Source organism: Halichoeres trimaculatus, unplaced genomic scaffold (assembly GCF_033239565.1).
Source record: "Halichoeres trimaculatus isolate MK-OKI-2021-1 unplaced genomic scaffold, fHalTri1.1 fHalTri1_scaffold_13, whole genome shotgun sequence".
NCBI lineage: Eukaryota > Metazoa > Chordata > Actinopteri > Labriformes > Labridae > Halichoeres > Halichoeres trimaculatus.
Window position 1 is genome coordinate 6,265,103 of NW_027437191.1, and position 72,089 is coordinate 6,337,191.

The window sequence follows — 72,089 nt, forward strand, 5'->3', positions numbered from 1 at the left end:
TCTGAGGTGGCTTCAGTCAGAAGCTAACTGTGAGTGATATCGTTGATGTTGCTGATTACTAGTATTATTTTTGCTTCATTAGAGCATATTAATTTATAAGTGTAATACAAGCTTGTTGTCTGCTGTAAGATGGTCAGAATTGTAAAGCTGAGATGCCGAAACATTTTTATAAAAAGCATCAATTTTTTTGCACATGTTAAAAAATTCCATCACTTCTTTGAGCTTAGCCCCAAATCTTCATCAATCCTAAATCTGCCTCCATCTAGATCACAGTTAAAAAAAACAAGAAACATGTGAGGATTCTAAGGAATGTTTAATAGAGATTGAAATGTTTGCATTTGCTGTTTTAGAAGGAATACTTTTCATAAATTTATAAATAAAAACAGCATCTACTCTAGTTTACAGCTGTGTACTGTCAAACACACAAACAGAATTCAAACCCACACACACACACACACACACACACACACACACACACACACACACACACACACACACACACACATATTCATATAGTGCCAACAGAGGACCTTCATAGTACATCAACAAAGCAGGACTGGTCCATATCTATCTGGTTTAAATACAAGAATAAAGCAGATTTAATAAAAGCACGTCACATAGAGGACGTCCCCTGTTGGTGCCGCAACAACAGGTCCACTAGCGCGAAATTAGAAAAGCACACACACACACACACACACACACACACACACACACACACACACACACTGACAAAACCCTGTCTCTTCAAGCAGCAAAATGCTCTAACATCTTCACAAAGTACATGTAGGCCACTCCAGGAGAAACAAAGCTTCAAAACACCAACACAAAGAGAAATTGAGATATTTGTACATCATGTCTGCACAGAGGATCTATCTCCTTTGAGAAAGATGCAGTCTAAAGTTTTTCCACTCCCCACTCTTCTCCGGCAGAGGTTCATTATCACTCAAGTGCTCTGATGACTGCGGGGTAATTTCACTGATGTGAGGAAACTCCATTTGATGAGTCATCTCCCGGCAGAGACTGTACTCCAACAGCCCATTGCTGTTCACAAATTACATCCCACGCTCCTCCCAACACTCAGCCCAGTGCCGCTACATTCAGAAAGTGAAGGCGTACACGACGCCCACAACCACAATGTTCCCGATGGTGGCGGTGATGGCGATCCAGAGCCAGATGGCGTCCCTGGACAGGGGCTGGGGTTCTTCGGGCTGGCTGTGAGCAGCGATGGAGGCGGCGTGGACGCTGGCAGAGGAGTTGAACAAAGAGTGGTCGGTGCTGTAGTCATCGTGGTGAGACGAGTCCATGAAGGCGCCGGTCATCATTGGAATCTGTGAGCACAAAAAGCAGACAACAAGGCTGATGACATCACCGACAGCCACAGGTGTTCATTTGAGTTTTAACTTATAAACACACAAAAAAAATCTACGCTCAGCTGGTGTGGTAGAACTCAAGTCCAGGACTTAAGCCCTGTTTCCACCTAGTGGTCCGGTACAGATCAGTACAGCTTGGTACGGGTTAGATCATTACTGCCTGATCCTGTTTGTGTTTCCAAAGCCAACCGTGCCCCCTCTTGATAGGTGCCGTGTAAGCCAGATGCTGATGGCCACTAGGGTTGCCAACCGTCCCGTATTAGCCGGGACGTCCCGTATTAGCCGGGACGTCCCGTATTAGCCGGGACGTCCCGTATTAGCCGGGACGTCCCGTATTAGCCGGGACGTCCCGTATTTGAGCCAAAAGAGGCGCGTCCCATACGGGACGTTGTTTGTCCCGGCCTCAGAGGTAAAGGCAAGATGCATATATTTTTTCTCTCTGTGCGCCATGCATTGTGTGTCTGGCTGCCTGCCATGGCCGTGCTAACGGTTGTGTGACCCAGTCCCAGTGCATGCGCACTGTACTGTGTAGCGAGCATAGACTGTACGGAGACTCAGACTACCCCCCCCCCCCCCCCCCCCCCCCCCACTGCCGCTGTGCTGTGTAGCGAGAAACACCCCCCCCCGTCCTGTATCTGCACAGTGTACCCCACTAAAAAACTCAATGAAGAAGAAAAACACAACACAGTAAACAAAGAGCAACAATGGAAGACATTTAGCAATTTGTCGTCTTTGTGAATGTAATGTGGCTCTTAGTTACAAAGAACAATCAAGCTTTGTTTCAGAAAAGGTGTGTGCCAGGGGGAGAAATCATAGACTGTATGAAACATAGATGTAATCTCCACGACATCACCCGTCTGTTTCTGAAACGGAATATGAAGTACTGTACATCCGCTATCGCAGCCATATTGGTAGTAGCAAGGGCTTTGAGTACAACTATACGGCACCTGTTGGTCATGTGACGCTGAGCTCTGCCTCTGATTGGGTGAGCTCGTGATCTTTATAACCTTAATAACGGCAGAGTTAGGAAAAAATTCACCCCACATACAGTGTGTACCAATAGTAAAATTAGCAACTCAGACAGGAGACGTTTTTTGAACCAGGCTGTAAATTAGAGGTAGACCGATATATCGGCTGGCCGATGTATCGGGCCGATATTTGGACATTTGTCTCTATCAGCCATCGGCCGTATTTTCTTTTAAAAAGACGATTTTTGATCCGTTGTATAAAATGACGCAATTTTTGATCAGTCACAAAAAAGATGAGCACCTCAAACTTGTGGAACCACTTGGATACATTACATACTTTTGTTCAAATTACATTAATAAGTTTAAATTTCTTTTTTTGACATTTTAAGAAGAGTGTGAATGTTTACTACTGCTTGTTACATTGTGTGTTTACTCAGGCAAAATATTTCATTGTTTTGAAAGCTGAATAAATGTTCAGAGGACTGGACACGACTTGTTGTAATAGATTTCTTTTAGTTGCTCAGAAATTGCTGCGTTTCACAAAAATGTGATAAATATATATTTATTTAACAATCGGCCTGAATATCAAATTGGAAAAATCGGCTATGTATATCGGCATCGGCTGCCCAAATTTGGAAAGCTTCGGCATCCGCATCCCCATATCGGTCGACCTCTACTGTAAATAGGTGAATTTCTGCTTTGAAAACAGCTTTTTGTGGCTTGGTGTGTTCCAGTACTTCCAGAGCCAGCCTCAAGCGGACACTGGAGAAACAGCAGATTTTAGCACTCCAGCATTGTCTCATATTCTTAGACCGGAGGTTGCCGCTTGGGAGACACACAGACACTGCTGAAGCACGGTAGGTGAAAATTCTTTTGACCAATAAATGGTCTACAGTGTTTCTAGCTCCACCTTTTGGGGTGAGATCAGTATGTCTGGCACCTCAACAGAAGGGTCCCAAAAATTTGTCCTGATAATTTAGCCAGTGGAAACTCCACAAAATGTGTGTTGGGAAGAACCGAACTGAACTGCTTGGTGGAAACGGGGCTTAAGAAGCTTTGTGAATACAGGCCCTGATTGATAGAGGTTGGGCTGGGGCTGTTTTTTCGAGTTTATTGGACACCTGAAGTTTTCCTGCAGCAGCAGAACTGATTAATGTGTCCCCTCATCAACAGATGCGCAGTGCCCATTTAAATCTCCAGACACACCAACAGGATATAGTTAAAATCTATTTATAGCGGTGATTAAACCCTGTCAATGTGCTAAAACAAACCTCAAAAGCAAACTGGCCGCAGGTAGAGTAGATTATAACGTCCGCCTTTAACATCTCCTGGTAAAAAGCCGCTCACCTTACCCTGAGTGAAGTCCTCCTACCTGACCTGCTACTTTATACACGTCTCCTTGTGAAACTATCAAACTGTATCAAAATATGTCAATAATAGCTGCTCCTCTACTGGACTTGAATTGAAGGTTTGGTGACTCAACTAAAACCCCACTGACAACCTCTCAGCTTGTTATATTGTCTGTTGCCAAATAAAATTGAATTTGATGAACCATCTGCTTTTTATTGTGTTGAAAAGGTTAAAGAGGACGGGAGGAGGAGATAGCTGCTGCTGCTGTGACGGTGATTTCATCGGGTCGATTCTGAGGATGTTTTTCTGACAGAATATTTCAGCTGCAGGTTTTGGGTTAGAGGAGTATTTATAAAAGCCCCACAGACTCTGTCACTTCCTTTTCTGGCCTGAACATGTGTATGACAAACTGAGAGCTGTATTTATCATCCTGTTGCCAAGACTCAGCCTGTAATTTGTGGGCTTCAGCAGCCCAGAGAGACTCCACACAGACCTGGAAACACCACCTGAATTTATAACCTACTTTCAGTTGCTGAGTCCTCCATCCATCACTGCCACAGCCGCGACATGCTCACACTGCTGCAAACATCCATAAGTATTTTCTTTAAACAGAATGTAGGATCTATTTAAAGATCTCAGACTTTAGTGGTTAAAGTAAAGAGGATCAGTCTGGGCAGAACGTGTCGGTTCAGCTGTGAGGGTAAAAGTCATGAATTTTGCAGGTGATGTGATTTTGTTTGCTGTCTCGAGCCTGGTAACCCAGCATGCATCGGGGCTGTTTTAACCCATCTGATCAGACTGTGAGGTGCCTCCTTTTGGTGCTTTTCTGGCCACATGTCAAAGTGGAAGCAGACCCCTGTTGAACTCAGAGTGGGGTGGTGGATTTGTATCCCATATGGCCTCGAGAAAACTTTGAACCCCACAGAAGGATCTGGAAAAACACTGCTGGGGATGTCTGGATCAAGCTGCCCAGCTTTCTCATATGTTGTTAACTTCCTCAAAAAAAGGCCTCAAACATTTTTCATGACAATTTTATACTGGATTAAAATCTACAATTTTATCACACAGGTTAAGATGACTGTTTACAAAAGAGGCGGCGATCCGTCTGACTCGATGCATCAGTCAGGCTACAGTGGGCAGCTTCGGCGCTCGTTGGCAGGCAACGTTAAGGGTGTGAGCGTAACACCGGACATGTAGAAAGTTGCAAAGCTCTGCAGCCAGGTTCATATTTGAAGCCTTGTCAGTGACAAGAACCAGGTCGTGTGTCTCTATCCCCCACTCATTCACCACAGATTTGAGAAACTTGTGTGGCTATCATCCATAGCTCTTGTCTGAAGCACACGTTAGCTTTCTCTCACTGTTGACATACTAAGCTGTCAGAGTCACATATTGCTGCCCTTGGAGAAGACTTGAGAGACTCTAGCACTAAAAACTTTGTTTCCTCATAAATACTTGGGACTGGCTTGTGTGTGAAAAAGCTCTGGGATGGTATCACACACTTTGGCTCCATACTGAAAACCATGTAACCAATCATCTACAAAAGCCATGGTTTTCTACCATACGGTATGGCCTCATATCTTTGGCAATGAAACAAGATACTGAAGAAGATGCGATTTACTTGGTTCCTCTGAGCCTGATGGAAGTTTTGCCATTTTGTGAGAAGCAGTGGTGTGCGGTCAGGGGAGGCAGGGGAGGCAGTGCCTCCCCTAGGCTAACAAGAAAAAAAAAATATATATATATATTTTTTTATAAAAATATTTCTTTTTTCAGTTGTTCGTATACAATTTGTCATAATCAAAAAAATAAAAAAAGGAAATTGCTGATTTGTCAATATGAGGGAGGCTAACAGAGGGGACGGACAGCGTTTCGCGTTGGCTTCATGCTTGTACTAGAGAGATTGTAAATTGAAATCACAACGTTTTGCAGCTTCAGGCATGCGTACTAAGGTCTCACACTGATTAACGTGGGCATCGATGAGGCACAGCGCTTCTCTGCCTCCGCAGGTTGTAATACCGCACCCTCTTTGCGGTCTCGCGATAGTTTGTTAGTGAAGACGTTTCATAGAGTATACCGGAGGTGTCTGGCCTGTGTTCTTGTGTTGTTGAGATACAGGTTATTTTTGTTCGTATTTTGCTCTTTCTCCTGTGATGTAAATCCTGTAGAAATGCAGGTGAACGTATGTTTCGGGTTTTAATTGGCATTTCGTCTTGTAAACTCCGGGACTTCAGTCTTTCGTCTTTCTCCGAACCGTAGTTGGGAAAGCTGATTAACGTTTATTTACTTGGCTCGTTGCTGGTAACCGGTGTCTAGGAGTCCCGGCCAATGTGAAAGAAAAGACTAAAGAGGAGGAAAAAAGGTGCACCTTGTGCACAACTGCACATGTATTGAGGAAACAAAGACCAAAATAATGTACTCCCGCCCCACACACACCATGCTTGCACTCAGATCGTCTCTCCTTCTGCTGTCACACACGCGCACACACACACACACACACAGCACAAACTGTCACCACGTTAAAGGAGCAGGGCTGGCCAATAACAGTTTGTGTTAGCAAATATGAGCAGTGCACCGTATATATAACACACACATATAGAAATTTCAACGTTAGCGGGCTGCCTGCCTCCCTTGTCATGGACCTCACCGCACGATACTGGTGAGAAGTATGTTAATTCTGTGGAATGACAGGCCTCAGGTGGTCATTTTTAATTCACACTGCCTCCTCCGGGAGGAAGCAGGAAATGTGAGCCCTCAAGTCACTAGTATTGTCGTAGTATTTCAGTTTTGAGTGGCAAAGTTGACAGACGGCGTGCGTTCTGTCTACATGTTTAAAGCTCCTGCCATGAAAAACAAAATGAATCACAAACTCACTTTTAGCCCAGATGAAACTGGGTAAGTTGGTTGTTGACTAGTTACTGCCATTTTTTTTTACACGCCACGCTACATGACCACTGACGAATTGGGAATGCACCCTTGATATTAAACTTCCATTGACCGCAGGACAACATTTTTACAAAATAGAATATTGCAAACAAAAGTTGATTTTTGAAAATTTAATAATTGATTAATACTCAATCATAACAAAATCGCAATTAATTAATAATCAATTTTTCCCCACCCCTAATGTTGACGTCATTTCTCTTCCTTTAAATTCAAATAATTAAAAAGATGACTTGGCAAATGACATAGAGATTGTCTAACACTTACATCTGTTGAATGTGCTTTTCAAGTTTTCAGTATGTTAACACTGAGCTAGGTTCTCGCCTCTGATTGGCCAGCCCTGTACCATGTGAGCAGGTAACAAGCAAGTGCAGTTGTTACGCTGGTGCATTGTGAGCTCCATCGGATGAATGTCCTCATTTTTAAAAAGTCATTTATGATTTATGTATTATTGCTCTCAATCAAATCATCAGGCACTAAAACCCAGGAGCTGTCAGGCTGTCTAAACTGGAGATGCAGAGACGTGAAGGTATTTTTCCGATCTTTTTTCCAATAACACAACACCTAATGCAGTGAACTGAAGGTACCGATCAGCATTTCCTGTCCGGCATGTTTATTTCACGATATGACAACAACAATAAAAATGATAACACAACATGTGGATCTTAAAATGCTAAATCAATGAATGTATAGCTGTTGTAATTTACTATGCAGACTAATTGTTGCAGCTGTAAAGATAAAGTCCCAACATCTCTCCCCAAAACACCTGCCTCCAACTACTGTGCTTCTTGAGGTCTGTTGTAGTTTCATATGATGAAATCAACCAGCTGTGAAAACGTGAACAGCTAACAGACACCACAGCTGGGGCTGGTTGATCAAAATCACAATTAGTTGAACCTTCTACCTTGATTTCTGTAAATTCACGATTATCTCGCTCTAATTGTCAGTTTGGATTATTTTCCAATTAATCTCCCAGCCCTAACCACAGCTCAAAATAAAAAGTTTTTCTGAGTAAGAGGGTCTGAGATTTATGAACACAGCCTCTCTTCTCTCTTTAGGTTAAACACTTCAGTGAAAGATGATTTCTCCACCATTTAAACGTCTCCACTGAGAAGATAAACGAGCAGATTACTTCACCACGCTGCCACTGAAGGAGCATCCATCCCACAGTGTTTGCATATCACAGTCTGTCTGCTGGTGGTCTGATACGGACTCTGAGAGCTCTTCACTGAGCATATGTGGCTCAGGCTGAACATCTTGATGTTGCTATGGGCAACAAATAAGCTCTGTGTTGGATAACAGTCATGAGGGGTTTTAGTGCTCTGTGTGGTTTATTTGTTCCTGTGTGTATCGCCTGCAGCCAACACGAGGAGCGATGCTCTGTGTTCTGTTGCAGAGTCAGTGTACAGCTGCTGTTTGTTCCCTGAGATCAGAGATTTCACCTGATGAGCTCCTCTGTTCTGACAGACTGGAGCTACAGAGCTGGATTTAAATATTTCAACAGGTACGTGTTGTTGTCCTGACTCTGTTCCCACAAAAGCAGCTTCATCCAAAACTGAGACTTTCCATCCATCCATCCATCCATCCATCCATCCATCCATCCATCCATCCATCCATCCATCCATCCATCCATCCATCCATCCTTTTTCTGTGGCTTATCTGGGCCAGCTTGTGGAAGGCAGAAGGCAGAGAAAGTAAACAGACATTTCTCCCGCAGCAACATTTCCAGGAGGAGTCAGTGCTGTTACTAGGCCCATCCTGGAAGCTCTTGGTCTAACCTGAGTCTCTTCCAAGTTGGACATGCCCAGAAAACCTCCTAAAAGAGAAGCCAAGGAGGATCCTGATCAGATGCACGAACCATCTCAACTGACTTTTTTTGACAGCAGCAGTTCTCCTCTCAGCTCCCTCTGGATGTGTCTAAGATGTCCATGTTGAGACATGAGCCCAGTTTCCACCAAGCAGTCCGGTTTGGATCAGTATCAGGTTTGGTATGGGTTGGATTGGTGAAGCATGGTCCTGTTTGCGTTTCCACAGCCAACAGTGCCCCCTTGTGGTAGGCAGCGTGTAAGCTGTAAGCCAGTAGCTGCATCACTTGTGGTAGCGTGATGCTATAGTAGCATGACATCAGAACACAGAGGAAAAATGCGACACAGTAAACAAAGAGCAGCGTTGGAGGACATCCAGCAATTCCTCTTCTTTGTGATTGGCATGTGGCTCTTTGTTAAAGGCACAATCATGTTTGTTTTAGAAAAGACTGTGTGCTGCCAGGAGAAATACAGCGGCCGCTTCAACCAATGAATAGACTGCAGTAGCTCCACCTTCTGGGGTTGGATCGGTTTTGGGGTTGGGTCTCAAAAAAAGTGGGACGGCTTGACTTGGTTATGTGGGAACCTGTCTGGGGTAAGTCAGCGGAAATGCCAAAACATGTGAACCATACACGGATGAACTGAACTGCTTGGAGGAAACGGGGCTACGCATAGCTCAGACACATCTAGAGGGAATACAGAAGTTATCCATAACATCTCCACTGTTGCCCAGCAACCACATGTAGTATTGGATTTCTATGTGGGAGTGACTTGAGAGTCGTGCACTTGACTTGACGTGACAGCGCAAGGTATTCACAGGTATTTGACACATACCTGGCTAGTAGAAAACCAACTCACGCCGCTCTTCGCCCCATGCTGCTCTATAAGTTCTCCAAAGTGAGTAAAGTTGAGCCAAGCTTCACCCTCGTTTAGGAAAAAGCTTTATCTGTTTGACATTTCAGTTCAATTCGGTCCTGTTTTTCTTCCTCTGTGCTACGTCCACCATCATAGCTGCCATGAATAGCTTCTTCCACTTGCTTTTATGAACATGTAAAGTCACATAGTCATTGAGTGCCCTGTGATTGGCTGATGTAACCATGCTTACTCTCTGCCCAGAAATGCCCCAATACAACCAAAACATCAACATTCAGGCAGAGGAGGGGGTTGAGGCAGTCACACATGTACAGAGGCCTGTAGGTAGGGATGGGTACCTTTCACATTTGAAACGATATGGTACCGATGCCTGGTACCTGGCAATCAGTACCAGTACTCAACAGTACCAATTTTCAGCACTTTTGTGTGTTTATGTGGTAAAAAATATCAATTTGTTTAATAATAAAATATTTATATTTTTCAATTTAATATATTTATTCTTCAGTATATAACCTCGCAATGCTGTGTTCATGTCCAGCATTAAAAATCTCCTACTCTTCCACTCCCTCACAGTCACAAGGATGCATTTAGGTACCTAAACATGGTACCTTTTGATTTTACATGAATCAGTACCCAGACAAAATTTGGTTGGTACCTACAAAAGTACCTGAATCAGTACCCATCCCTACCTGTAGGAGACAATCTAGCAGGATTATTCCTGTAAAAGTTGACATTCTATTTTTTTTTTTTTTTAGGAAAATCCTGCAGACTCCACCTTTAATCACCCAGCCTCTCACGATACCTTGTATGGGAGTTGCATGTATCCCATGACTTAAATGAACACTGACTTACTGCAATTCAATTGGAGTCAGGGCAGAGAATATCCAGATGTATGGGACTGGCTATACCCACTGTGATTGGCTCATTGTGTTTGAGGGCGGGACTTAGCCAAAGGTCAATTATATCCACTGCTTGAACAAAAGCTCACAAAAGTATAACCAATTCTTGATCCAGCTGGTGGATAGACTGTTTCAGAGGTGGCAGGAGAGAAAGTCTTCCCAAACAAAGCTAAGGTGGTGATATCAGGATTATAATAACTAAACACATTAATTTAAATTTTCTGAGTCTACAACAGCAGTTTACAAAATGTTGGCTGAAAGACGCGAGAACTGTGATCGTAACCGTTTTAGTCCTTCACCAGGGACAGTTGAGGGTCAAACAGCAGTGCTCTACAGTGCGATGACAAACTCATTGGATCACAATCATGACAGATTCTCCTTGGCATTCTTGAGCAAATTTGATTTGAGTTTTCAGAGGCAGGTATTAGTTCAACATGCAAATGCTAATACCCTCATCATGGGTAACCACCAGCTCAGAGGGATGAGGAAAGTAGAAAACAATCTCTCTGTGAGTGTTATTTTGTAAACATATAACTTTAAAGCTCTATTTGTGTTGTTAGCGAGTCTGCTCACAACAACACGTTAATGGTGGGATCATAAAGCTGACACACTGATCTGCAAAAATGCAAAGAGCAGCTGTACGGTGTTTCCTGAGATGGACTTCAAACCTTCATCTAAACGACAGAAAAGCTTCAGTGTCTGCCTTATCTCAAGCTCGTCCTCCAGTTTCCATATGCAAATTTTAAAACACACCATGATAAGCGCTGAATCATCTGCAGCCTCTTGAAGCTCATTTTAAAACACACCACGCAGTAATTGGATTTCTATCTTTTCACCGACTGTAATATCACCAGCTGTCACTTCCCCAGCAGGAGTCACCCATCACAGGTATTCAGAGAGTCAAAGAAGACATTCAGCTCCACTGATTCTCCGATGAGGTTTAAAATGTGAGGTTTTAAATGCTGCCGGATATTCAGCGCCTGTCGCACGTTGTGGTAAGCTGCCTGACTCATCAGTATTTCTTTCCTAAAGCTGAGGAGAAGCTGAATTCTTTTTCTTTGGAGCTGAAGCAGTGAGCAGATGGTTTCCTTTCCCAGTCAGGGTGCCTCCTCTAGCTTTCTGTTTGATACAGCAAGCTCTGATGGTACTACTTCTCCTGTGGCAGCCAATTTTAGATCCTTTATCCTCATTTAGAGCTGACCCACTGATAGATGGCTGAGGATCAGCGCTGGGTGATACTCAGCTGGTGACAGATGCCAGCCTTAAGTCACTTCTTGGCAGAGCATGAAAAATGGGATGAGGACACACAAAAGGATGGTTACTTCACTGATCATCTATCTTCTGTTAAAGGATGAGTATCCTGTGTTTTTAAATCAAGCTGGTGTCTGTGCACTGTATGAAAACCACATGACTCTGAAGAGGAAGAACGAGTCAAACATGGTCTCAGATCCATTTAAGTATCTACCAGTTTATACCAGAACTATTTCCTTTGTTATCGTTAACTTGTTTCTGGAAAGCAAAGCCCAGATGTCTTTAAAGGTAGAGTCTGCAGGAATTTACTAAAAAAATAAAATATTAATTTTTACAGGAAAAATTCCTGCTCAGTCGTCTGGGTCTCGAAACGTATGTGTGTCTGTGTCTGCCTCAACTCCCTCCTCTGCCTGTATGTTGATGTTTTGGTTGTACCGGGACGTTTCTGGGCAAAGGTAAGCGTGGTTACATCAGCCAATCACAAAGTGCTCAGTGCGCAAGCAACTACATGTAGATGATCATAAGTGACAGCTAAACAAAGCAGCTACGACAGTAGAGGTAGCACAAAGGAAGTAAAACACAATCAAAGTGAAACGAAACACCAAACAGATGAAGCTTTTTTTTTTATGAGAGTGAAGCTTGGCTTGACTTTCACTCGCTTTCAGGTGCTTAAAGAGCAGCACGAGAGGAAGAGTGTTTAATCTTAGACCTTAAGTAATATCATTTACTAAATATAAATCTTGAAGGGAGTTTTACTTTTAACAGCTGATGGAGAAACCACTTCTATAAAATCCATGTATTGTTTAAAAAAGTGAATAAGTGGTTTATATGGGCTAATGAATTTGTAGAAGTAAACACCTCCACCTCACTCACTTTAGAGTTGTTGTGTTGTAGTTATAATGCTGACTCATTCCAGTAGATGGTGATAATTCACCTAAGCCTACCACTTGCATAGACACACAGTGTTAGCACCGTGCATTGTGTGAAACATTATACCAGACAGTAGGGATGCAAATTATTGAGTAATTCATTAATTGATAATTGTTTCATCTTATTGATCAATGATCAATTAATTAATTAATAAGAGGAAAATTTTCTGAGAAGCTGAATTTTCCTCTGATCAACAGGTTCCTTTCTACCAAAATGCTATCTTTCTTATGAGAGAAAATGTAAATCATATTCCCTAATAAAATGTTATTCTTAAGAGCAGGGAACAACAAATTCACAGATGGAACAATGCAATGACAAGGCTTCTTTATGGCTACTTGAAACATGAAAAAAAATAAGTGCACTGTCTGTTAGAAGCAAAACAAACTTTCAAACTAAGGAGAGCGAGTGTTGCATCTTTACTGGTCTGTGTGTAAATGTGCGCATGTGTTTGTGTGTCTGTGAACACAGTGGGGGTGGAACGTGATAATGTACAAATGGCATCACTTCATTTGAATTAGATGGATATGGTTATTAAGCCTGTCACATAAAAAAATATCGAGGCATAGACCTGATTTACGGATAAAAAACGTGATTAATTGCAACTAATTTATTTAATCGAGTTATTTCTTATCGACAATTAATCAATAATCAATTATTTGTTTGCATTCCTGCCAGATTAACTGGTCTGTTGCGTACTGAGACATTTTCCTGGATCACACTCAAAAAAGGAACATTGGTGTTTGTTCAATCAGCATAAATAAAACATGTAGCTTCTACTAGATTATTTCATGTTCAGTGGTTAAACATGATTAAATCATGTTGTTTCAGCATGATGTCAAAATTGTTAAAACAACTAGATCACTTTATGTTAACTCAACCTAACTGGTTTAGGTAGGAATCCCATCTGCAACACCTCTCCAGAGCAGGAGGTGGCAGTAATGTGCAATAGGCCCTATTCATCAGAGAGCAGAGCCAGAGGATAACCTGCACTGTAAAAAGGGATCAGTTGAAGTGATGTAATTTTTTTAATCAATCCAACTCAATATTTAAGTTAAGGTTTCCAATGTATTTTTGTGGATCATATCAACATGAAATTCTGTGTTGCTACAACTAATAAAAGAAGTAGTTGGACGAAGTTAAATTATTTAACATGGGTTTAGTTATGATCTCTTAAGAAATTTGAGTAAAATCTACTATGTGTATTTGAGTCACAACAACGAATATTATTAATTTGAAATAACTTAAAGATAACATGTACGTTAAAATTAAATAATATTGAGTGCAACTGCTAAAATTAATAGAATTGGGTAAATTCAACAAAACATTTTTTTCTGTGAAGTAATAAAAAGAAGTAGTTGGACCAACTTAAATGAATTGCTTCAATCGGTAACACCTAAATTAAGTTCTTTGAAATGAAATTAACAAGTTCAATTAACACAACTTAATTAGTCAAATAAATTAAACATTTTAATTTTTCTCAAATCAATATTTTGCATTAATCCAACATAAAATTTAAAGTTGTTTCAACTTAATAATCTGCAAAACCCAAAAGGAAAACCATGGGTGAGGAGGGAACACTGTGGATATGAGACCCTGATGCACATTAAGCTACCACACGGGGACAGTGTGTCTGTGCTCCATGGCATGGACCAGCTGCCTGTCTGTGCTCCACTGCGCTGGCTAGCTGTCTGGCTGTCTGTGCTCTACAGCATTGGCTACCTGGCTGTGCTCCACGGCATAGGCTGCTTGTCCTGGCTGCACGGCTGTCTGTGCCCCACTACAGTGAGGGCTCCAATTAAAATACTCTCTCAGTAAAGGTAATTTGAATATAACTGAAAACAAATCCAGTTTGTCATTTCTGATCATAATTTTAGCCCATCAACACATCTCATTTATTAACATATAAAATATTAAACATGCTTTAAGGTACACGGTCCATGCCATGTGGAGCACAGAAAACCAGTGCCCTTGGCCGGTTAACATCTTAATGTACAGCTGAGTCTAATATCCACTGCACTCCCTCCTCACTCACAGTTTGAAATGAGTCAATTCAATAACTCAATACAATTTAGTTTGATGAACATGGGTTTAGTTGTGATCTCTTAAGAAATTTGAGTAAAATCTACTATGTGTATTTGAGTTACAACAATGAATGTTATTAATTTGAAATAACTTAAAGATAACATGTACATTAAGATTAAATAAATGATCTAGATCTAGATAAAGATATTGCGTGCAACTGCTAAAATTAATAAAATTGAGTTAATTCAACAAAACATTTTTTTCAGTGTAGGACATCCGGGGGTTTTGGCAAACTGCAGATTTTACAAGTTTTCGTGTAGGCCTACTGACTACTACATTCTGAAATTCGCCACAATCAGTTGGCACTGCTAGTGTAGTGGGCGATTTGGAAAACAGCCTCAGACAACACACCTCAAACGCAGCGATTACTGCTCATTTTCTTTTTACAATTCTGAAACCTATTCCTGTATGCTTTTCAAGTTTTTTAAATAAATGAATTTTGATTTGCTGATTAATAACACATTTTTCTGCTGTGGGGCAATCTCAGAGCAAACATTTCCCTCCACTTGCAACAGAATCAAATTCTCTTTTTCTTGTGTTACTTTGAAAAAATATGCAAAAGTTATCTGAGGAATAAGTTAGTTTCCATTTCAAGTTTATTCTTCACCTGATTTAATCTTTTGAACAAGTGAGCACTTAAGTCCTTGAACCATTTCAAGAATAACTTAATGATTGAAAAAGAATGACAAGCAATTACCAGAGAAGTCAAGTTTGTCTTTGGAAAGAGCCTGAACGTGCACAGGGCTTAAATAAACCTCAGTGCTCCAAGCTTCTAAAAGTTTAAAGCACCAGCTAAAATGAACAAAAACAGAGAAATAAAGTTGTAAACAAGAATCACAACAACAGACATCGGCTGAAGAAGAGACTTTTTGGGGACAGAGAAGTCAGGAACACAGTTGAGTATCTGAAGTTTTCAACAGCATCAAAGAGCAGGCAGAGAAAACACAGACAGAGGGGACAAAAGCACCTTTGTGAAAGTTCAGGACTTCAACCAGAAGTACTCAGAGCTGCTGCTCGATCAGAGAAAATGTGTTCATGTGTCTTTTGGCATTTTAGAATCTGGCTGTTCCATATCAAAATGTGGGAAAGTAGAGCACTGTATATACTTTCTTGATTCGCTCTATAAAGCATGTTTGATGCCAGGGGGTATTTGCTGAAGATCCAAAAGTCCCGCTGCTTTCTGTTCCAGCCAAACACATTTTAGTGATTAAAAATGAAATCAGAAAATGGGGTAGCATCAAAACCAAGACAACACAGATCCAGAGTAAACTGAGACGAGGGAATATCATCTGTAATCATGGATGAAGACGAAGCTTTTATCTTTGGTCTGAAGTCATGATGAGACATAAATTTCACAGAGTAATTTTTACCAAAGATCTAAAGCTCATTTTGCTTCACGGCGCCTCCACAGGCAAACACTCAGAGCTAAAGGACAATCAGATCTAACAGCCTCTCATTATTGCAGCCTCACATCTCACCCCTGTGCTCTGCTCGCGCAGCGCTTAGAGGAACTATTCTTACCCCCTCTCACACACAGTTCCTGTTCAGGTATGACGAGGCTGCTGGCAGGAGGCCCAAAACCATTAATAAAGACAAGGCCACCTCCAGCCGGTCAGGGCCGCAGGAACAGGGACAGGGACTGAGGCCAACTCTGTAAAGTGGTGTTTGTATCTTTCAACAGAAACCTGATTTTGCATCTTTACTCAGATTTTAATATACAGGGGGTGGTTTGTAAACTGTGTATTTCTAGTTTTATGTATCCTTATCTTGATGTTTTCAGGGTTTAAGACCATCTCCACAGAAAAAAAGCTACAATATCCCTGAAATCTATACATAGCTGCCAAACACAATCTACTTTCTGACAAACTGTGACACAGATGTCTGATAACTCATGCAAACACATCAATAAAAAGTTCTTGCATTTTGCTGAGCCTGAAGCTCAGACGTCTTGTTTGTCCAATAATTTGCAAGGAATGCAAAGTAAGACAGATTCTTTGTCGATTATTTACATGAAAATATCTTTGCAAGAGTCCAGCACCACAAACACAGCCCACAAGTTCAGCTCAATGACTGAATTATCTGAGGCGACACTTCACCTCACACCCTGAATTTAACACAACTTCAAGCCTTCATTTGAACAGGTGAGTAATGCATCCCTCAGCCAAATGAGCAAAAGAGAGCCAAACTGTGTTTTTGTATCAAGCTGCAAACGTGTTTGGATTTTAAAGTTCAGTAAATTTCACTCTCACTGTTTTTCTTCTGCACCACACACTCACTTATCCACAGAGGTCTCTAAACCAGACTGCCAGGACAACAAAAGCTTCTGTTTCTGAGACGGAGACGAATAATACATTAAAGAGGGTCGGTGTTCCATAACGAAGCCAGGGTTTATTCTTTATACATCCTTCATCTGATACCAGCAATAAAGACTGAAACATAATGTTAAAGAGTGGGTGGCAGAGCTGCACAATTCTGGAAAAAATTTGCATCATGTTTTTTGTTTACTTAGAACTGAGATCACGATTCTCTAGCATGATTCTTTTCACAAGGTGTTTATGGCAAACTTTAAGAAAACAAAAAATCAACTCTGAAATGGTCATTCTCTGGTATTGACAAGATTTTACCTATATCGATGCCTTAATCAATCAGATTATTAATTGATTCCATAAATTCCTCTTGTGCATATTCTGCGTACAAGAAGTAGGCTTTACAGGTTTTCAGTCAACAACATTACATTAAGCTTTTATTAGTGCTGTCAGGCGATTAAAAAAATTAATCTAATTAATTACAGGATTTGTAATTAATTAATCTAATTAATCGCAATTTAATCTCATATCTGCTTAAGGTCCCAAAATAAAGAATTTGAATTCCAGGGCATTAAAATTACATTAGAAAACATTTAAAAATAAGGTGGGAATATATACAACACATTTTTAGGTACCCTGAGGCATAAGGAACAAATGAAAAAAGTTTTATGGTTCTATCTTTACGAAATCTACACAGTCCTGCACCTAAGTTAAGCTGATTTGATTTTTAGGACAGTTTTTGCTTCTGTCACATTTTCACTCGATGTGGACTCAATTTTCACTGCAATATGAACTTCTATACTTCTATGAGGTCAGGAAAACCAGGGCTAAAGGCTAAAAACTGTGAGGAACTATGTACAAAACACTTTTTTCAGGTCTTGGATCAAAGAAAAGTGAAGTATTTTCAGTTTAACATGCTCTGAACACACAAACTGTTGCTCATTGGTGCAGAGCAGCCCCAAGCTGAAACATGACACCAAGAAGATGGAAGGAAATTTTCAAAGAATTCTTTAGATTTAAATACAATACATTTTTTGATCATTCAGGGCTTGTTTGATGCAGTAGAGAGTGTAAAATTACCTGTTTTTTACAGAATTGAGCTAGAGCAAACGGTTGATTTTCTGTAGATTTTCAAAAAGGACGTGTGAATAAACGAGAAGTGGACGGCAGTCCCCTTAACAGCGCTCTCTCTTAGCATAGTTGCTAGCATGTTGCTAGGTGTGATACATTCAGGGACCGTCGGAAATTTGAAAATTTGACGAGAATACCACTTTTTTCATGTAGGACAAACGGTTTGTAAATGCTAGACATTTGAAAATAAGTGCGTCTTTGAACGCCTCGCGGGTTTGGGATCCAGATTAATCTGCGTTAATTTTTATGACTCGTTAATTTGCGGTGTAATTAATTAATCCAATTAACGCGTTAAAATGACAACCCTAGCTTTTATCTAAATATATAATAAATTAGCCAATGGGTCTGGAGATCTCCAGACATAAATAAATGAAAAAAAAGTAAAAATCGCACATCATGTGACGCCAATGTGTTGTTTTGACGTATTTTATTGACTGAAGTAGGCCATCTAGTGTCTCAAAGTGGTTATAGCACTGAGCTGTACGTAGTTATCCTGTCAGCCATGAGCCTGCACGTAACTTTTCTTTTATCCTCCTGTCCAGAAAACATTTGCCTACAACTAATCTGACATTTAGAGGTTTCAGTGTTGTTTACAAAGAGTAACTGTGCCATGCTTCTGTGATGAAAGTGAAATTCTATTCTGAAGCCGAAGTTTTACTATTGTATGCTGAACGGTAGCATATCAATGCAATTTACCATAGATGTTAGCATCAAGCCAGCGCTATATTTTGTATGTTGTTTTAGTGCAATAGTGGATGTATGACCTGTTGAATTTATTCAATCTCATTTGAGAGAGTAATGTATATTTATCTATGTGTTCAGTGATTCTAAATAAACCTTAAAGTGAAAAATTCTAAATCAGTTTTCTGTCCATCTATTGAGCTGGTCAATTAAGCAGCATAAGCAGCTTTCAGTCTTTACTCAGTTAACTGCAGCTGGCAGCAGCAGTGCTGTGTTTCAGAGGCATCTGTTAACAATGAAACCTGTGAAATAAATGCTGAAGAATCATGTGTGTTTAGGAATAAGATCACATATTTGTGTGAATCAAGATCTTGATCTTTTAACAATTTATTGTGCAGCCCTAGTTGGTTGATTTCTTTTTTTTTTTTTAGCTTTGAATATTATTTACGGCTCAGAAATCCCTATTTTTCTCTTACTGATGTTTTAGAAAATTCTTATTTCAGTAGGGCTGCAACTACCAATTATTTAAGTAAGCAATTACTCTGACGATTAAATTTATGATTAATCGATTAAAAACAAACAAACAAAAAAAAAAACGGATCAAATGCATAACAGGAAAATTCGCAAAACCAAACATGAGTTTTTATTTTAGTTGATGACTATTGTTTGCTTAAAGATATAAACAAAGAAACAACATATTTGAACAAATTTTAAGCTGACCAGATGCTTAATTTAAAAAGTTAAACAAACGACAGATAATATATTGTTATGTCATCAGATTAAGAACTTAGTGGCCAAAAAGGCAAATAAATAAAAATGTGTCCTCAATCTTTTTCCCTGTAGGTCAAACAGTTCACCCTCTCTGCCCTACCACTATCTGTAGCAGCTAATGCTAATGCTAACATTGGATTAATGAACTCCAAGTGGTTTTCAACTGGGGTGATGATTTAATAGTGAGACCAAATGAGTCCTAAAAGACATACCATGCATTTCTCAACATATACAAGGGGTGTATGTGGGATTTTGTAGCTTACTGCTGTTGAGCTCCTCGGCTCGTCATCGATGAGCCCAACATGTTTGTGTTTTAAGTACTGGATCATTGCAGTTGTACTGCTGTGACATGCTAGGTCATTTTTGTCAATTAACACGCTGTGTGCTTTTACTCAACGTGAAACACTCCTAAACTCCGTAATTTTGATTGGCTGGCAGAGATATGGGCTGACCTTGGTGTTTGAGGCCCACCCTTAAAACATGATATCATCACTTCAGCAAGTCTCGTTAAGGTTTCTACAACAGAGATTTTCGATGTGTTCACAGACAGATTCAGGGATTTCTATATGAATATGAAGAGGTTTAAAAATCAGCACACATTTAATCTGAACATTCTGCATTGTTACTGTAGGTCCATGTTCAAAATTTGGGAAAGCAGAATACCTCCTCTTTAAATGTTCAGAAAGTATGTCAGCCTTAAATGTTGTTAAAGTAACAGCCACTGTGTGTGTCATAAGTGAGACAAAATCCATGGAGACAATAAGTGACGGCTCAGACTGTTGTTTTCAGTGTCAGAAAAAGTTTAGTGTTCCTGCTGACGAATACAGTTTATAAATCTATGTGTCGTGAACTTTACTCTGCGGCACTCATTAAGGTGCAGCCGACATGTCACTTTAGCAGGTTTCATAACAGAAGATGAGCCACAGAGTTCCCATCAACCCCCACAATGATGACAAAAAGTTAGCGTGGAGAAAAACTGCAGCAAACTGCTTCATTAACCGTGCATCTCTTTAACCTTGAAGCCTCCTAATGAAGATCTAATTTCTCTCTTTCAGCTGATATTGTGCTTACATGATGCATATTCTTACATTAATCTGAGTGTAATTATTTTAAATTGCAGCAAACTCAGAGCCATGGACTGAATGTGAATCACAGGAGAGCAGCAGCAGTATCAGGGAGTCGTGACGAGAGGGAGCTGGATTCATCAGGGCTGGTGCTGTGGACTCAACCAACCATACAAACAGTATGAGCTCTATTCAAGATGTTTGACCAGTCTGCATCCACTGCCTCATCCAGGCTATGCTGCAAATGAAAAATAATCTTATCGCACTCTCTTTCTGTTATTTTATGTCTTGACAGTTAAATGAGAGCATATATTTTTATTTCGGTAACTAATTTTGGAACAGCAGGTGGAGTTCACACTAGATTCAATCCTTTTAAACCAGAATTTGGTCGATTTCAATCGAGGTCCCCAATCAGAAGCAAATCTTTTGCAAAGAAACCACAGTCTGAGCTTTCATGCCTGTGTTGTGTATGCAGATTTTCTTACTGCTGCATATTCATATGGTCAGAAACACCAGTGGAAGAAAAAAGGGATTTTCTTTTTAGCTGCAAGTCACAAAACCTACTGCAGGGGTACCAGAGGGACTGTATAAAGACTTAGAAAACAATAACCCCCTCTTTAAAAAAAAGTCAAACAACAGATATGATGGAGTCTCTCTTCCTTGTTGTCATGCTCTCATAGATTCACTGGCTCCACTTGTTCATCAATTCAGACATGAAACTGAACTAAACCAGGCCAGAAGGGGCACAGTCAATCAAGATCCAGATCAGCTGGCTCGATGAGGACCGGCTCCTCTTGGTGGCATTTTGGCAAACATTAGCCAGCTCACTGAGCCAACTCACCCAGGACTGACACGTTGGCGCCTCCTGACCTCAGCGGTGATGCTTTCTGCTGCCTTTGCTGCTTTTCTGCTGTGACTCCAGGTAATGTGAAAGTAACGATACAAAACATAACTGAGTTTTGTCAAAGTTAAAGGTGTTGATAACTGCTGTTAAACATTCATGTTAAAAGTTAACCAAAGGGACTAACTCTGATAACGCCTAGCTCTTGACCATGATTATTTCAGTGGTGCAGACCTTGTTCACACTGGGATCGGTTACAGGCAGTTTGATACGTGATACTCTTCCTGCTTACCAGTTCCTGACATGAACATGTAATGTGGTTTTGCTTTATTCTTCTTTTGCTTCAGGAATAACTCAGGTTAGTAATCCTCCTCGATCTATCCTACAGAGACAGATTATAACTTAGAAAAAAGGCAAGCTTGTAATCATGACTTTTCTGTACTCTAAAAATCACTGTTTCAGATCAGAACTGGGTTCAATAAAATCGAAACAGCCCAGCTCTGGTTCCAGGCCCCATTGAAACGTGATGTAAGCAGAGCAACAGTCAGATCAGAGCAGGAAACCTGGACTGAGCTTTACGACTGGTACAGTGAACTGTCTTTGTTTGACATGATAATCCTCTTGATCTAGAGGTTTATAAACGTTTCCACATGCATCATCCACTCTCCCTTGTTGCTGGGCAAATTATGTGCAGTCCTGCAATTTAACACGGCAACACAAACTGAAACATTTTTTTGTCTAAACTTAAAGCAACTACAAGACAAGAAACTGTAGATAGATTTGAAGGTTGCGTATTACCCAAAAATCGCTTTATTAAGTCTTTTAGTGAAATTTGTGGGTCTTTGGTTTTCCTCCCAGACCACAATATGTGATATTTAATGACCAAACCTGTACTTAGTAGTGCTTGTGAATGTAAAATCCTGACCTAGAAGAAGCTGTTGGGATTTTGGGGATTTGCCGACGTCAGCGATTCCCTTTTTTGACCAATCAGGAGCAAGTCTGACCTGATTGGTCCACTGGAGCAGACACCCCCAAACCCCCTCCCAGCCCACTCCTCTCCCCCCTGCCATCACTGCTTTGTTTTTGGCTGTAAACAGCCACATAGTTCCATGCACAAGCTTCCCATCTCGGAAGAAGACAAGACTAAGTATCTAGAGTTCATTTATCAAGGAAATGTTCCAGCTACACTCAGTAAAGCTGTGCATGAGTGTGCTAGTCACTTCACGGCCGACTGCTTTTCCAACTTTGGACAGTCCAACAGAGGGCTAGCAAATAGACTGGTCCTGAATCCAGGTGCATTACCAACCATCCACCAACAAACCTCAGACCCTGGAAATGTGAGTATTTTAAATGCTGTGTGCTGTGGAGCAGATGCAAGAGCTTTTCCTGTGTCCCCCCTGTCTCTGTGTTAGCTTCAGGATGCTAACTTTAGCTGCGGTTAGCCTGTTGTTTTAGCCTGTAATGTTACGGTAAACGAGCTTCGCTGTTTTCTTAACATTGTGCACTCGCAGCTCGTGGCGCCGCTCTCTGTGACACTGAAGAGCGGGGCGGTATCAGCGGTGGCTCATTTACATATGAAGGCCACGCCCACTAAATCAGAGCGTTCTGAACAGAGGGGCTATGAGAGCCTGGAAACAATGCTGCTGTTTGATTTATTGGCTTTTTGGACCAACACATGTTACTACAATTTCATGAAGACATCAATGATCCATATTAAACTGCAGAAAAGGAGCAGAATATGGGACCTTTGAGATCATCAACGTCATCCCTGATCATGGTCAGAATTGGAGCTCTGCAACCAATAAGTAATAAAATATCATCAAATCAGTACACAGGATTGTGGAACCTGTTTTTTTTATTTTATTAAATCTGTGAGTTTTTCCTGCTGTCCCTTCCAAGAACACCTGATTTCATCTTTTTAATTGATGATAACCTTGTTATTTCAATTATTTCTTCAAAAACGTGGAAATTTTCTATATTTTAAATTGTAAGGACAACCTATAACTAAATAGATTCAGAATGCAAAAGAAATGGGAGTGAGCCAAAATAGAAGAAAAAATGCTCCAAATTGTTCCAAATTGCTCACCCATTTTTTCAAATGTCACTCTTGTTTCTTCTTTTTACATTTTGAAACTACTTAAAATCTTTTTTTAAGATCCAAAAGTGCAAAATGTAAATTTGTAACATTTTTCAACTGGTCTTAAAATTTTGATCAGATGTGCCAATTTCATTTCAGTTTTACCACATTTAAGGAAACTTTAAAATGATATTGAACTGTATTGAACTTTATATTTCAAAATGTGATATTTTTGGTAGATAAAAAGATAGAATTCATACAAAGATATCATGATAAAATATTCAACAATCAGAAATCAGGTCCACATTTTTTTTCTTAACAAGCAAGAAACAAGCAAACATAAAAAAGGCCCAAGCTTTGTTTTCAAATGATTGTTTTGGTTGGAGATTTTTTTCTGTTTTACTTTAATTATAAGTGTGTGAAAGTCACATCAATTCGACTTAAATGTAAACACATTTTAAATAAATCATGAAAAAATATTTTTAGTTTTTGAACTGGGTAATAAAATAAAGGACATCTCATAGGAAGAACATTTCAGTAACATCTTAATGTATTTTTAGAAAGTGTGGGTCTGCAATCTGTCCTGTTTCAACAGAAGCTTCGCAGGAAGATAAAACTAAATACCTCCTGCTCAATTCTGCTTTCCTGACATTAAAGCTATATACAAATAAATAAAGTTTGGATTATTCAAACTTAGAAAAACTGTGCAGAGAAAATAGATCACAGCAGGTAGTCCAACATAACACGATAAAGTAATAAGACATGGTCTAATTTTGGAAAAGCAATATGATCAATAAGATAACGACAGGATCTATGCTGCGTCTTCATTACCACTGTGATCAAAGGTTTTGCAGCACAGATATTTCTATAGAAACAGCTGATCCTGTGCACACATCGTGTAACAGTTGGATCAGGTGTTTAAAAAAGACGTCATCTTTTTAGTCTCCCTGAGTCAGTCAGAGCCTCTAGCTCAACTCTGAGTCAAGTTTTAGAGCAAAGTTGCCGGACAGCACTCTCAGCTTTGGTGAATGTCTCGTTGGAAATGTAATTAAACATTAATTATTTTTGTCACTTTTTCCTCTGTCCGTGTTTTCACCGTGTTACCTGCATCATTCGATCATCTTTGAGGATGAAAAGCAGAAAAAACGTGAGAAGGTTTTTACCTGCGCGGCCATGAAGGAGAGATCCATGGTGGCGGGGGTTTTCAGGACAGTTCCCCGGCGTCTGATGCTCCTGACGCGGCGTCGACAGTTGTCCTACTCCCGCTGAAGAGGACAGGAGCTCCGGCTGGAGGGGACACGATGCTCCGTCCTCAACATGCGGAACAACATGTGCGCTTCAGTATGTAGACTGTGTGTGCAGACAGTTTGTGTGTGTGTGTGAGAGAGAGAGAGGGAGATAGAGTGTGTATGTTAGAGCCCAATATGTGAGACAACAGCGTTTAAGAAAGAGCTGGCAGGGAGGAGGGAGGGGAGAGGGGGTGTGACAACTTCCACAGAGGCGACAGATAAAAGGGAGAATCATTAGATTTTAACATAAATCTGTGTTACACAGTATGTGGTTTTCTGTTATTAATTATTTTTTCAATGCTTATAACTCTACAAGAAAAAAAAGATCTAAAGTTAAGGCAGAGAGGACGAGAGTTAGTAGGGGAGACTGGGGTCAGGTGGAACATAAATCTCCCCAGTTCTTCTATTGGCCCTTTACCAATGGAGCACTTAAGGTAGGGATGTGATGCTGCTCCCAAGACAGAAAAACTCAGAATGTGAACTGAACTCCTGACACGTTGATCAATGTCCTTTGTTTTGGAAAAATGCAAAAAATACTTCTTCCAAATTGTAAAGAATCAGTATCAGAATACTTTATTGATGCCAAAGGGGAAATTTCATTTCAGTTACCTTCTAAAACATACAAGAAAACAAACTTAGATATGGGAAAACAAACAGAAATGGGATAAACCTAGGAGCCACCAGCTGCCCAGAGCCCCTTTGCAACAGGTATGAAATAACAACACTAGGAGAACATGCAGCCTTGCTCGAACACGTGGGCATTAACCCTCTGCAGCTGAACTGTAACGGAGCCAAAGAAGGCGTTGAGTCCAAGGTTGAGTGTGTGCCATGTGACTCCATGTGTGTGCATGTCAGTGGCGATTGCTCTAAGACTGCAAGGAAAGCTCAGCTTCCCCTAAAATATCCCCCCAAAAAGTGGTGATATGTTCTGCTGTGTGTACATTTCATTGACAAAATATGTAATAGAATTCCTTTTTCTTTTGTTCAGCTACCTATCACAGGTAACTGGATTGGATGCTGAGCATCTCTGGGGGTCAATGAGGCAGTGGGCTGGCCTGGACGCTGGGCTTCTGCATGATGATTGGATGATCTGTCTGAGGCTGAATCCCTTTTTGATTGACAGTGAAATGAGCCAGTCAGCGATCTTGAAGTATAACCCTCCACCGGAGCATCTTCTGAGTTGTTCTGGACTGATCCGGAGGCTTTATAGATCCGCAGCGAGTTTACCTTTCTTAAAAACGATTAGCGTTGTGTTTAAAGATTTTCTCTTTTCACCAATAAGCAGCTACAGCTACAGCTGTGGAGCTTCTCCCCCTGCCACTCACACTTACAGCCTGTCGTAGTCTCACATAGCAGCTCCAGCTGCTAACAAGCTGGCACGGAGGGTAGAATTTACGTGTAAATAAGTAAACAAATTTATGATGTATGTCAGAAAATAATGAGCTTCCCCTCCTCGACTGACCAGCAGCCACTGGTGCATGTGCAAGCCCATGGACTTCATCCCCACCCAGACTCAACATGTCAAGTTCATAGCTAATAGAAAGACTGACAATAAAACATTAGACGGACAAACACAACATGACAAGCTTAAATATCTGTAGCCTGCAGAACTTGTCTGATCATGCTTGGGTTAGTAGTGGAAGAGCGTCATACACTTTTTTTTTATTGACAGTGAGAGACAAATGTTTTTTAGTCACAGGAACTTTCTCAGAAACTGGGAATTTTTGCAGGAACTATGTGATTTTTGACTACAGGAACTAAGGCCTACATTTGGTTCTAGAGTACTTTATCCACCCTTTGATACTGCCCTGCTTTGGGGGTTACATTTTACAGGAACTGCAAAGTGAACATTTCTGATTAGTAGAGCCACACTTGCCAATGCTTCCGTTTTGGCCGGGAGATTCCCGTTTTTCATCACTACTTCCCGATTTTATCCTAGTGTCATATTTCTCCCGCATTTCTACCGATTTTTACCGATACCCCATCTTGCCTTATTATCATTATTTTCTGCTGCCCGTTTCATTCGACTCCTATTGTTTCCACTCGGACTTCATTGGAGTTACACACTGGTGATGTCATTTCCCTATTATCAGTGGCGTTTTCTCCCGGAGGCCAAGGGAAGCCATGCTTCCTCTCTTTTTTTAGACTGTAGCTGTGATTCAATGAAAATATTCCTTTTTAACAGTTTCGATACTTCTTCTGTGTTTTGTCACCGTCATCTCTTCCTTATCCCTCTCCTCTAGTTATTGAGCATTTTACAATGTGTAAAACAGCGCCCTCGTAAATGTTCTGTGGCGAATGCGTGGTGAAAATACGATACTGCACGCTGTTGTCCGCAAGGAAGCCAAGCTGAGTTGGCATCCCTTGGTGAAAAAAAACAAGAATGATTAACCAATCAGATGAGGCCGTGGTCATGACACTGCTCATCTGTTATTGACCAAGACTGTGCCAAGGGAAGCCACCCCGTCTTTGGCCTCAAACCAATCAAATCACAGTATCGTCATCCTCGAGCCACTGAATGAAATCAGGGAGGTTAGCACATCAGCAGTGTGCATGAAGCGGCCGGTTGTGTGTTTAAGTGGGCGGTTGAATGAATTAATAAGATGTTTAAGCTAAGTCAAGAGGACAATGTACGTGTGTGAATGAGTGAGTGAGGGTGGGAGAGTGAAAGGGTGTGTGTCGGTGTTCAAAGTAAGTAAAACGAGCGCTCTCTGGGCACTCTAACAGGTCCGTCAAATTATCTTCGGCAGATATGTATTTAATGATAATCTAAAACTGTTTGAGAGGGATGCACCCCACTGAAAGTCGTCTATCAACAGGGTCACTTTTAAAGCAGGAACTCAGGTTAATCTCTGCCATCTTGATGCTTTAGATGGCAGAGTGGTCTGCCTTTCCACTGGTCGAAGCTGTTTCAGGCTTTTTGAAACAGCTTCACCTTATGAAGGTTTTGTAACTTGGGCTTGTCTCCCTTCAAGTGTCAACAAATCCATCTGCAGCACAATCAGTCATGATCAAAACCAGCACACGCTGAATATCCTCTATGCTGACATGCTGGCCCAATCCCAAACTGCCCCTTACATACTCCCCCTCCACAACCGAGTGTCACTCCTAATGAAGTCACACTCGCAGCTGTGGAGGGCACTTTCAATGAAGGGGGAGGGTGTAAATACGACTGGGGAGGGAATGGGAAGCCCTCACCACTTCACCGGAAAACGGAAGACGTCGTCACCATGGAAACAGACAGACGCCTCCTGTGTATGGCTGTCACCCTGTGGCAGAAATTGCGACTCGCCAGGAGTGCAGCAGCTTGCAGAAGACGCAAGCATCTTCAGCGTTTGTTGCATCAGCAAGAGGTGAATGCTGCTCTGCTGTCTATTTAACTAACTATACATATTTGATAATGCATATTATCTTGCTATTATCTTGTCGGCTAATTATTGTCAGCTCATTATTTTGCTATCAGTGCTCCCAATGTCATTAAATTGAATTGACTTTATTTAGTGATGACAGACCAAATTGTGAGAAGATAGAGTTATTGATGAAACTAATTTATAAATATTGACATAAAACAACAATATGTATTGTCTCTCCCAGGAACACACAGTGCTGTACATGCAGCTGAATCCAGCCATACCTCTTCTGCGGGTGTACAGTGATCCAGAGGCCTGCCTAAAGAGGGGTTTTCGTCTCGCCCAGCAGTCTGTGGCAGTGTTGATGAGGCTGTTGAACAATCCAAGGGACCATGGATGGGGTCAGGAGCTGGAGGTCTTGACTTTCCTATACAGCCTTGCTCATGGCCTCTCCCTCTCTGTGGTGGCCTGTGCATTTGGAATGCCAAAATCCACTGTGCACCGGGTCATCCACAGAGTTGCAGGTGGGATTAAGGCAAAGCTGGGTGCCATGATCTCCCTGCCCTCTCCAGATGAACTGGCGAACATCCCTGGTGGTTCCTGCCAGCTAGGACAAACTCCAGCATTTGGCAGTGTCACTGGTGCACTTGATGGATGCCACATCCGTATTACACCACCAGGGAATGTACGCCAGTCAGACTACTTGAACTATAAATTGTTTTATTCAATTCAGATGCAAGCAATCTGTGATGCCACGGGCAAGTTTTTGGACATTTTCATGGGCTATCCAGGCTCTGTCCATGATGCCAGAGTGCTTAGAAATAGTCCTGTCTACAGCCAAGGGCTGTATCCACCCTCTGGGTTCTGCCTGTTGGCAGACGGTGGATATCCCTGTATTGAAACACCTATTACCATCATCACCCCTTACAAGCTGCCCCTGCATGGACGTGTCCAGGAGCGTTACAACTGCCACCATTCCAGGGCACGTTCTGTGGTGGAGCGTGCTTTTAGGTTGATGAAGGCAAGATGGAGGGCCACATTCTTCAAAGCATTAAAAGTCAGCCCAAACTTTGCCCCTGACTTAGTTGCATGCTGTGCATTTCTGCATTAACCTCTGCCTCACCATCAACAACACCATTGAGTTGGAGGAACACCTCATCATTGACTGTGATCGCCAGGGTGCTCTGCAACACCCACCAGGAGGGCTGGAGACAAGTGGCCAAGATATGAAGGACAGGATGGCTGTTTCTGCCCCTGAACTCCTACCACAGCACCTGCAGGAGCACATTTGAACCCCCACCCACTTTTTCATGGGTGTTATTTTTTGTTGTGCTTGCATTGCATCTCTTTGTTTTCATTTAGACAAAACAATTTAATGTTGAAAGAATGAGTCATCAAAAGAATTTACTGCATTTATTTTTTTATTTTCAACTCAAAACTGCTGGTCCACAACAAAAATGTCCTCATTGAAATGACAACAAAAAACTTAAGAAGACAAATAAAAAAAACAAATAAAAAAAATAATCCAGCATCATCACTCTCTGTGCTTGTGTGTGTGTGTGTGTGTGTGTGTGTGTGTGTGTGTGTATGGGGGGGGGGGGGGGGGGGGGGGGGGCGCTACATTTTGTCCACGATTTTATCAAATGCCACCAAAAATCGTTCATTCTGAGCACCTGTCCTCTTTATCTGTTTCCTCCCCTCGGTCAGTACCTGACCCAGTCCGTGGCTTTTTTAGTTCCTGGGGATTAATTATGTGAAATTAAGTCTCACCCAACAACAACAACATCAGTCTTGGGCCACAGCGCAATGGGCTCTAATTTCGTGGTGCAGCGCAGGGTCGCAAGCCTGGCGCACCTCACGCAGTGTTAATTTCGTACGGCGCACTACCAATTATACAATTTGGTAGACCGTCTGCGCAGAGATGGGTGTGACGGCGTGCCAGGGGGAGTTGACGGCGCACCAGGGGGAGGTGTCAGCAGATTCATGTTGGCGCAGTGACAATTTTGTGCCAAAAAGTGCGGTGAAAGCTCGCCAGCTCCAACCTGGTCTATTCTCGGCGCAAAGCGGAGCGCACCCCACGCAGCTGTAGTTTGGTGACAGGCAGACAGACAGACACATGTGCGCACATGTCAACAAAGCCTCAGAGGCAGGTTTCCAGAGTGTCAGGCACATTTTAATGCAGTAAACAATCACAGTAATCACTATTTAATGTAACCGTCTGAACCAGCATTTACCCGTGATTTCCCTTATTTCTCTGTTTTAGTCTTTATTTTTAACATGATCTAAAATGATGGAGTACATTATTGTAAGGAGGATGAGGCGGAGACACTGGGAGAGTATACAGTGTCTCACCAAAGGCTCTGCTTGGCGATGACAAACCAGGAGTGCAGGTGGATCAAAAATATTCTGAATGGATAAGCCAGCTGTGTAACTGTCTCTTATTTTGTACTCCTATTAATGACAAAGGAACAGATCACATCTGTCCTGGGAGCTGGCCCACACGGTGACGCACTTCGTGTCCTCCGATGTTCCCAGCTATCCATTGTCCTGCTGCAGGGACAGCGGCTCTGACCGTCTCCGCTACCGGGTCTTTCCAACACACTTTCAGCAGTGGCTGGGATTGGTCAGACCAATCAGACGCTGCGCGTTGGCCGCAGCACATTTAAAGGCGAGGAGAGGCGCTTATTTGATTGGTGAAAACAGCGCTCGGCTGTGTTAAACCCACTCACGGCTTTTCTCATCCCTCTCTGCCATTTGCGCGGAGGGAGGCGTGGACGCGCTCCTCTGCGCCTTCAGTGCGCCTCTCTTGACACTGCAGGAAAATTGCAAAGTGCGCTGGTCACACCCTGTCCGCGCAGCGAAGAATGGCGCAGGGCAGGATGGCGCAGGGCAGGTGCGCCTGCGCTTGCTCCTGGTCTACGAAATTACAGCCCAATGACTCACCTTATAGATATTTTTTTAAGTTCTCCCACTTTTTGGAGGCCTGATTGGGGGTAACCTTCCCCTCAAGCCCCCTCTCCTTGATCAAAAACCTAAGGCACAATAGAAGAGAAGCGGAAATGTTCGATTACAAAATTACAGTTAGACTGAAACAAGAAAAAAATGAATTTCACTGGGATTGTGCAGATGCTTACTTCCATGCCTCTTTTGCAGCGTTTCTTTTTTTTTGTAAAACGGGTATCATTGACAGCTCGGAGCCTCACAAGCTGTCTCGTTTTTTCAAATGCCCCTTAAAATCATTGAATTAAAAGCCAATACAATGACATAAGCTACATCATATTTAAAATAATCTTAAGTGATTCCACGTGTCTCTCAATCCTATTACCAACTGACATTTCCAAACAAACAAGTAAATTAATGTGGCTGATTGTGTTCACATGTTGAGGTGCCAGGGCTACATAATCAAATCAAACATCAGCATGAAGTAACATATGTTTATTTCATTGTAATTTTTTTAAAATGTTTTTGAGCCAAGTTTTCGTGATTTTCTGTCAGTGTGACAAAGGTGTGGAACATATGGACACATGTGGTGCTACATTTATATGTTGTTTCCTCCTCCATTTTGGCGTTGCACTTTCTGCCAAAGTCGATGGAAGCCTGCATCGATGCAGACTCGCTATTGAAGGGCTGAACGGTCCACTCCCCCTCTGCACTCCGAGGAATGGGACAGCCCTTAATATGGTGGATCCTCCGCGAGGATGCGCAAACGGAGGGATAGTGGGTAGGGGGCGGTTTGGGATTGAGCCAGAGATGTCAGCTTGTCTTCTTCTATGGTGTCATTTTTGCTGATTGGCCTTCATCATCGTCCTATTGCCCTCTATTGGTCTGGTTGCAATTACTAATATATATTTTCTCTCAGTATGTCACTGGGCTGATTTGCATAACCTACCTGGGTTTTGGGCCTGTGTTGGAAATAAAGACTACCGATAGGCCACAGGAACCATGTAGTTCCATTAGAAAACTGAAGGTTGAAAGGAACATGAAGTGGTCAAAAATCCTGCAGTGAGCTGCCCAGGAACCCTCTAGGGTTGAGTATTGGCAAGAAACTCTCGCTACTGTACGCATCACAATACGTCACTGTATGATAATATCGCAATGTATCACAATATCACAATATTGTTATAAATTGTGATGTTGTACAGAGTTAACTAAGAAAAAAAACAGAGATGATGTAAGTGTAAATCAAAATATTGCTAAAAATTAAAGAACCAAGGAAAACATTGATGGCATACTGACCTGCTAAGTACAACAAAAAACCAAATTACCAAGTTAAGATTTTAAATATTTTAAGATGGTATTTATCATCCAATCTATTTGTAAGATACAGGGTAGCAGCTCTTAGGCCGCGGCCACACCAAACGCGAACACGCGAATTTACTCGCACGAATGGCCTGTCACGCGCCGTGTGAGGCTCCGAGTCTCGCCGCTGGACTTTTTTGACAAGCTGAGGGGCGAACACGCGTTAGCGCGGTACTGCACATGCGGAGTAGAGAGCTCGTTCATTTAAAGACCGAAAGTCCAAAAGAGCATCTGAAAAACAATGAGCTGTGGTTTCAAAATCATGACAGGAGAGTGTGAGAAAGCTTTGGAGATCACAATCAATGCCTGCTGCCTCTCCCTGGTAATCCACCAGCCCTGCTTGGCTGTTCCCTGCGATCTCATCCCCGTTCCCCCGAACCTCCGACCCCCCGTACCCCCGACCCATGTTCCCGGAGGTCTCCCTGGGAATAATGAAGGGGTGGAGGAAAGAGAGGAGCACAGAGAACTTCCATCTTTTCCCTGGCTCTGCCCCTGCCCTGCTCCTTCCTCCTCTCTATCAGGCTCAAAACTCCACTGAGGAAAACACAGTCGGACTCAGTGATGACCCGTGTTTTCAGAACTTACATTCAAAACCTGTCTCCTCAGAGACTTTCAACCAAGCCTGCTCCTGTTTTTCCGGTCTCTGTAGAGTACACACGTTGTATCCCTCTGGATGATGACACACCACACAGATTGTTTTCTCCTCCATCCTCCGGCGGAGTTGGAGCCGGAGCAGGCGGTGGTTGCCCCCCAACGTCGTCAAAACAATGACGTCGTGGGGGAATATTTTGAACTTCGCGTCTACCGCCCAAACGCGTGAACGCTCCAAACGCGCTGCGCCAAACGCGCCGCCCGAGGCGAATCGGCGACTAAACACGTCTTTGCATTGACTTTGTATGTAATCGCGCTGCAAATTTGCGATTGGTGTGGCCGCACCATGAGGCGCCATCTACTGCAGTGGAGGTGCGGAAGTCGTATTTTACTTCCAACTCGCTAAAATATGAATTTTCATTATTTACAAAAATACATATATTAAGAGTTGAAATATCAGTACTGTATCGGGTTGTCAAAGTATCATAATATATTGCTGTATCAATATTTTTTTCCTACCTTTACCTTGTATTGCGGATGTATTGCTGAAAAGGTAACAAATGTTCAAAATTGCCAGAGGCAGTTAAGACAGCAATATAATTCCCGCAGGTTGATGTTTCCTGTGTCCAATCATGAAAAAGTTTGGGGTTGTCCCTCAATATTCCTAATAATATCAATAAAAGGATCCCTAAAATCTTTTAAAACAGATTTAAAAGGTAATACACACTATCCAAAGCCAAACAGCAAACAAATGTTGTTGTAACAGGAGTTTCTTGTCTCCTGTTTTTTTTTTTTTTTTTTTTTTTTTGGTGGTGTGTTAGTCATTTTAAAAGTTATTTTATCCTGGTTCAATTATAATTCATTGTATGACTTCCTTAATACTAACATTAAGTTAACAGATGTTCTGTCATTTATGTCTTTATTTAACAGGGTTACGAGAAAGTGTTTCTGTGCACTCCTGGGTAGGGTTCTGATGATAGACTAAAGTAAACACCAGAGACAAAACAATAAACAATAGAACGTTAAAAAAAGTCAGAGTAAGATTGTTAACAGTCAATTATGAGTGAATGTTAGAAGCCTTCTGCTGTCATTTGGACTGCATGGTTATGGCTCTGTGATTGGATTTTCTCCTAATGATCCATATCTGTCATACATATCAAAGCAGAGCAGAGCTGGGATCATATGTGCCGTGTTGTAATGAGGCCATGCTTTCACACACAGAGGTAATCCATTATGCCCTCTGAGCGGAGCTGCTCTCAGACCAGCTGCTGCTAAATGTAAAAGAGTCACTGTGATTAATGATCGTTTGATGAATGGTTAAATCTATAAGAGCAGTCTGTTTTCACAGCCCCACTGATACTTTACAAACTTGGTGTACTGTAGGGGAAACTCAGAGGTGAAAACATAAATTCTTTGTTACAGTTTTCGAGTTTTATCTGAGAGTATCTGTGCTTACAGTTATTTCTGTCAGTCTCCATTTTTACTCCTCTAAACTTTCAAACGTAACCTTGAACTATCAGTTTACATCTCAATACTCAAGAAAGGAATTAGGGGTAAAGGGATGGTCTAAATAAAGAGCTTTAACATAAGAAACAGCTTTCAATGAATAAACCCTGGAACATAAAAACTGAGGCTGGAAAGTTTTGAAGCCAACATCTGTGAAAACCCAACAGAAGAAACAAAAAAGGACAGACATCGCACTTGCACTAATGTTGCAAGTTGAACCACCTTGAGTCAAGTTAACTTTCACTTTAAAGAGGGGGTATTCTGCTTCCCCATATCAACATAAATGCTGGAAGTTCATTCTGAACATAGCAAGAGTTTCAAACAGCCTCATATTCACACGTCAAATAAAAAAAAAAAAAGATTTGTTCTTCCTATGATCTTCATGAGACTTACTGAAATGATGTGGTTATCACAGTGTTTCTCAATTCCGGTCCTGGAGGACCCCCTGCCCTGCATGTTTTAGATGTTACCCTACTCCAGCACACCTGATTTAAATGAATGGCTCGTTATCAGGCTCGAGCAGAGCTTGATGACGAGCTGATCATTTGAATCAGGTGTGTTGGATTGAGAAACACTGGGTTATCATAAGGATTCCCTAAAATACCAAGGTCTGACCAATCAGCAAGAAGAGGATTTGTGCGTTGTGAGAAGCCTTAAAGCAACAGCAGCTAAAACAAAGTGTTTTGAACAGAGGCTTGAAAACACATTTTTTTTCTGAAACACCAGTGGGAGAAAACTAAAGGCCTGTTTCCACCAAGCAGTTGGGTATGAATCAGTCTGGTTTGGTATGGGTCTGATTGATAGCCTTCTGATAGCCACGTCAGCTATGTTATAGTGTAGGAGCCAATGAAACCTATGTGGAAGTGCTCAAAGTTTTTGTTCATCTAGAATCTGCTTGAGGCTGGCTGCAGAAAGACCAGAAGTCACGTACACACCCAGCCATAAAAACAGACTTTTAAAGCATTAAATAGCATATTTGCAGCCTGGTTCAAAAAACAGCTTGGGTCTGAAACACTGATCTCACTATTGGCACACTGTACAGGGGATGAATTTTTTTCCAACTCGGTGGTTTAAAAGTTATCAGGACTTTTTAATTGTCCAATCAGAGACATAGCTCAAGTTACATGACTGACGGCGCCCAGTAGCTGTTCGAAAGGAAACTCACAGCCGGCGTCATATCAAATGTGCATCTGTGGATTGGTTTCATTTCACGGTATCAGGAACAGACGGGTGACGACTACTTCGAATTTTTAGCCCAGTGTTACCAAACCCTGGTCCTGGAGGACCCCTGCCCCGCATCTTTTAGATGTTACCAGACTCCAACACACCTGATTCAAATGATCAGCTCGTCATCAAGCTCTGCTCCAGCCTGATAACGAGCCATTCATTTGAATCAGGTGTGCTGGAGTCGGGTAACATCTAAAACATGCGGGGCAGGGGGTCCTCCAGGACCAGGGTTGGGTAACACTGTTTTAGACAGTCTATGGTAACAACATGGCAGCATCACACAGTGTATCCTAATAAATCCAATGAAGTAAAAAAATGCAACGCAGTAAACAGAATTTTGTTAGAGGTCGGCTGGAGATTTAAACATGGCGGGGTTATGTGTTGTGCTCATAGACTTTATATAGAGTGGACAGCTCGGCTTAGCCATTTACCATTGTACAGTTTTGAAGCCAAAATACCCCGTTACAGTATAATTACTTCTTGACTCTCCTTGACACATATTTTTCAATCCTCTAAAAAAATACACAAGAACGGCAGCTGTCAATCATCGTTAAACGTGACGTAAAACCTCGTTTTTTAACCTCTTTTAACGAACAAAAATGAAACTTTTTGGAAAAAGAGGACCTGAATAGAAAGCAACCAACGGTATCTTCAAATCACCACAACATTTATTAATGAGAAACATTTCTACGGGGTGTTTTCATTTTTTAAAGTTTGACCACAGCCCATCTGGAATGACTGGAGAGATGGATTTTTTGACCTTTACCGCAGCCAGTCACCAGGTGGAGCAGTTTTTGTTGCGACCGCATTTCGAGCTGAGCAAGATGACGTTCATTTTTTTTAAAAAGGTTGTGGTTGGTCTTTATTACCACTGTCACATGGGAAGAGACAATTCTTTTGACCCAAAAAAACAGACGGAATTTTTTCTAGCTCCGCCTTCTGGGTTCCAACAGAAGGGTACCAAAAAGTGGGATGGTACGGGTTAGTAATTTGGGAACCTGTCCCGGTTTTAGTCAAAGGAAATGCTACAAGGCGATTGTGATTCTGATTCAGGGGCACCAGAGGGACAGTATGAAGACTTCAAAAATGAACCAATTCCTCTTATTTAAAAGTTTTGTTTTGTTACCAGGAATAGTTTCTCTTTACAGTTTCAGACTTGATTGATTGAAACAGTGATTTGACTTCACAGGAGGAGTTGTTTAGATACTACAATAACAAAAAACTAACTTGGGAGAGGAGCAGATGTTTTAAGTTTAGCTTAGCAAAAGAAAATTACTTTTTTTGTTGATGGAGTTTGGAGCTTTAATATCTTGACGGGACTATGAAAGACAAATCCTGTTTGTAGGGATCCACCAGTGCCAGCGATATTCTCAGAGCTTATGTACAATAAAGGTATGCATGTGTATTGTCAACTCAGTGTTTTTGTCTGTGTTTTTCCTCTTCTGTCTCCTCTCCATAAATCAGGGGATCAAATTAAAAATGAGCTGGTGACAGTCTCCCACACAGGCCTGGTAGCTGCACTGAAATGTTACTCAGTGCCATGAGAGCCAAACTAATGGGGGTGGGGTGAAAGTGAGGGACAGTCCAGTTATCAGGGACATTATGTAGCTTGAAGACACGGCGGAGAGAAAAGATCCATCAAGGGTGACAGTGCTGTCTGCAGGACTTATAGAGCTCTGATAAGTTATCACAGTTTTCTCCTCAGAGACAACAGCCTGGGTTTGAAGTCAGGGAGCTGCAGGTCTGGTGCCCAGCTGGATAAAAAACTTATTTTTCTCTAATATGAACAAAATGAACAAATGAACAATCCCAGACAGAAATGAGACAAAATCATCAAAGAAGTGGAGGGGAACCTTTAACCTAGTAAATGTCTGATTGAAAGATTTTGGCTTCTGGTTGACACTGAAAGAGGCAAAAAGCTGAGATGGGCTTTTAACCTCCTCTAACAGCTACAATGTGCTTTTTTTTTAAGTCAAGGGTGCCCTAAGTTATTATAACATGTTACTTTAACACCAAAACCATTCATTGAACCAGGCTGTAAACATGTTTTTTTTTCTTCGTGAAAGAGTTTGTATCGGCTTTTCAACTTTAAACTTCCCCCAGAAACCAGGGATTTTTGACTGCAGGTACTGGGGTCTAAATTTAATGAAAGGGTGATTAATCTCCCTCTTGAAACAGCCCTGTCAGGGGGGGGGTAGTTCCATCTGCAGAGCAATATACCATGGCTGTTTCCCAAAGCCCAGGTACCTTGCCTTGCCTTGGTCTGATGTGGGCGTGGGCAGGCATCCACATCATCAGTCGCTGCCCAAGTGCTGTTCCAATGTTCATGTCGTCTGGAGGCATATGTCCTCCGTTTGGTTAGCATGTGGCTAATTGACCAAGGATACACAGGTGTATCCTTCGCTGCCTTGCCACGGCTATAAATACCCAACATGCAACGCATGAATCTACAAAAAAATGAAAAAAAGGGACTTAACTCTTTTGTGTGTCACTCACATAACTATAATTACTGAGAAGCTGCACCTGCAGAGTGTCAATGATGTGGCAATAAAAAAGCAAAAAGCGCACAAAAGTGGCAAGCCATGACAATATTTGTAGCCGCTTGAGCATACGGTCTACTCCCACGTTTGTATAAACTTTCCAAGCACTGTCCACAGTGCAACACATGTTATGTGAGACAGTGTAACTCCAATTACATAACCATTTGGGAGAGGAATCTGATGGTAAAAAAATGCCTTTGTAGGCTGTTCCATTAGCATCTCCTTTTGAGAAGAGGCAGGACACTTGCCTTGGATTGGAAAGAAGGGGCTTCGGAGGCACTGCCTTCAAAGGCAAGGCAAGACAAGGTACCTGGGCTTTGGAAAACAGCCCATGATTGAAACCAGCACAGGCTAAATATCATGCTAACAGGCTAACTGCGGTGCTACCATAGGCTGCATATACAGTGAACAGCGTGGCTTCATCTTTAACATCTCACGGTTTTGAAGCCAAAATATCCCCGTAACAGGTGCTGCCACTGTGCAGCCAGAGTAGAGACTATGGACAACACGTGACGAAAAAACAAATATATTTTTGTTTCAAGAGCCTAACCTCTTCTTGACTCTCCCTGCCAAAGTTTTGTACTATTCCTGAAAAAACTACACAAGAACAGATCTGTCAATCATTGTTATAATGTGACATAAAACCCAGTTTTATAACTAATAACTAATGAAGAAGAAAGTTTTAGGAAAAAGAGGTCATAACACAGCCTAATAATAACTTCATATCACCACAGCAAACAGCCGTGAGAAACATTTCTAAGTGGTATTTTTATTTTTTTAAAGTTTGACCACAGCCCATCTGGAATGACTGGGGAGACAGAGTTTTGCACCCATACTGCAGACAGCCACCAGGGGGAGCAGTTTTTGCGGCAACCTCACTCTGAGCCGAGGTAGATGACATCCTTTTTTTTTTAGTCTATGGGTGCTACATATTAAGATGCTATCATCTCCTTCTTCAACACCTTTCGTTGTTGTCTTACTCCCCTCTAGTGGCCTTGTAGTGTTATGAGATTAATTTTATTTTACTTCCAAGACTTACAGAAATCTACCTGGGTCTCCAGCTTGTGATGAAAACTAAGACAATGGGCCACAGGAACCTTTTAGTTCTTGGGAGTTCTTGATCCACCAAGAACTACTAGTTCCTGAATGTTCTGTTTAATGTGCTAAAGCTACTGGAACCTTCTTTAAATATCCGCTTGGTGAGCTGTAGTTATAAACTGATCGCATCAGCTCCACTTCTGGCTTCACTTCTCAAAGTTGCAACTTCCCAGGGAGAGAACCCCTTACAGACTTTGATGCTGTTAGAGTGAAACATCGACAGCTCATGGTCTCTGGTCTTCTGTGAGCCCCTTACAACCAGGTCCCTGAGGAACACACCTGTCCACAAAAACATTGATAAAGGTGCACCAGGCAGTGATACAGACAAACCAGTAACCTGTTTTTCATTATTGAATGTCTTGAAAAATGCATCTGGATCAGTTTGGTTAGAAGTGTGATGGATCAGTGGGTCAGACACAGAAAAAGAAAAAGAAAGGATCTTCAAACCTGGATCACTGTGATTCAGATCAAACTTCTCCTGCCTGAAGTCTTTCTCTGACAGCTGGATGTTTCCATGAGGATTATCTAATGAATGCTCTTGCTGGTCTAGATTTACCAGCGAAACAAACTCTGGGACAGATTTTGAAGGACTTTGTATTCATGGTTTTGTCTCTATCAGGACACACACGCCTTCTCAGATTGATTTACAAAGCTCATCATCTCTGTGGATGGAGGAAGCTTCATCTAAATTCCCCCTGTCCCCCCGGAGACCTTGCTCTGATAGGATCCATTATCTCCTGTTGTTTCAGAACTGCACTTCCTGTCGGGATAAGCAGTCTAATTGTAAAATTTGCATAAAGCGGAATAAATGGAGGACCGAGTAGAAAACCTCTCGGTGAATTTGCATTCAAATTGGATCAGCCTCGCAGACTTAAACTGTTGTTTGTCCTCATTTTTCTCCCCTCCTCCTCCTGGCTGTCACCGCAGTCCCTCAGCTGGTTATTGTTGTGTTAAAGTTTGCCATTAAAGAACGTGCTGCACGTTGGAGGGAGCAATAAATCAGCGCAGAGTGTTTAGAAGGAGACAGCAGACACAGGCAGAGAGGGACACATAAAACATTATTCTTTATGTGTGTTTCCTTTTTGTGCTCAGCCACAGATAGTATCATGTTCTCGCTCTGCTACAACACAGATAAAATGTTCATCAATGCAGGAGCCATGGGGTTGGGGGGCAAACATATATGGTTCATTCTGATGAGATTTTGATTTGACACCCTGAAATGTATTGAGGGTGGGCTTCATGTGATTTTGTGAAAATGACCGAGGTCCAGCAGCTCTTACTAACAAATTTATTGATTGTGAAAGATACTCATGAATGTTGTATTTGTTTGCTCTTTCTATTAGTGATTTCTGTAAAAATCAGTCACTAAAGCCACATTTCCACCAAGCAGACCGATTCCGTTCGTCTACGGCGCACATTTTGTGGCGTTTCCAGTGACTTATCCCAGGACAGATCCCCAAATAACCGAGATGAGCCGTCCCACTTTTTGGAACCCTTTTGTATGGGTGCCAGACTGAACCGATCTGATCTCGGAAGGTGGAGTTACAACACTGCGAACTGTTGGTTGGTCAAAAAATTGTCACTTACCCCGACAGTGGCTGCATTTCTCCTGGCGGCACACAGACTTCTCTGAAACAAAGCTTGATAGCACTTTGTATCAAAGAGCTACATGCCAATCACAGGGAGGACGAAATGCTACATGTCTTCCATTGATGCTCTTTGTTTGCTGTGTTGCTTTTTTCTTCTTCATGAGGTTTATTATTGGGGTACACTGTGTTGCGCTGCTATGGCGTCATGCTATTTTTTAACAGCTGCAGCTTTCGGCATTCAGCTTACACACCGCCCGCCACGAGAAGGCACAGTTTGCTGTGGAAACACAAACGGGATCAGGCTTAACTGTACCACACCGAGCCAAACCGAACTGAATTGAACCAGACTAGTAGAAACGTGGCTTAAGTGTGCCCAAAAATAGTTGTTCCATAAGCACAGTCAGTTTTCTGCAGTGCTACATGCTGAGAAAATATCAGCAAACAAAGTAAATATCAGGGGCAATATGGGCAAAATATGTCAGGTTGTCTTTTACTTTTTTCTATTTTGACCTGAGAACCACACTTTTAGACCCAAAAATCTGGAAAAAAAAGCATGTTTTTATAACAGGAAACACTGGTGCATTAGCCAGATTAATGCTATAACAGAAAGTAGCCACACACACTGCTGATGCTCTTATTCTTTCCTGGGGACAGTGGTTAAACACCTGAATGAATGATGATGATGAGAAAACTCCTCTGTCTTCAGGTCAAGACTTCTGACCAATGAGGCCAGCGACATTTGTTTACATCTTTGGGCCAAAAGAAGCTTTTACCATGTGAACACAAACAAGCCAAGTGACAAGTGAAATAATAGAATTATTTTTGCTCCTATTGTAGCAAAGCAAACGAGCCACAGTGTGAAAATGCCCTTCATTTGAATTTACTTTTCTTCTCAAATCAGGAACTTTTACATCAGAAAAGCTAAATGACAACAATATGTCCTTAAAAACTTTGTGCCCTCACAAATAAAATCTGACTGTTTCTTGTTTTGTCTGGATTTAATGAACGACAGTAAAAGAAGCAGAATTTAAGGACCTCAGGAAAAAGTGACAGCTGATATGGAGAAATCTCAAACCACCTAATAAACTCACAGGCAGCTGGAGGAGGATTAAAGAGGTGTGGGATGTGGTCTCTGTCAGGTTTGGTGCAAACTAAGAGAAACAGACTCTGGTAAGGGGACCAAAAGAAGACTGATGATACGAGGGCTGGTACAAATCAAAGTTTATCACAAAAAGGCAACAACAGCAAAGCCTTGGGGTTGATGATTAAATCCAAAAGAAAGCAGGTATTGATGAAACTCTACAAGTTCCATTAAATCTGAAGAAACAGGGAGACAGCGAGGAGAAGGCTGAAAACAAGATTCAGGGGCTGCAGCCAAACTGGCTCTGGAACAGGAGAAGATTGAATACATGTGCACGGTGAGCCTAACAAGACGCAGGTGGAAATAATCCAAGCTGGGATCACCTTCACCAGAGAGGAATCACACAAAACTTCAGCTGGGAGAGGTACGGATGAACGATGGAGTGAAAACAAGAAATAATTACGGAGCCACAGGTTGAGGTGATTATTCTGTGTGTCCAGTTGATCTCTTTGTTTTCAAACTAATAAAATCGATAGTAGCAGCTTGGATTGATTCCACAGGGTGTCAGGGCATCTCAGCCGACTCTTAAATCACCTCATACATGTTTCCATACAGCGAGTGAGACAGAGTCAACTACAGTCGAGCGCTCATCAGACTAATTAGAGCGTAACCTCACACAGGCTGAGGTCAGTCAACATAAACACGTTTAATGAAGCAGAGGAAATGATCACCGCCCTCATTAAACACTTTCACATGCTTGATAATGAATCTGAGTCTTAAATTGATTATCTGGTGCTGCTGCATCATGTGATGTGGATTTAATTGATCAGGATTTCTCTGAGGGTTATTTATGCCAACCCTGAGACCTGTGGAATGAAAGAAAAACCTTCTGCTGGCTGATATCGACGTTCTGCAGCGATTGTTTCCTCTGCAGCACATGATGAATTAAACATCGATGTTTCACATTGACGTCTGAGATAAAGAAAGGGAAGAAAAGCTGCTCAGGTAACCGAGCCGCAGCAGCTTTTGAAAGAGGCTGAATCAAAGTTTGGTGGTTATGAGTGAGAGCAGCTCACTGAATGGATTTCTTGTCTCCATTTCCAGATATTAGATTCTCCCCAAGCTGTAAATGATGTATTGTGACATAATTATCAATATAATGTTCAACTGTTCATGATCAGGGATATTAAATAAAACACATAGAAAGAGTGCAGTTCTTTGTTATTGATGGACCAGAGTTTCCTCACACCCTGGGACACCCATGACTTGTTAAACAGACCATGTTACAGCTCAAGGTCTGGAGAGGCGCTAGTTTAGGCTCCCCAGTGTTCATCTCACCCAGTTGATACTAATCCAGTTAAATTAAACCCGACAGGCTTCGACCCTCCTACCACATGGCCCTCTACCTCTAAATTTGCCCGCCCATTAATGGATTCCCTATTTGTTTCAGCCTTTCCTCCCTTGGTCTTTCGGCTCCTGTGTCTCTCACAACTCACTTTTACAAGGAGCCACACGAAAAACTGCAGCAAAAATAATATGAAATAAATTCTGCTCAATATAAACTGTGAAATGTTTTCACTTCTGTATTGATTAGCTGCTACTGGTACCTACAGTATTCTATAAATGTGTGAAATTCTGGTGTAGATCAAATGGGAAATTACTCACTCAGATCTGCCGTCATTGACACTCAGGGCTCTAATTTCGTGGCGCAGCGCAAGCCTGGCGCAGCCTGCGCAGTGCTAATTTCATGCGGCGCACCACCGTGCGCTGCAAATTTGACAATTTGGCAGTGGCGTGGCGTGGGGATTTTTTTTGAGGAAGCCAAGTGAGACAAAGCCTCTAATCTGTATGATTTTTAGGGAGTGGGGTACATAAAAGACTATGTTGCAGTTTGTATATCACTATTTCATGTAATGGAACGACCTGTTAGAGCGCCCAGAGAGCGCTCATTTTACTTACTTTGAACACCGACACACACCCTTTCACTCTCCCACCCTCAGTCACTCAATCACACGCGTACATTGTCCTCTTGACTTAGCTTAAATGTATTATTAATTTACTCAACCGCCCACTCAAACGCACAACCGGCCGCTTCATGCACACTGCTAATGTGCTAATCTCGCTGATTTCATTCAGTGGCTTGATAATGATGATGATTCTGTCATTTGATTGGTTTGAGGCCAAAGACGGGGTGGCTTCCCTTGACACGGTCTTGGCCAATCACAGGTGAGTAGTGTCATGACCGCAGCCTCATCTGATTGGTTAATCATTCTTTATTTTTTTCACCAAGGGACGCCAACTCTGCTTGGCTTCCTTGCAGGCAACAGTGTGCAGTATCATATTTTCACCACTCATTCACAGCATAACATTTAGGAGGGCGCTGTTTTACACATCGTAAAATGCTCAATAAGTAGAGGAGAGAAATAAGGAAGAGATGACAGTGACGAAACACAGAAGAATTATCGAAACTGTTATACAGGAGTATTTTCATTAAAACACAGCTACAGTCTGAAAAAAGTGAGGAAGCATGGCTTCCCTTGGCCTCCGGGAGAAAACGCCACTGCAATTTGGTAGACTGTCTGTGCAGAGATGGGTGTGACTGCATGCCAGGGGAGTTGACGGCGCACCAGGGGGAGGTGTCAGCAGATTCATGTTGGCGCAGTGACAATTTAGTGCCAAAAAAGTGCGCTGAAAGCTCGCCAGCTCCAACCTGGTCTATCCTCTGCGCAAGGCGGAGCGCACCCCACGCAGCTGTAATTTGGTGACAGGAGCACATGTGCGCACATGTCAACAAAGCCTCAGAGGCAGGTTTCCAACTTCAACTTCAACTTTATTTTATTTGTATGGCACTTTTCATGCTTGTGCAACACAAAGTGCCTCACAGAGGATAAAAACAAAAGGCAAGACCAAACAAACAGAAAAAAACAAAAACAAAGGAATACCATTAAAATCCCAAACCTCCCACCCCCACAAATATACCCATTGCAACACAGTAACACCCACGCACATACATAGACATACATACCGGCACACACAAACATACACGCACGCACACACACACACACACACACACACACACACACACACACACACACACACCATAGACAGGCTGTTGATGAGGAGACATGGCTGGGCACCAAGATCTGAGGTGAGGAAGAGTGTCAGGCACATTTTAATGCAATAAACAATCACAGCAATCACTATTTAATGTAACCATCTGAACCAGCATATACATTTATATCTTTTTTAACTGTCCCGTCACATCTGATGTCAGATTAAAGCCGTTTGTCATAATGGAAAGTTAACCTGACGGCAGCTGAAAGTTTGATGCACATCTTACAATCAAACAATAAACAGCCTTAACATCTGATACTGAGTATACATCTGGCGTCTCTCATTTCATTTAATTCAAAGAAAAGAGGGAGAGAAAAGACGAAGAAAAAAGAGACAAAATAAATGTGTGTCACTCAGGATTTACCCGTGATTTCCCATATTTCTCTGTTTTAGTCTTTATTTTTAACCTGATCTAAAAAGATGGAGTACATTATTGTAAGGAGGATGAGGTGGAGACACCGGGAGAGTATACAGTATATCACCAAAGGTTCTGCTATTTGGCGATAACAAACCAGGAGTGCAGGTGGATCAAAAGTTTTCTGAATGGATAAGCCAGCTGTGTAACTGTCTCTTCATTTTTTACTCCTATTAATGACAAAGGAACGGATTAAATCTGTCCTGGGAGTTGGCCCACACGGTGACGCGCTTCGTGTCCTCCGATGTGCCCCGCTGTCCATTGTCCTGCTGCAGGGACAGCAGCTCTGACCGCCTCCGCTCCCAGCACTGTTTCCACGGTGCTGGGGATCAGTCAGACCAATCAGACGCTGCGCCTCGGCCACAGGGCATTTAAAAGCGAGGAGAGGCGCTTATTTGATTGGTAAAACAGCGCTCGGCTGTGTTAAACCCACTCACGGCTTTTCTCCTCCCTCTCTGCTATTTGCGCGGAGGAAGGCGTGGACGCTCCCCTGTGCCTCTCTGCGCCTTCTCTGCGCTTCTCTTGGTACTGCAGGAAACTTGCAAAGTGCGCCGGTCACGCCCTGTCTGCATGGCGAAGGCCGGTGCAGGGTAGGTGTGCCTGCCCTTGTGCCTGGTCTACAAAATTAGAGCCCTAAGGGTCCGTATACATGATAAGCCATTAGTGTGGAAAACAGACTGTTTGTATGAGGCGAAAAAAACAAAGATAAGCGGTATGCATGAGCCAGGTTAACAGGCCAAAAGAGCGTTTGATTTAATAGAGGTATACCCCACCATTACAGGCACTAACGGCAGGATTACAGCACCTGTTTAGCTGTTCAAAGGCAGCCATAGCGCAATATGTTACAGTTTGAGACGAAATGCAAAAAACAGTGGACAACCCTTTGGAAAGGTGGCGATGTATGGCCATACAGTAACTTTAGATTTAGTAGACACAACATTTGTTTAGTGAACACATGAGATAAGACAAACCAAGTCTGGATCCTCTAAGATGTGTGTGGTGAAATGTTGGTGAATGAGGTACAGGGGCATTGCTGCAGCGCTTGTTCCGTAAAGCAGCTTTCAAATTACTGATTTTATTATTAAGGTTTTCTACTGTGTGCTCAGACACACCACACACATTTACTCTGTTCACAATCGACAAACTTTCTCTTTCTCTTTGTTTGTCTGATTAACTCACTGATAACAGCTATTTGTCCATCTGTCTACTTGTAGTAAAATCTCCATTTCTCCAGCTAAAAATGTTTTTCTTGATCATTTCTTAGTCACACATTATCACTCGCCAGGTTTATCACTGTTTATGAGTGGAAGACACAGTTTGACTCTGTTTGATGGGGTTTTCCAGACAGTTCCCCTTAATATGACGTAATCTGCACTTGCGTCTCTTTTATGGTGTAATTAGTTAACTGGCTGATTATTTGCAGACGTGCATGCTGCTAATGCTGCAGCTAAACAGGCTGTTCCATAACAGAACGTATGGACTAATGGTCCTGTTTGTTTAAAGGTCCCATATTATGCAAAAATCACTTTAAGTCTTTTAGTGAAATTTGTGGGTCTTTGGCTTTCCTCCCAGCCCACAAAATGTGATATTTAATGACAAAACCTGTACTTAGTAGTGCTTGTGAATATAAAATCCTGATCTAAAGCGAGCTGTTTGGAATTTCCTGGGTTTGCCGACCTCAGCGATCACTTGAGCAATCAGGAGCAAGTCTGACCTGATTGGTCCAGCAGATACCCCCGAAACCTCTCCCAGCCCACTCCCCTCTCCGGTGCTGGGGAAGAGAATGCTAAAGTTGAAGAGCCATCACTGCTTTGTTTTTTGGCTGTAAACAGCCACATAGTTCCATGCACAAGCTTCCCATCTCAGAAGAAGACAAGACTGAGCAGCTAGAGTTCATTTATCAAGGAAATGTGCCAGCTGCACTCAGTAAAACTGTGCATGTGTGTACTAGTCACTTCACGGCCGACTGCTTTTCCAACTTTGGACAGTACAACAGAGGGCTAGCAAATAGACTGGTCCTGAATCCAGGTGCATTACCAACCATTCACCAACAAACCTCGGACCCTGGAAATGTGAGTATTCTAAATGCTGTGTGCTGTGGAGCAGATGGAAGAGCTTTTCCTTAGTGTCCCCCTGTCTCTATGTTAGCTTCAGGACGCTAACTTTAGCTGCGGTTAGCCTGTTGTTTTAGCCTGTAATGTTATGGTAAACAAGCTTTGCTGTTTTCTAAACAATGTGACCTCAGGGCCCCGCTCTCAGTGACGTTGAAGAGCGGGGCGGTATCAGCGGTGGCTCATTTACATATGAAGGCCACGCCCACTAAATCAGAGCGTTCTGAACAGAGGGGCTATGAGAGCCTGGAAACAATGCTGCTGTGCTTGATTTATTGGCTTTTTGGACCAAAACATGTTACTACCATTTCATGAAGACATCAATGATCCATATTAAACTGCAGAAAAGGAGCAGAATATGGGACCTTTAATGACTGAACGTGCATACGGGTCCTGATCTACGTGTCAACGACAGCAGGGAAACATGGGCCTGTAGATTCACTTGTAACTGCATCAAGCAGATCAGTGTGTGGATGCAAAATACTGTCCTCCAGCTAAACTACAAAGAACTGAAATCATTGTCTGTTGCCCAAGGAAACAAAGAGAAAGTGTTATCAGTCACCTTGAGACTGTCTCTCAGAATGTGAGTAACCAGGTCAAAAATCGAGGGGTGACACTGGACTCAGACCTGAACTTCAACAGCCACATCAAATCAATAACATCAGCAGCTTTTGCCCTCTTAAAAAAACATCGACAGCATTATTTGAATAGGCTGAAACATTTATATGGATTAAACACAGTAGCTGCATGTTGTTATTTATTTCAAGTTCTAAGTTATTTGAAAACATTTTGCTCAAGGTAGAGAGTTGTTCAGAGTTCACACTTGAAGGAATGACAAGTGATGTTTTTTGTTTTGTTTTTCAAATGTTGGAAAAGGCCGACTGTCATGTACCGTTGTATATGTTGTGGGTTAATTCAGGATGAAAATAAATTGAAAAAGTATTCAAATGAATAGCACGTCTTTTTTATCATTATTAATGATATAAAAACCTTTTTCCTCTGAGAGAGCACCATCAACCGAAAGCGTCCTGTATACCGGTGCGACTTATATTCCGGACTCAACAGTATTTCTGTTCTTCTCCAGGACTGGACTGATGATAGAAGTCTCCATGAAAATACTACGCCAGCTGTTATCAGTTTACTGCAGAAAAACAAAACTCACTAACAATTAGAACTAACTTCTAATTGTTCCAAAACAGCAGCAGGGTGAGAAAACACACCCTGAAGTTAATGCTCCTTCCTTTTTAGTGCTGCTGTGTCCTCTTTTACAATCTGCCCACACTGAATGGTAAAGACACACAGATTTATTGGGAGTGAGTTACTTTCTTCTTGAAATGGACTCTCTTTTCATCAGCTAAGAAGAAGGAAATCTTCCACAGGTCTCAGGTTCACTTCAGGTAAAAACAAACAAACAAACAAAAAAAAGAAGCTGTGGAGATGTTTATTGTGGAAACAGAAACTTTGATTCTCTGCTCAGTCCAGGGTCCCCCTTTCTGTGTGGACTCTGCCTTCATTATCAGATGCTAGCTCCTGTCCCTGCTGGTTAGTGGGAGTTATTTGATACGCCACAGCCCATTAATCTGACGAAAGCAGACACAGGCTGAATGCCAAACTTGGTATAAAGAGTCCAATGTTTCTATCGTTCACGACAGAGGATTATCTTCACCAAACCTCAGGAAGGCCTCTGGAATACAAGAGTCAGCAGGAGAAATAAGAAGTCATTACAAAACCAACAGAAGCTGTCAGAGTGAAGATTTCTAATCAAAAAGGCAGCACTATCTACAGTCTGTGGACTTTTTCTCCAGATGTGTAAATTAACATTTTCTTTTTGGGGCTCAAACAAAACCAAAGTAAATCTATTGAAGTCTCGCTAAACAACATCTGGACTGTGCACAGGCTACTTGTATAAAGCTAAAGTTCTGTACATTCTGCAGATACTCAACAACTCTCACAGCTGACATCTTTAAATAGGTGAATCTATCATGATGTAGCAATATCACAGTTCAAAAAACACATTAGAGGAGACAAGAAAATGGAGCAAAATGGGGAAAGAAAAAGACCAGTTTGTTTGAATCACAGCAAACTGGTTTAACTGAAACCTGTTCTCTAGGATTTTAGGACCCACTCTTTCCAACCAATATACGTTGCCTCTTGGAAATATCATCAGGAGACGACTTCCATCAGTATGCTGATGATGCACAGCTCTACATCTCTGTGTCTCCAAATGACCCAAGCCAACAGACAGCCTTTCAAACCAAACCATTTAGATATTAAATCATGGATGGCAGAGAACTTTTACAGCTCAGTCAGGATTTAGTCACTGGTACAGGAGCTCAGAGAGAGAAACTGAACTCCAAACTAAGCACACTGTCTTTTAACTTGTCAGCAGCTCAAAGAGAGGTCAGAGACACTGGTTCATGCTTTTATCTCCAGTAGAACTGAAAACTGTAATGCTCTTTTTTCTGGTCCATGTGAGATTGTTTTGTATGGGAGAGAAGCCTATGGCAGTGTGTGCTGGAGATCAATACATGCTGTCACATCTGACTCCTAATTCACACATACTACATGAGCGCCACACTGCACTGCAGTTTTTAAGCATGTGCTTAAGCATCAATTCATACTGGATGTGTCTCTGCAGCTGAGCATGGAGCATGTTAAGAGTTTGTTGTGTGATAAAGAATTATAAAGTTTTCCATCCGCAAGATTAAATTCTCCTCGTTCAAAATGTCAGATTTCCTTTGGATCTGACCTGCTGATGACTTCTGGCCATTTGTCAGTGACTTAGTTTTGATAAACAAGGATGATATTTTACCTCTGGAGCCAGATCATGGAGCTTAATTTTAAAACGATCATATACTCTGATCATTTCCATGTCTGTTATATAAACTTCACTTTATTAGGTCCACCTTGCTAGTACCGAGTTGGACCTTCTTTTGTCTTCAGAACTGCCTTAATCCTTCGTGGCACAGATTCAGCAAGGTACTGGAAACATTCCTCAGAGAGTTTGGTCCATATTGACACGATAGCATCACACAGTTGCTGCAGATTTGTGGTCTGAACATCCATGATGAGAATCTCCTGTTCCACCACATCCCAAAGGAACTCTATTGGATTGAGATCTGGGGACTGTGGAGGACATTTGAGTACAGGGAACTCATTGTCATGTTGAAGAAAGCAGTCTGAGATGATTCCAGCTTTATGACATGGAGTGTTATCCTGCTGGAAGTAGCCATCAGAAGATGGGTACACTGTGCTCATAAAGGGATGGACATGGTCAGCAACAATACTCAGGTAGGCTGTGGACTTTAAACCATGCTCAGTTGGTACTAAGGGGCCCAGAGTGAGCCAAGAAAATATCCCCCACACCATTACACCAGCAGCAGCAGCCTGAACCGTTGATACAAGGCAGGATGGATCCATGCTTTCATGTTGTTAATGCCAAATTCTGACCCTACCATCTGAATGTGGAGCAGAAATCCAGACTCATCAGACCAGGCAACGTTTTTCCAATCTTCTATTGTCCAGTTTTGGTGTTGCTGTGTGAATTGTAGCCTCAGTTTCCTGTTCTTAGCTGACAGGAGGGTCACCCGGTGTGGTCTTCTGCTGCTGTAGCCCATCTGCCTCAAGGTTGGACGTGTTGTGTGTTCAGAGATGCTCTTCCGCAGACCTGGGTTGTAACCAGTGGTTATTTGAGTTACTGTTGCCTTTCTATCAGCTCCAACCAGTCTGTCCATTCTCCTCTGACCTCTGGCATCAACAAGACATTTTGACTCACAGAACTGCCGCTCACTGGATATTTACTCTTTTTGGGACCATTCTCTGTAAACCCTAGAGATGGTTGTTGGTTAAAATCCCAGTAGATCTGCAATTTCTCAAATACTCAGACCATCCCGTCTGGCACTAACAACCATGGCACGTTTAAAGTTCCTTAAATCACATTTCTTCTCCTTTCTGATGCTCTGTTTGAACTGTGGCAGATCATCTTGACCATGTCTACATCCCTAAATGCTTTGAGTTGCTGCCATGTGATTGGCTGATTAGAAATTTGTGTTAACGAGCAGTTGGACAGGTGTGCCTAATAAAGTGGCCAGTGAGTGTGTATAGTGAGAACTTTTGGCACAGAACCTCCATAGGTCTAAAAAGGCGGTCGTGTTAAAGGTTTTTTAAAGTAACTGGGACATTTCACATGCCACTAACAGTGAATTTTAGTAGATCAGGGAAACAGCAGCATATTATGGCCAAGCTGTGGAGACACTCAGGATTCCCTTTAAAAAGAACATTTCTCTGCTTTAGTTTGGCTGCCTGAATACTGACAGAAAGCAGTGAGAGAGCCCACATTACACCCATAGTGAAGTCTCTGCATTGGCTGAGTATCCTTTAGAATTGATTTTATGGTTCTTTTATTGGTTTCTAAATCTCTTAATGTTCCTGCTCCCTCTGATTTCTCTGATCTGCTGTTACAGTATGAGCCTGTGAGAGCCCTCAGGTCTTCAGGTTGTGGTTTTTTAGAAGTACCAAAGATAAAAACACATACTTGTGATGAGGCAACTTTTAACCACTATGGACCGAAACTGTGGATCAGCCTGAAGACCTGAGAGCTTCTCAGAGTTTAACCCTTAAAAAAAATGAACTGAAGACCTACCTTTTTGAACTAGCTTTTAGGTGAGTTTTATTTAATTTTATCTAATTATCTTGTTATGGTTTGGGTTTTCAGTTGGGTTTTGTACTATTTGTGTATTTGAGGTTCTTGGTTTATATTAGTGATTCTTGTCTTGTGTTGATCTTAGTTAGTCTTGAGTGTTCTGTGTTTCCTGTTTTTGTCTTTAGTTTGTGTTCCTTGTGGTTTTGATTTGGTTCTTGTCATGTGTGTTTCTTTTGTGGTTATCTTTAGTGTTTGTGTGTCTTTAATGTATCTAGTTTCTGTCTTGAGTTTACCTGTGTTTGGTTTGGTTCTCTTTGTGTTTCCCTCCTTGTTGTTGATTGCTCCTCATGTGTTTCACCTGTGTCTTGTTCCACACTTGTGATGATCACTCCCCTGTCTTTACAGTCTGTGCTCCATGTGCTCTTTGTTGGTTCATTGTTGCTGTCCCTGCATGTTGTGCCCTGTGTCCTGTGTCTCCTGTGCCTCTTGGGTTTTTTTCTGTCAGTTTCTTAGTACTTTAGATTTTTTCTTTTGTTGGATTTTTAAAGCTTTTGTATTTTGAGTTTAGTTATAATAAAGCTTTTGTTAGTTCATCTGCATCTGCACCGATGGATAACTAGTGGAGACACGTTCAGAAAGACCCTCAGACTTTTTTTTTTATCAAATAGTTTGTTTAATGGATTCCACTCATGAAAGATGCACCTTCCTGAGTAAGTTTAATAATCACTATGTTATAGTGTCTATCTTTTAACCTTTTTAATTTATACCAACCACATCAGCTCTCATCTCACTTTCTGACTCGTCAGGAACTCAAACTGGTAGCGACATCATTGCCACCAACGGGCACACATCAACAGAACCACACACACTCACTCACACACACTGCCGGACAGGAACAGTTTTCTGTATATGGTCCAGCATACAACACTTACAGTTTTCCTTTGCTCAGTGTGACATCCCCAGTGAACAATGACCAGCCCCTGACATAATTCATGTAGCTCACACCTTTTCTTTCACACTCTCCTTCACGCTCTGCTTCATGTCAGAGTTTCATCAGACAAACGCAAACATTCACAGAGAAACATTCCAAAGTGCTCCTTCTGCTGCACATTGTCAAAGTTTATTCTTTTAAACATTGTGTGCGTGCGTTTGTGTGTGTGTGTGTGTGCGTGTGCAGTGCATACTGCTGTGTGCTGCTGCATACTCTCTGCTCCTCACCTGTCATGTTTTTTTCTTTTCTTCCTTTTTTTTTTTTTTTTTTTTTTTCTTCACAGATGCAGTTCCACCTCCTTACCAGCAGATGGCAGTATATGAATGCTCTAAATCTTTCCACTGGAGACTCTCACAGTCTGATGAACATCACACATCCTGGGCACTTCTTCATCTGCTGTTCTTACTTTGGTATTAAATTGTTTATTTAAAGATCAACGTTTCACCCTTAAAAACATTAATAATTTATGAAATATTTAAGTAATTTAAAGCCTCTGTTGTGTTGGCTGTGAGTCTAACATGTCTACACAGTGACTGACACACAGAAAAGGCACAAACAGCTGCATGCTGCAAATTTAGAATGCAAACACTTCATGCATATTATAAACTTGATGTTAGTTTGTCAGGTTATTCCTTTATTTTTTCAACAGAGCCTCTTGGAAAGCCTGTTTATTCTCCTTTAAATGGTGATAAATCTATACAATGCATGTATGAGCAGCAGAGTCAAATAAGTTGGATACACCCATAAAAATGTTGGATGTTTTGTATCCCCCCTGGTTATTACTGAAAGTCTAGTTTAGTTGTAGTTCACTGGCCAGATTCTCAATGGGGGCAAAGCTGACTGACCCCTGAGGATGATGCACATAATGGACAAGATCGACAGATCGGTACCGGAACAACCTCTCGCATCTCTACGCTCGTCGTTCAAGTTGTGCGCCTCTGTCTTCTGGGTCCAGAAGCAACTGCACAGTTCATTGTTTCGGAGAAGCTGATTGGCCAGTGGAAGAGGCATTTTATATAATCTGATTCAACCTCCATCTTACTTTGCACCGGAGCAGGTTAGCTGTTCAGAGTAAGTCACCGTGGTGATCCATGCCCCCAAGAAATGAACCAGCTTTGTGCTGTTGATAAACCAGGGTTAACTCTGAAGTTATATTAATTCTGCTTCGTAATATAGGCCCCAGGTAACCAGGAAAGAGATTTAGAGATGAAAACACCAGGCCAAACTTATTGAATTTTTTTTTTTTTTTTTGTAACAGCATATTTTCTTTAATTTGAAGCTTTAACTTAAGCAAAGCAAAGGGAATTCAGACCCTCATAGAGATGTGAGATACCTTCTGCATAAAAAGTCTTAAAAGAAGGAAATGAGGAATATTACCTCACACGTCCTTTTAAGACCAAATGTCAGAGTGAACCTGTTTGTTTCTCACTGCACCTCCTCATGAAAATATCTGGAGCATAATAAAATCTCATTATAGTATGCTTTAGGCTTTTCATGCCCACATTTAACCTAACCAGTCTCATTTGCATAAGAAACAGAATAATTCCTTAATTGTCTGATCCTCCTGACATGGTGTAGGCTTATTTTGAGTTTTTAGGTATGAGGTCAACTGAGGTCACGCGGGTGGTGGAGCTGAGCATGGGGGTGGAGACTCTGATGCAGATATTTACTGATTAAAAAGAGAAACTACTGCAAACAGAGTAAATAAAAACCTCTCTTTCAGTATCTGACCTCAGTGATTCAGAGTGTTGATCCGGAAGCTTCCTCAGTCAGTGAATTAACCTGAGAGAGACCTGAGATAAAGAGCTGCTAAAATACTCTCTCTGCTGAAATTAGCCTCTTTTCTCATATCCTGTTTATGCTTGGGTCAGTGAACGAAGCAGCATCTTGTTAAACAGAGAAAAACACATCTCCAGTGAACCACGCGGATAATTTCAGCGCAGCAGAGATGCTTTTTTTTTTTTTTTAAAAATCTTTTTATTTTTAGATCTGACTCCAGTTTTGTTGTAAAGATCCAAACTGTTTGGTACCTCTGTCACACTCGAAGACCAAAACTCAAATGACTAATCTACTCTAATCGATGGTGAGCGCCCAGTGTTTTCATGCTCAACATGGGGTCATAGTGTCGGATACAGAAATGTCAGCAGGTCCCCTTCATGCCAATGGTTTCTACTCAGAAGCTCAGCTGTGTACGTGGTTTGTTCAGAGGAGTCCAAACATTTTCCAGAGGGACGAATCAGATTTTATGAAAATGACTGAGGGCCAGCATCTCTTACTGACTTACACTCACCGGCCGCTTTATTAGGCACACCTGTCCAACTGCTCGTTAACGCAAATTTCTAATCAGCCAATCACATGGCAGCAAGAAGAAAGATGATTCAAGTGGCTTGAACATGACATGGTTGTTGGTGCCAGACGAGCTGGTCTGAGTATTTCAGAAACTGCTGATCTACTTGGATTTTAACCAACAACCATCTCTAGGGTTTACAGAGAATGGTCCCAAAAAGAGAAAATATCCAGTGAGCAGCAGTTCTGTGAGACAAAATGTCTTGTTGATGCCAGAGGTCAGAGGAGAATGGACAGACTGGTTGGAGCTGATAGAAAGACAACAGTAACTCAAATAACCACTGGTTACAACTGAGGTCTGCAGAAGAGCATCTCTGAACACACAACACGTCCAACCTTGAGGCAGATGGGCTACAGCAGCAGAAGACCACACCGGGTGACCCTCCTGTCAGCTAAGAACAGGAAACTGAGGCTACAATTCACACAGGCTCATGTTGGAAATGAGGTGAGGTGTACGACATACATCTAAGTGTCAATTCTACTGTTTTCCCACACTTCAATATCCATTAAAAGGAACAGGGTACAATCCAACTGTAACCTACACTGCCTTGCAGGGTACGTTTAACTGTGCGCTCAGTCATTTTTCCACACTGTTATCCTGACTGGGTACTCTTCACTGTAGGTTCAGCCATTTTTCCCACGCTGCTGCCTTGCAAACCATGAAGGGTACCTCACAGATATAGTTTGTCATTCAAAATGATGTCTTAGTATTGAACTACCCAAATGCGTAAATCACTTTTTGTTTGAAATGTGATGCTATCAATCTGACCAAAATACCTTAAAACTATTAATTTGACTCCAATCTCCTCTCACCTCTTTCCGTGCAGTTCGCTGATGGGGAAGGATCAGGAGGTTTCCTGGTTCGCAGCTGAACACAAATTTATTAAGAATAGGTCAAGAATATGCATTTACAGAGATCTCTGGTGCAGCCTCATTTCCCTGTTCCCTACATGTTGCAGAGACAGTTCATGAGACTGACCCTGACTCTCTCTCTCTCCCAGCACCAATATATAGCCACTAAAAGAGTTTCTTTCTTATTGGCTCTCCAGGTGTTGTCCCCCTCTGATTGGCTGCTGGCCGTCTTCTGTCTCTGTCTGTGACTGGCATTCATCAAGTGGGTGATCAGCCCCCCTTCACTTATCTGTAGAGAAACTGTTGGAAACATATCTCTCTCGTCCTTCCTTTAATTTTTTTACCTTCGTCACAACAACTGAAACACCTCGACTCTAAAAAAGGAATTATTGACTTGCGTTATTAGTGTTACACAGTTACTTCTTTTTATTATGGGCATAAACATTAACTTCTCTTGTGGTCACTCTCTACCCTGGGTGCTCCATAAAATCCCAGGAATCCCCAGCCCCCTTCAAGTGTCCTGCAATACATACCACCACAATAAGCACACATGTGTACAACCAAGTTAGTAAAAGCAAATGTTAAAGTATTGTTAATAAAAACATGTCAACATAGGCTATATATTCTTTCACTCACCAAAACTGGACAATAGAAGATTGGAAAAACGTTGCCTGGTCTGATGAGTCTGGATTTCTGCTCCACATTCAGATGGTAGGGTCAGAATTTGGCGTCAACAACATGAAAGCATGGATCCATCCTGCCTTGTATCAACGGTTCAGGCTGCTGCTGCTGCTGGTGTAATGGTGTGGGAGATATTTTCTTGGCTCACTTTGGGCCCCTTAGTACCAACTGAGCATGGTTTAAAGTCCACAGCCTACCTGAGTATTGTTGCTGACCATGTCCATCCCTTTATGAGCACAGTGTACCCATCTTCTGATGGCTACTTCCAGCAGGATAACGCTCCATGTCATAAAGCTGGAATCATCTCAGACTGCTTTCTTCAACATGACAATGAGTTCCCTGTCCTCAAATGTCCTCCACAGTCCCCAGATCTCAATCCAATAGAGCACCTTTGGGATGTGGTGGAACGGGAGATTCTCATCATGGATGTTCAGCCGACAAATCTGCAACAACTGTGTGATGCTATCATGTCAATATGGACCAAACTCTCTGAGGAATGTTTCCAGGACTTGTTGTATCTAAGCTACCAAGGACTAAGGCATTTCTGGATGGTGAGTGTATTTATTAACTGCTAAAGCAACATGTATGATAACTTTACATGAAATATTAACTCAAAGTAGACCTTTTTGAATTTAGTTGAATAACTTTGTTTTAACACAGCAAAGAGTTAGTTCTACCTTCCTCAGTGGTCAAAATACAAAGAACTGCTCCATTAGCTCTAACCCAGCCCTGGAACAGACTCAGTGAGAAGGGGAATGATTGTTGGGGTAACAGATGGACCCCAAGACTTAACAGTGCTGTTTTGTTTACAGAAAGAGTCTAATGTCTGTTAATTACAAACCAAAGCATCTGAATGCTGCAAACATCAGTCTCCTGCTGTCCCTCGTGTGTCTCTGCTCCGTTGTCCTCTCAGACCTCATTAATCCAGTCTGCATTGTTGCTCTGGCTCTCTGTTGGTCTGTGTAACTATCATGTTGCCATTAAAGTGATCCGGGAGATGTTGAGCGGGCCTGTCTCTGTGTTTTCACAGAGAGAAAGACAGATCTGTCAGTCACCACAGAGCAGCTCAGGGACACGGCAGATGTGACCACAGCTGCACCCGTCTGCAGCCCTGAGGTCTCATTAGCAGCACGGCCGGGCAGACAGCCACGGGCATCGTTTGCTTTTATATCACGTCCAACATGTGTAACAGAGAAATACATGAGGTTTGTTTTAATATAGACAATATCCTGTCTTCTGATCCATCTATACCAATCGGAAACCTAAGACACTGGTCCTTTATAACTGAAATGAATAAGGATGACACCTGAAGGGCAGTTATACTTCCTACCTGGACTGTTGCAGAAGAATAACTGCCCAATATGTTTCTTATTTAATCCATTCATTATTGACTACCAAAGTCAAGCAATGGTGGATTTGTGGTCCAAGCCCTATTTTCACACAGCCCCCAGCATTAAGGCCCATTCATGCATGCATGATTTCTTGTGTTCATGCTCTGCGTTCATTTTATACGTAAGTTTTAGTGAGACAAGAAGAAGAAATAACAATGGCGGAACTTTTGCAATGTATTTAATGGCCTCACCAACTGCCTCCTACTCCATTATTGTCTTTTTTGCAAGCAATATATTAGCACAATGTTTTTTAACCTTTTTGAGCCACGGCACATTTTTAACATTGAAAAAGTCCCACCAACCAAAAATATTAAAAACGATACTCTCCCAGGGGTGGCCAACCAGTCAGAGACTAAGAGCCACATCACACACGTGGTCTTACAAACATACGTCCTCTCACACATAAATGAAATTACATAAAATGAAAAGTAATACATATCTATCTATCTATCTATCTATCTATCTATCTATCTATCTATCTATCTATCTATCTATCTATCTATCTATCTATCTATCTATCTATCTATCTATATAGCTATATCCACATGAGCCATTGAGAGGAGTACATGTAGAGAAGAGAAACCGAAACTTAAGTATCAATCTAATCACCCAAGCTTTGATCAATACTGATCCCAACGTTGACATCAATATATCAATATTTTAGATTGATCAGCACACCACTACTCATAACAATCTATAGATCTATATGTATTTTTTATGAATGGATCAAAGAGCCGCACACTCAAAGGCAAAGAGCCACATGTGGTTCAGGAGCCACAGGTTGGCCACCCCTGCTGTAGCCTAATAACAATACAGTCTCTTATACTCATGCACTGCGAAACCTTGGTCTGTTTAGATGAACACAGAGCTGATATCCTGACTTCTTTCACGGTGTCAGAGTCGAGCACCCCCTTAGCAATAGCTTTGCAGGTCTGTATTAATGACTCTGTTACAGTGTGCAACATTTTTGATTCAGCAACAAGTTCAGCAACATGGTAGCTAGTTTTGAGGGCTTGCTCTTTTGTGTTTTTCTTTTTCCCCACAAAAGTTGGCTGTTTCACCATGTTTTCACACAGGCAAACAAAATCATCCACCTGCTTGTTTTGAAGCATCAGGTGGATCATTAGGAAATGGCATATACACTTACTTGGGACCATGGTACTGTTGGATAGTTTTTCGCCACACACACCAAGCCCACTAGAGTCAATGTATTGCATCCTGGTAAACAGATGGAATGAATGAAAAACCAGTGGGGAACCTTCAGGGACTTCTAGGCCTTCAGAGAAGGCCTTAAAAAATCTGGACCAAAAAATATTTGTATCATATATCTCTCTATATATAATTTCTAATTTAGTTGAATAAAATACATTTAATACATCATCTAAGTTTTAAAATTTAGTGTACTGCAAAGCTCTCTTCAGCAATGAAAGGGTTACTGTCTTGAAACATGTTATCTCTATCGGAGCCCGGTTTGCTGGCTCATGAAGTGGTTAGGACTTCACGAAGGCCAGGCTGTGTTTTGGTTTGGAGAGAGACAGGAAAATTGACCAATCACGATTTGATTTTTTGGGGGGGCGGGACAAAAACTGAAGAGCATAGGCCTTCGTGAAGTCCGAACAGTGGGCAGAGCGGTGAGAGCGGTGAAAGAAATGGCAGAAGACAAGAACGAAGTTGTGGCTAGCTTGTTAGCATTTTTTCAGCGTGTGCGAGTAAAAATTTCATCTGGTCGTGCCCGTGCGAGTGGATATGTCTTAATACTTTATCTTTCACGGGCACTGTGTAAGACATTGTGGTTTGAACTCTTCCTCTCTTTCTCTGGCTCAGTCAGTCTCCTCCACCTGAACACTCTCCTGTTTTAAAGACAGAGCACTGTCGCGTTCATGTGCAGCTCGTATGTGCATCACACACCGAAGACAGACAGAACTTCATAACGACACACGTTTCACTATTCCAGAGTCAGCCTTCTAACTATATGATTCACGCTGCTCTAAACTCTCCTGATTGAAGAGGGTGCTTCGTTAGAGCAGAGCTACGTTAGTTTAACTCACGACATGTCAACACCAAAAAAGAAAGATAGAAAACAGCTAAGGTTCTGATAAACTCTTCATCAATAAGTGCAGCAAAGTGATCTGTCTCCGTCTCTGAGGTCTCCTGCAGCATCTTTGGATCAAACCAACTAAGAGAGAGGGGGTGGATGGTTTTTGAGTTTTCGATATAACGCCCAAGTACGGGACTTGATTCACTTTCAAAAAATATTAGCGATCACGGGAGCATACTTTAAGTGGGGGGACAATCAGGAGAAATCAAAAGCCAGGAGAACAGCCAGAGAAGGGGTTTAAAAAATGGGAGACTCCCTCCATATTCAGGAGTGTTGGTAGCCTGCCAGGACTCTCGATGGGCAAAAGTAACGAGTTTATGTATGACACAGATTGACAAAGATAAAAACTAAAGACATTTTCTTCATCATTTTAGGTTATTTTAGTAAGTTTTGTAAACTCACTTAATAATGTTAGTCATTGTTTTATGTAAAGCCTCTTTTTTATTTTTATTTTATTTATTCAATGAAAATGTTTTTTAATAACTACTTTTTTTCCGCGACGATTTCTTTTCTGGGCTGTGAGGGCTGAGGTGAAGGCCCAGCTGTAGTACTTACGGTTCGCCACTGTGAAAAACAGCTTTCTCTGTACAGCCTTGAGTTCACCATCTTTGCTTTCCTCGACTACCTCCTGTACTACAGCCTTCATCAGGGTCTGGATTTTGTCCAAGGTCTTGTTCGGAGTTCAGACTTCTTCTTTTCAAAAATTTCTCCGTTACTGTCAAGGCTACCTGTCTCATACATCACTAAAGCTGAGTATTAAGGCAATTAGTTACCTGCTGCCACCTACTGACACGGAAGAAAGTACATTACTTTTAAAGCAGCTTGGCAATGGCATATTTTCAGTAGTTTTAGAAAAATTAAGTGAAACTGAATTATTTCCCATGGCACACCTAAGAGTATCTTACAGCACCTTAGTGTGCTGCAGCACAGTGGTTGAAAAACACTACAATAGCAATACCTCCTCCACAGTTGCCCATTTTGTTTTTGAGTTTGTTGTTGTCATGAACTTTTGACTCTGGGCTGCCCCTTTGTGGATGTATTGCTCAACAGCAATGCCAATGCAACAGACACTTAGAAGTATGTGAGCAGTGACGGCAACATCATTTGAAAAGGACGGATTTTCGTTCAACAAGGAAGTATAAATGGGCCTTAAATCTTACAATGTATTTATTAAAGTACTGAAATGCATCAGGTTTTAAATCATGTGTAAATTTACATTTCTGCCAAGTTCACAAACCAAATCAAAGTATATGTAGTAACGACTCACTACACTACAGGATGGGCCAGAAAGATTTGCCCATTGTTTTTTCCACACTATCCAAAAATGCATGCAGACAAACATAAACATTGAACAAAGTTTCTACACTTTATTCTCTGTTACCAAGAAGATTTACTTCTGAATATGGCCACCCTTTGCCTTTACCATAGCCTGGAGACGACCTGGCACTGCCTGGCATGAGCGCTGCACTGTCTCTGCATCAAGTTTTGACCAGGACTTCATCAGAGCTGTCTTCAAAGGGGTGACACTGCTGTGAGATACTCTTAAGACCTCCCTCTCCAGGACAGACCAGATCGCAAAGTCCATTGGATTGATGTCCAGACTTGACGGAGGCCACGTGTTCTTGTCCCAGAAGCCAGGAAAGTGCTGCTTGCACCAGGCCTGTGTGACATTGGATGTGTGAGCCGGTGCACCATCTTGTGTGAACGCATTAGTACACCAAGACAACACTTTTTCTTCGAGCATTTGAAGGTACACCTGGCTGTTCACTTTCACACCCTCCTGAATGAAGACCAAAGGAGACTTTGAGCCATCAGATGCAACAGCAGCCCACACCATGACTCCAGCTGCTTCTGACGATGAAAATGAGTTCTGCAGCCTTCAGCTAGGTGCTGTGGACTATGTGCATAAACCCTGTCAATCTGGGAATCGACCTCTGCCTGAACGGTGAAGATATTCTCATCAGACCAAACCAGGACTTTGTCTGCAGCCCGCTGGATCTTCTGCAGCATCATTTTCCCCCTGTCAAGCTGTTTTTTTTCTTAGAAGCGGCTGAAATCAGTTGTCTGTGTCGCATTTTTAGTGCTTTCAGTCCAAGATCTTGTTTTATGATTCTTCTCAGTCTACTTCTTGAGATGTTCACTTCCTTTGCTGCTGCCCTCATGCTCCTGCGAGGTTTCCTTTGGATTCTCTTCCTCACCATCTCAACAACCCTTTTGGTCTGGACCAGGGGCGGACTGGCCATCTGGATGTTCTGGAGAAGTCCAGAACGGCCGGTGCTGCCGGTCAGCAGACGGTTGGTTCGACCGGTGACACCAGCCCCCCGACAGCGTCGTCCGTCGTCGGGCAGAACCGGCCTTTCATCTGGGTGGGGGTGGGGTGGGGGGTGGGGCATCCTGTAGTTATGGGCTGGGTCAAGTTAAAGTACAGGGCTTTTTTTCAGTCTCAGTCCGCCACTAGTCCGGACTGAACGTTTTCTTCCAGGGACTGGCTTGTTGGTGGTATTGCCAGTCTCCTTGTATCATTTCATGACATTGTAGCCAGTCTTACAACAAACATTCACCTTTTTCATGATTTGCATTGTTGTCAGTCCAGCCTCCTTCAAGGCCCCAATCTGGTCACGCTTACCCTTCGATGCCATACTCAACAAACATTAGGAGTAAACAAACAAACAAACTCAGGTACATCAAAAGCTATGCCTTTTGAGAGAAACTATCCAAAATTTTAAGTTTCTAGGACAAAAGCTAAGCAAACAAAATAGAGATATACAAGGGATAAATCTTTCTGGCCCACCCTGTACATTTGAACTGTGCATGGGCGACTTGTAGCTAAAACTCAACACCTCTTGTAGCTGACGTCTTATATCACACACTTTATGATATATACAAACAATGAACATGATGAATCCCATTCTGTAAGTAAATAAAAGACCAACCAGATGAATAAGTAGAGGATAATCCTATACAGGGATCAGCAGAATCACATTACATGACAAGTTGAGTTCATCATTATTTAAAAACTGTAACAACATAGGATGATGTATAATCCCACTGAAATACCACACAAAAGATTACACACAAAAACCTAATAAATTAAATTCACAAACACTGAACCTCCAGGACTAAAGTGACTGAGGAGCAAATGATAGCGATGACCTTCAAACAGAAACTTTACCAATGGAGCATAATTAAATTAACTGTAATTTATCTTTATCTGTTTTTATCTTCTCAAAAACTCCTTCAAGGATTTCCCTGAGCCTGGAGGACATCCTGTCAGCTGGATCACAGCTGATGAGATTTGACATGGATATTAGATTTCTGACATTTGCTTTACTACGAACCTCTACAGACGGAGAGGCTTAAAGGTAAAATAAATAAACAAACAAGTAAATAAATAAAGGGCTTAAGGTGAACTGGGAGTGGGGGAATGATGTAATTTCACTTGAAGCACTGAAGGGTCTGAGAGAAGAAGAAAAAAAAGCCTGTGTTGGATTATAGATCAAAGAATGAAAGAAAATAAAACGTCCTTTAATCTGATCTGACCAGATAATACAGAAAAACAGCAGATGAAGGAATTTATTAAAGGATAGGACACTTAAAACAGACTGTGTGAGTCTTCAGGAACAAAGACATGTCAAACCAAAGCAACAAGAGAATAATATATTATTTTATTTTTCATGTGTCTATTTGTTTTACTGTGAAGACAGAGACCCTACCACTGTTCTTCCTAATCATTAGTTAGTCATCTGGGCTCCTCCATGAAACTTGATCGATACCTTGCCAGAAGTGGCAGTGCGACTTTTGTGAATAAAAATTATGATGATAAATGTTCATCAATGACCAGCTCAAATAGTTCACTGATCATAAAAACTCTGACAAACGTTTGTTAGAAAATAAATCCAAGGGGAGTAGCTTGTTTGAGAATCTCAGATTTTAGAACTTAGTTTGTTTTTTGCAGGTCAAAAGTCGTCACTTGCATCATCTCCAAAAGCTTGAAGCACAACGAGGAATGTTTCTTAACCTCATATTAAGTGTTTTGCCAAACTTGAAACTTGGCCACCAAGCAGACTTTTGTTATCCATGTATTGATTGTTTTAATGGACACATGTTCATCATGGACGTCGCAGAGCACTGTAGCAGCAGTCTAGATATGACTGAACACTGTGTCCAACAGCAACTAGCTGGGGCAGACACTCCTCAGCGCAGACGTCCAACGAGATGCCCGTGAAATCAACACACTGGATAACTCAGTGAGCTGCATGAAGAGCCATCCTCAGTGACCTGTTAGACAGAGTCACTGGGGAATACAGCTGCCTGCTGGAGGGCACTGCAGTGGACCCTGGATTCCTGGAGGAAGACCACCTCTACACTGTTTTCCACAGGCTGAAGGAGATGGCATATTTGCTCTGAAAGTGCATGCATGATTTGTTTTAATTTCATTTATTTAAAAAAACAAACAAACAAAAAAAAAACCTTGGTATATGACCTGTGTTAATTTTCTAAATATCTTCCAGACGTAGTTTTTTCCCCCCAAGTGTTGCCTCTGTGATAAAATGAAACCTCTGTCTCTGTTATACTCATTTACTTATTTATACTTCTGCAATTTATGTAACAGGTACAAAATGGCACAAGATAATTATTATTGTTTGTTCAAGTCTCAATTACTGTGTCCTCTATGAAACGAGAGAACTGGTGATTTAAGTGATGGTAGTCTGTTACTAGATTACTGTCAGTTACACAGGTTTTAAACTGTTTGCATGTGTTTTAGCTGACTGTGATTCTAAAACCTACAGCAGTAATGTTTAGGATGTTTCAGGAGACACCAGCAGGGAATGCAACCAAAACTGGGTAATGTGAACTGACACTGCGCACCCTCACCTGTCAGTACGCAGGTGATCTAATGTTTGCTTTGTATTCATGATTTGAAATACTGAAATACTCCCTTTTAAAGATATTAACTTGTGTAAAGTGTTGCCAGTCTTGCCCTGGGTGTTAGACTTCAATGTGTTGTAGGGATGGGCACCTTTCACATTTGAAACAATACGGTACTGACGCCTGATACCTGGCAATCCATCCCGGTACTCAACGGTACCACTTTTCGGTACTTTTTAGTGTTTATGTGGTAAAAAATATTAATTTTTTGAAATAATAAAATATTTCATTTTTCAATTTTATATAATTATTCTTCAATATACAACCTTGCAATACTATGTTCATGTCCAGCATGGAAAATCACCTACTCTTTCACTTCCTCACAGTCACAAAGATGCATTTAGGTACCTAATTGTGGTACCTTTTGGTTTTACATAAATCGGTACCCGGTACTTAAGACAGAATTCGGTTGGTACCTATAAAAGTACGTAATTTGGTACCCATCCCTAATGTGTAGTACTTAAGTTTTGTCACACAACATTCATTTTTTGCAAAGTTTTAAAGTTAAAGATGTGACTGTAAGTCAAGCTAACAGCACAGCCTGTAGTTTTGATTAGCGTCACAAATGCACCATTATTAGTGATACCGTGAGAGAGTGTAGGTACATTTATTTTACAAGTTTTATTCAGTATGCTTACTGTGAGGAAACAGCTTGCCTGTTCATATTTGTTTGTGCTTGTTAAGATACTTATAGTCATCTATCTGTGCGAATATGTTATCAGATGATCTGAGGAAGGCTTTGTGTTCGTGTTTTCTTGACTCAAATACCCCCTTTTACAGGACTTTTGCGTTTACAGACCAATTCCACTGTGTGGGGTAACAGATGAGGGAGAAGCAGGTACCAGTGCCCCCCACACCTGCAGCAGAGCAGCCGGCTGATCAGGCAGCAGGCAGACAGTGGCTGTTCTCCAAACCACCTGTTACATACTACATGTGAATGTAGTATGTAGTACGCAGTACATACTACCTACTGGTTTTGCTTGTAGTCTGTAGTATGGCTGATCTGTTGGGTCTGTTTTGCAGTATACTACTCTGGTTTCCGGTTTCAGAGGCGGGGCTAAAGATGATGTTTTTTTTTGCCTTTAATATAAATGTATAAAACAATCTATGGGCAGATCTCAACCTTTTAGTTGTTTTTTTGATCATATCTCAGCAGAATCATCATTCTTGATTTCTAATCTCACACCAAATGTTATCGTTTACTGAAAATAAATCTGACAGGGATTTTTATTTTTTACAGCTGATGAAAAAACACTCCTATATAATCCACGTATGGTTTAAAAAGTGAATAAGTGGTTTATGAGGGCTAATGAATTCGTAAAAGTAAACACCTCTTTAACGACTGGAAGTGACAAGATTTACTGGTGTTTCTTCACATTATTTCACTTCTATCTCACAGACTGTCTAACGTTAGTGCTGTTGTGTTGTAGTTATAATATCAGCTTATTCCAGTAGATGGCAGTAATTCACCAAAACCTGTCATCCGCATTGACAAACAGTGTCAGCGCTGTGCATTATGGGAAACAGCATGCCAGGTAGACTGGTCTGTTGCATCCTGAGAAATTTTCCTGGATCAGTAGGACATTGGGGGATTTTTAGTATACTACAGATTTTGCAAGTTTTCGCATACAGACAACTAAATACTGAATTTTAGCCAAAATAGTAGGCACTGCTGGTGTAGAAGGTGGTTTGGAAAACAGACACAGTCTACCTAACCATACCAGCCACCTGTGTCCCTGGTGTAGAGGGTTTTTCAACCACAGAGGCACTGAGGATGTTCAGAGATCTCAGCGTCAGCCTGAGGATGCTTTTCCTCAAAAATAACTTGTAAGTCTCAAAGTATCAAATTATGAGTTGAACATAGTGTTACGTTCCTCTTTCCATCTTCAGTCCAGTGTAGAGTGTATTAGTATTCCTTTGTATGTTTCCTGTTTATTTTACAGTTCTCGCTTTGCTTCTGGTTTGGTTTTACCTCCTCCCCCTGTGTTTCCCTGCTCTTTAATTTCACAGATTAGTTTATCCTGTGTCTTGTTGTCTATACCTTTAAAACAATCAGGAAGACACGACAAGACACAGATGAAAGAGTGAAATCTAAGAGCAGGAAACACAGAGACATAAGGTCAAACTAAACCAGACAGATTTAGGGAGTAAGATTGACAAAATAAAACAGGAAACAGAAAAAGTGCAATACATGACAGAGATTTCTATAGAGGCAAATTCAGACACCTTTACTAGAAAGTCAAGGTTCCAAAGTCTGTAAGACAAAGAGTCCAGATCCTCTGTGAGTAGGAGCCAGTTCCAGACGATGTAAATGCCCACGTCTGGAAGCTGGTGCATATGGATGAACTAACAACAGATGTCCATGAAGAGTAAAGTATTCCCAGAATTGGAGAACACCTGTTTAACAAACACAGACATGATGTGATCAAACACGATTACATCAGACAGAAAATACAGGTGTCTGGTTTTTAAAAACAGAAATATGGTGACCTGGAGCAACTGTCAGACTTTTTTAAACTGATTTCCCTCATGTCATACAGGCTGTTAAGACTGTTACAGGTTTGAAAAAGGAGAGTTAACATTAAAGCATTGAAGTTAGGCCACAAACTCAAACTAAATTATGAACAATAGAAGAGAAAGCCGTAATCTCTGGTGATGAGGGTGTTGATCGCAGTGTGAAGGTGTTCAAACAAATATGTGACACAAAGTGGAATGAGTGTGTTTCACCTCGAGTCCTTAGAAATCTAACTGGGACAAAAGGGAACAATGCACAGTTTCTGTGGTGAATCTGCTGCGCTCTGGGAGCGCTCCTCTCCTTCCCCCTCCCCTCCCTGTTCCTCTCTCCCGCGGCTGCAGCCGGCACAGCTGCAGCGGATTTGCAATCAGGCGCCGGCTACTTAAGACGCTCTTCAGGTGTGGACCGGCGCCAGTGGATTCCGTCTTGCTTCGTGGTAGTTTGGTCTCCTTTGTGATAAGTATACTGACCACACGTTGTTGTGTATCTTTTCCTGTGAGTTTTTTGCTGATCCTGTCTTTTTGCTGCTTTGTCCTAGTGCCTCCCTCGAGCTACTGCTACAGCCCTTGCCACCTTCCACAGCCACAACTCTCTGTGCCCAGCGCTCTCAGGAGAGAGCTGCTACAAACCGGACTCTCGTTCTCAATTACTCCCTCTGTGCAATAAAAACTCTTAAACTGCTTCCTTGCCTCCGCCTCGCTTTTGGGTCCAGCGTGTACCTTGCTAGTTCTGCCCAGAACTGTAACAGAATCCACTGGCCAAAAGTATGGATCCAACCTCTCCAGAGGAGTTCAAGGAAGCCCTCACCCACCAAGGCATGCTGCTTGGACGGCACGACAAGATGCTACAGGGGATTTTGGAGACCCTTCAGGGCCTGCACCTCCAGATCAACCAGCTCACCCCGCAGGCTTCCTCCAGTGAGGTTAGAGTGCCCTCTGCTGACAGCAGTCCTGTGCAGCCTGCCCCCCAACCCTCTGGCTCTGTTAGAGAGCCTTTTGTTCCCTCTCCCGAGCCTTTTGCAGGTGATTTAGGAGCTTGTGCTCAGTTTTTGTTAAACTGCTCTCTTGTTTTTGATTTACAACCCTCCAGCTATCCCAGTGATAAAGCTAAGGTAGCTTATGTAATCAATTTACTTCGCGGCAGGGCCGCTAAATGGGCTACTGCCCTTTGGCACAGTTCTTCACCTGTGCTTTCTTCTTTTTCTAGTTTTTCCTCTGAGTTACGGAGAGTATTTGATCACCCGGTTAGGGGGAGGGAGGCTACCAGGAGACTTTTAGCGTTAACTCAGGGTTCTCAATCTGTTGCTGACTACTCCATAGAATTCCGTATTCTAGCCAGTGAGTGTGGGTGGGACGAGTCAGCCCTGATGGGGGTTTTTGCTAAGGGTCTCTCTGATCAGTTAAAGGATGAGTTGGCCACCAGGGATGAACCAGTCTCCCTGGAGGATTTAATTTCACTTGCCATCAGGATTGATAATAGACTAAGAGAGAGGGTTAGAGAGCGGGGTGCTAGACCTCGAAGACCAGCCCTTCTAGGTGAGCCTGCAGTCCCAGAGATCCCGTCCTCAGCCTCCACGGTCAGGTCACCTAATCCCCAGCCCCCGGAAGAACCCATGCAGCTGGGCAGAGCCCGCCTTCATCCACAGGAGCGCAGGAGGCGCATGAACAACAATTTGTGTATTTACTGTGGCGAGGCTGGCCACTACATCGCCTCCTGTCCTTCATCAGTAAAAGGGGAGGCTCACCGCTGAGAGAGGGGATCACGGTGAGCCAGATCTCTACCCCTGCCAGCTCCATTCCTCGCATGTTGGTACCTGCTCAGATCCTGTGGGGACAGGAGTCCTCTTCTCTTCAGGCTCTTATTGACTCTGGTGCGGATGACAGCTTCATCCATGAGGGGCTGGTTCAACAGCTCAGGTTGTCCCGAGTTCCCCTTTCCGAGCCCAAGAGGGTCACCGCCCTGGATGGCCGTCTCCTCGCCACAGTGACTCACCAATCCGAGCCCTTCACCCTCATCATCTCTGGGAACCATAGAGAGACTTTTCAGCCTTTCATTATCCAATCCCCCACTACTCCTCTGATCCTCGGTTACCCCTGGCTGAAACTGCATAACCCCTCCATAGACTGGTCTACCTTATCCATAACAGGCTGGAGCGCTTCCTGCCATGCTAACTGCCTTCAATCTGCCGTCCCTGCTACCAGAGCTCCTCCGTCTTCCTCTCCACCTCCGGACCTGTCTGCTGTTCCTCCCGAGTACCACGATCTCGCGCCTGTCTTCAGTAAGGACCGTGCCCTGTCTTTGCCACCTCATCGCCGGTATGACTGTGCGATCAACCTTCTCCCTGGTTCACCTCTACCTTCCTGTAGACTGTACAATCTCTCTCGCCCCGAGAAACACGCCATGGAGGCGTATATCAAGGACTCGTTGGCCTCTGGATTCATCCGACCCTCCTCTTCCCCTCTCGGAGCTGGATTCTTCTTTGTCAAGAAGAAGGATTCAACCCTGCGACCCTGCATTGACTTCCGGGGGCTCAACGACATAACCATCAAGGATAAGACCCCACTACCCCTTATCGACCCCTCGTTTGAGCCTCTGTGTGAGGCGCGGGTCTTCTCTAAACTGGATCTACGCAACGCCTACCATCTGATCCGCATCCGGGAGGGAGATGAATGGAAGACAGCGTTTAACACACCTCTGGGACATTACGAATACCAAGTAATGCCATTTGGCCTCACCAACGCCCCCGCTGTCTTCCAGACCCTGATGAATGATGTTCTGCGTGACATGCTGAACCGCTTTGTCTTTGTCTATCTGGATGATATACTGATCTTCTCCCGAGATCTTCAGGAACACAAGCAGCATGTCCGTTCTGTCCTCCAGCGTCTCCTTGAGAACAGGCTCTTCGTCAAACCAGAGAAGTGCGAGTTTCACGTTTCCTCTGTGCACTTCCTTGGCTACATCATCGCCCAGGGTAAACTTCAAGCGGACCCGGCTAAGATCCAAGCGGTTGCCGAGTGGCCCCCTCCCTCCACTCGTAAGGAGTTACAGCGTTTTCTGGGATTCGCTAACTTCTACCGGAGGTTCATCCGCAATTTTAGCCTGGTGGCTAGCCCGCTCACCCGTTTAACCTCTACCTCCTCTCCCTTCCTGTGGACCCCTGAGGCTGAGACAGCCTTCAACCAGCTGAAGGCGCTGTTCACCAGTGCACCCATCCTCCGCCATCCTGACCCTTCTCTCCAGTTCATTGTGGAGGTGGATGCTTCGGACACAGGAGCAGGAGCTGTGCTCTCCCAACGGGATTCATCCACCCAAAGGATTCATCCCTGTGCCTTCTTTTCCCGACGCCTCTCTCCAGCAGAGCGCAATTACGACGTGGGTAACAGAGAGTTGCTGGCTGTGGTATGGGCTTTGCAGGAGTGGAGGCACTGGCTGGAGGGGACTGCCGTTCCCTTCATCATATGGACTGACCACAAAAATCTTTCTTACCTTCGCTCAGCCAAGAGACTCAACCCCAGACAAGCTCGGTGGTCCCTTTTTTTGAGCAGGTTTGAGTTCACCCTTTCCTACCGACCTGGCTCCAAGAACACCAAACCTGACGCGCTCTCTCGCCTTCATTCCCCCTCTATGGATTCAGAGGACCCGGAGTTCATCCTTCCCTCCTCCTGTTTCGTGGGAGCAGCTCAGTGGGAGATCGAACAGGAGGTTAAAAGAGCCCTCAAGGCCCAACCGGATCCAGGGACAGGACCCAAGGATCGGCAGTTTGTTCCCGAGTCCGCCCGTGCCAAAGTCCTCCAGTGGGGACACTCCTCGAGGCTGGCCTGCCACCCCGGAGTGACCCGCACTCTCGAGTTTCTACAGCAGCGTTTCTGGTGGCCCAACATGAGCAAGGACACACGGGAGTTTGTCCTTGCGTGCTCTGTCTGTGCCAGAGGCAAGGCTTCTCACCACCCGCCTGCTGGTTTGCTGCGCCCCCTCCCTGTGCCTAGTCGACCCTGGTCTCATATCGCCCTGGATTTCATCACTGGTCTGCCCCCCTCCGAAGGTAACACAGTTATACTCACCATTATTGACAGATTTTCCAAGATGGTTCATTACATT

The 72,089-nt window shown here is 42.3% G+C and overlaps 1 protein-coding gene across 1 annotated transcript; it reads right to left on the reverse strand.

The window, feature by feature from the left end:
• Positions 1-360: 360 nt before the first annotated feature.
• Positions 361-24,782, reverse strand: LOC141802064 (uncharacterized protein C14orf132). Its single transcript, XM_074685473.1, has 2 exons — positions 24,500-24,782; positions 361-1,328 (listed from the first exon to the last, which is right to left on the reverse strand). The coding sequence occupies exons 1-2, from the start codon at positions 24,524-24,526 to the stop codon at positions 1,098-1,100; spliced, it is 258 nt and encodes an 85-aa protein (XP_074541574.1). The 5' UTR covers positions 24,527-24,782; the 3' UTR covers positions 361-1,097.
• Positions 24,783-72,089: the final 47,307 nt, after the last annotated feature.

Excerpts from the sequence above, each read along its gene's own strand:
- LOC141802064 (XM_074685473.1), bottom strand. The coding sequence starts at position 24,526 with ATGGATCTCTCCTTCATGGCCGCGCAG. Across the intron at positions 1,329-24,499 it reads TCTCCTTCATGGCCGCGCAG|ATTCCAATGATGACCGGCGC; the intron begins GTAAAAACCTTC and ends TTGTGCTCACAG.